This window comes from Lactuca virosa, chromosome 4 (assembly GCF_052849685.1).
Source record: "Lactuca virosa cultivar CGN04683 chromosome 4, Lactuca_virosa_CGN04683_v6, whole genome shotgun sequence".
NCBI lineage: Eukaryota > Viridiplantae > Streptophyta > Magnoliopsida > Asterales > Asteraceae > Lactuca > Lactuca virosa.
The window spans coordinates 110,355,671-110,427,759 of NC_136429.1; the positions used below are offsets into that span (position 1 = coordinate 110,355,671).

At 34.3% G+C, this 72,089-nt stretch overlaps 2 protein-coding genes across 15 annotated transcripts; both read left to right on the forward strand.

Annotated features, from left to right (window-relative positions):
• The first annotated feature begins 3,114 nt into the window (after positions 1–3,114).
• LOC145107225 (uncharacterized) lies at positions 3,115–4,914 on the forward strand. 14 transcript variants are annotated; one of them, XM_079044065.1, is made up of 6 exons: positions 3,115–3,359; positions 3,463–3,635; positions 3,740–3,972; positions 4,295–4,363; positions 4,493–4,619; positions 4,740–4,914. In XM_079044065.1, exons 3-6 carry the CDS (start codon positions 3,929–3,931, stop codon positions 4,848–4,850), a joined length of 351 nt encoding a protein of 116 aa, XP_078900191.1. In that variant the 5' UTR covers positions 3,115–3,359; positions 3,463–3,635; positions 3,740–3,928; the 3' UTR covers positions 4,851–4,914. The 14 variants fall into 14 exon arrangements, 1 of the variants encoding a protein (XP_078900191.1); XR_013707759.1 differs by lacking the exon at positions 4,740–4,914 and having other exon boundaries at positions 3,740–4,195; positions 4,295–4,409; positions 4,488–4,719; XR_013707765.1 differs by lacking the exon at positions 4,740–4,914 and having other exon boundaries at positions 3,740–4,195; positions 4,488–4,719.
• Positions 4,915–35,516: 30,602 nt separating this feature from the next.
• On the forward strand, positions 35,517–36,830 carry LOC145107227 (F-box protein At1g61340-like). Its single transcript, XM_079044067.1, has 4 exons — positions 35,517–35,715; positions 35,809–36,007; positions 36,097–36,171; positions 36,370–36,830. The coding sequence occupies exons 2-4, from the start codon at positions 35,816–35,818 to the stop codon at positions 36,592–36,594; spliced, it is 492 nt and encodes a 163-aa protein (XP_078900193.1). The 5' UTR covers positions 35,517–35,715; positions 35,809–35,815; the 3' UTR covers positions 36,595–36,830.
• Positions 36,831–72,089: the final 35,259 nt, after the last annotated feature.

The following is a 72,089-nucleotide window of genomic DNA, read 5'->3' on the forward strand; positions in this document are numbered from 1 at the left end:
ATAATCAGTTGGGATTGTAGTATTCGTTGGGGGGTAACCTTTGGAGGTCCAACTGTGGGGTCGAGAGTAGACCAGGTGCTAAATGTTAAAAAGAGATGTCTGGAAGAAAAGTGTAGGATTGTGATTCTTTTGGATGTTGGAGGACTTCTGAGTGAGCATGATTTTTTCTTGTGATTGAGAGTAGAGTGTCGAAAGGTTATTGTCGGATGGGTTCTGATAGTGGCTTAGTGGATAAGCCCGGGTGGGATGTGAATCCTTTTGTTCCTTGGGGCATGTTTCAGATTGTTGTTACATTGGTATGAGTGATCGGTGGCCGATTGTTGGATTTTGTCTTGGGAAAATCAGAGGAGCAGTGAGTTATCAGGGTTTGATATTCGAGGGGCGAATAGCATGGTGATAGCATTGGTGGGCGGTCTGGCGGCGGGCCAGGCCACTAGAGTTTCCGATTTTGGGAAGGTCAGAAAGGGATATCTCAGCGACTGAGGGGTCGGCTTTGGTTCCGGGATTGGGAGTTCCTGTTTGAATCCAGGCATCTGTGGAAAAAGATATCGGTGGATTATGAGGTCCTTGCAGTGGTGTTTCTCGAATTATAGGTTCGAGCTATGTGTGGTTAAGGAGCGATTTCGAGGGCGAAATCTAATTCAAGTGGGGAAGAATTGTAACATCCGGGAATTTGGGTATATCTATTTAACCCTTCCTTCTTTCTAAGTTGTCTTGTTTAGCCCTTAAAAGTAGATTGTGGCAAATGAGTACGCTGGGCGTACTGGAGAGTACGCTGCTCGTACTCATGGGCGTGTTCTGGACGCGGACTCCACCCGGTACGCTGGGCGTAGCGGGTCCAGACTCAAAACCCTAAATGAGACTTGAGCCCTATATAAAGAAAGCTATGGCCTTATCCTCAGCCACCATTTGAGAGAGTGAAACCCTAAGAGAGATCCAACCTTCGTTCTAAGCTTGTGTGTGAGTGTTCTTGAGCAAAAAGTGCCTTTGTGTGTTAGTGAAGAAGAAGAGGAGGTTCTTGTGAAGGCTAGAAGTTGGAGTGCAAGCTTGGATCTGAGTTCTACAGAGGGAGGAGCTTCACTTGGAGGTAAAAAGCTCTGAGCTTTCCTTGTTATTGCTGATTTGTGCTTCATGGACCAATTTTTAGGGTTTTTGGTCCCAAGGTGGAGACTTTATGATCAAAAGGTCTCCATAAGCTTAGATCTACTATATTTCAGAGTATTGTGAGTTGAGAGTTCATAAAAATCCAATCTTGGACGTGAATATTAAGCCATGCATGAGATCTAGGCCTTATGAGGGAAGATGAAAGGTGTTAGAGTGATTAGTGACCTTTACAGCCATGCTAACGCTTAAAGGTTTCAACTTTATGGATTAAGTGGCCTTAGAGAAGCCAGATCTGAAGTTTGAGTATATGTCTTAACCATTTAAGACCCAAAATCAAAAGGAGTATGAAACTGGGAGTTATGCGGGGCGTAATCCCAGTACGCGCACCGTAGGGGGTCGCATTCCCCGATTCTGTGAAGTCGCCGGGTACGCCCAGCGTACAGATTTGGTACGCGCAGCGTAACCCGGAGGGTTGACTTTTGTTGACTTTTAGGGTTTCGTCAATGATTGGATCTTTGAGCCATAAGAAGGGTAAAATGGTCTTTTGCCCTTCTGAGAGAACTTAGAGTGGGATTAGTCTAGCCTTTGAGAGTTATATTGATTATAGTAATTGTTCCATGTGATTAGGCGGAGGCTAGACCAGTATTATCGAGTTCGAGATTTACCAAGTTACCCGAGGTGAGTGTTCTCACTATACTTTACCTAGAGTGGTAATTAGAGTTATATGACAAAGTATCTTGTATGTTATTTATGTGATCGTGATGCACTGCATTATTTCTATGTGATTTATGCTGTGTATGTTCCAGAGTTTACAGAGTTGGAACCGGAAGGTTCACAGAGTTAGGACCAGAGGTTCCACAGAGTTAGGACCAGAGGGTCCATAGAGTTATAGCCTCGAGTGGCTAATATGTGTTATATGTGGTATTTTGGGGAACTCACTAAGCTTCGTGCTTACCGTGTTATGTGTTATGTGTTTCAGATTTCCTCAGAATCGCGGGACGGCACTGGCATGATTGTACACATCAGAGAAAGAATTATGTTTCGAAGATCCTGGATTAATAAGTAACTAACGAGGGATTGTGTTTTGTAAAATAAATAAACGAGTTTTATGAAATGTGATGTGAAGGTTATATGATTTAAAAATCAAAAATTTGTTTTGAAATTTACGTTGTTACAGTATGTTTGTGTTGCTTTAAAGCAATAAATAATTAAAAATCATGGATATGTCATATTATCCTTATTATCCATGTAAGTCTCTTTTAAAATGTAACTTTTCTATCTTATCACTTTATATTTTAGTATATGTTTAACATTTTAAGTATAATAATAAGTGCTTTTTTTAAGTTTTCTTTCACTTATTAATAATAATAAGTGGTTTTAAAATTAACGAACAATAGTTATAAATAATAAAATCAAATTATAAAAATCATGGATATGTGATATTATCCATGCAAGTTTCTTTTGAAATGTAAATTGTTAATCTTATAACTTTATTATTTAGTATATGTTTCATATTTGAATAATAATATTAAGGTTTCTTAAAAGTCTTCTTTAACTTATTAATAATAATAAGTGGTTTAAAATTAATGAACAATAATTTTAAATGATAATATCATCAAATTATAAATTACATAATGTTAGCTACAAATCAATTGTATTTTAAATGAATATCATTAATGAAATTAGAAAATAATTGCATAAGTAAAAATTTAAATTAATCAATCATAAAAATTGTTAAAAATAATACTAAATAGATAATTATATTTAATTTTATTAATGAGGAAGGTGGATTGATGTCAATTAATATTATTGTTCAAAATAGTTGAGGTTTTATATATATATATATATATATATTATAGTACAGAAATATTATGTCAAAGTTAATGTCAATAACGTAATCATTATAAAAATATATTTTTTTAATATTCTAACAATATATTATTAATATCCTCCGGAATTTGTCTAGTTATATATGTTTATGTGTATTATACTAGATAATGGATTACACCTGCAACTTGCATTTTTGTTTACTGTGTCTCTCCATCTCATCTGCATGTCTATTCACTCCACTGCTCTCCACCGCCTTATCTCTCTTTTATCTCTTTCTTTCTGGATGGTTCCACCGCTGTAACACTGCTTAAATACAATCGGAGGCGAGGCAACAAAAGATCTGCTGCTATGGTGAGTGCTGCTGCCTGAGGGAAAGTGTCGTTCAAGGTTATTCTCACCTCTGATCTGAAGCTTCCTTTCACAGTGTATGTAACCTTCTCTTCTTCTTCTTCTCTCATAGCCATAGGATTTTCATTTTCGTTTAATCCATTAATTCTTTTGCTATATGTGTCCTCGATCTGCTTCCAGGTTTAGCGTTCCAGAGGACTTTCATCAACCGCATGTTTCTACTTATCCCCTGATCCCCTTTCTGCTTTACTTCCCACCTTCGTTCCGCCATAGACATCTTTGAAGCGCCATCTAGAGAGCATCACCGGTAAACCACCACCGATATTGGGTCGGCTCTTCTGTGATTCCTATGGGTTAGTTCTTCTTCGCTTTTGATTTGGGTATGCTTGCTTACTCTTCTCTCTACAAATCTATTGACCAAGTGGCACCTGCTACAACAAATCATTTTCGTTTGTAGGATTCTTAGCAATTTTCACCAGATAATCGATTATCGAATGATGAGTGTAACATAACTTTCAAAATCGGAATTCAGAAGGGCGATCCTTGTCAAGCATTCTGTAGTATAACAAGGTAGGGTTTTGATGGAGGGACGACTGAGGAAGTACGGACATCACCATCAACAATTCAGTCCTGATATAGCTAAAGTATGGAAGGGGAGGTCTCCTACGTATTAGCAACGTCAACAAGCAGGTATGCTTTTAACTTCCTTAGATGCCCATTAGTAAATCTGTTAGGGTTAAATATCTTCAGTATGAGTGTTATTTTATCTAAGTTTAACATTGCTCTTATTTGAGAGGAATATAAAAATGCCACTTCAGAAGATGAACTAAACAAATCTATCGTCAATTGACCGACTTCGGTTTTTTTATGTTGTCTCATCTCCATTCGTCTATCCTAATTTTTGATTCATAAGGTTTGTTGGTAACAGATTTAATTGTTGATTTGTTTTTCGTATGTGGTTTTTACTCTTCATTAACGACTTGGTATATATTATTGTAATTTGTAATTGTAGTGGCACAAGCAACGGTAATTTCATTAATAATGACCTCAATGATGCTCATCTCGCCCAATTCTATTGGAGGTTTTTACTCTTCATGTGATGTATAACTCAATCATTGTGTATTTGGGTAATATATACTAAAACATTATAAAATTGTTATTTGAAATAGATAACTAATATTAATAATAATTTTGTTAACGTGCAGTTCAGATGGGAAGGAAGATTGTTGTTGCTTCGTACATTTTGGTTGTCTTTGTACATATTTTTATGGCTTTACAGGTTAGATTCTACCTGTTATATCTACAAATACTCACATGGAGGTGTCTCTAGGACAAAGGTCTATGTTGCCAATATCTTTTGTCTTTGTTTTGGCTTCAATTGACAATACATTATTGTTTCTACTTGATATTGATTTTAGATTGTTCCTATTTTTGGTATATACGGATCATATATGCAGTGTATCCTTGGTGAGGTTGATTTGATAAGTATCGCAGGACCCATTGGTGTTTTCCTTAGGCCTACCCAAACTGAGCATTTTATGTGTCTTGTACTTTGTGTTTCTCATTAGTTCCAAATTCTGTGAATTTGTACCTTGCAAATCATTCTACTAATCATTGAATCTTGAGAGAAAACACACCCACCTGTGAATTTTTTTGAACCAATATTTTAATAATATAATACAAAATTATTTTCATGAATTAAAAAACCAATCTTTTCTTTTTATGTTTATGTCATTGTTTAAGGAAGAAATGTTGATGGTAAAGAGATAGTGGTTAATTTTGGCAGGTATGGGCTTACTGAATGAACGTTTCTCACTTTTGCTGTTATTTATTTATTTATTTTTATCAGTTTATAAATTAACAAAGCTGCTTATTTTCTTTTATTCGTAAGAGGACTGTGAAGAAACCAACAACAATTCATGTGATCATATCTGTCATCACATAGTCAATTTTTTAAAGAACATTCATTTTCGTTTCTGGTATTGTTCAAGGAGAGTAGTTACTAATATTGATTCATTTATGGCTGATCTATTCAAAAAGTTGGGATCTGCAAATAATATGTTTGAAATTTTTGGTCAAATCAATAATGTTTCTTTTTTTCTTCTCTTGATTTTTTATGTTTTTTTTTGTGTGTGCGCGTAAAATGATGGATTTTAGCAGTGGCGAATCTAGAACAAAATATCACGTGGTTCCCAAATTAAGTGAAGCCGATAAAAAGATCAACAACACTTGTGAGGGGTCGGGCCGGGCTGGGTCGGGTCGTGCACGATTTAATGAAATATAACTGAAAAAACCGATCAGCCACCACCAATTAAAATTTTTTTAAAAAACCGACTGAAATATAATTGAAAAAACCTAACGATTTAATGAAAAATTAGTTGATTATTAGTGCATTGATACCTTATTGTTTGATAAAAACTATATATTATATTTAACCCTATATATTTAACAGCACAAATGCTCCATATAACTTATTTTTTGTCCATTTTAAAATGGTTTTTTAAGATATTTTTTAGAAAAATAAACTCAAGGTAGGTCCTTTATTTTTTCTAAGATAGTTCTTAATTTTTGTGGTATATATATTATAAATTTTTTCTAAGATAGTTCTTAATTTTTGTGGTATATATATTATAAATGAAATTCAAATGTTATATATATTAGATACGTCCTGGATTTCAGCATAATGGCCTAAGATAACAAATAGGTAAACCCCTTACCAATTGATGGTTGGTCAAAACGATTGGTGAAATACAAAAGGTGGAGCAGGTAGATAATGGCTTGGTATGTAAACTTGATTTTTGTGGGGAGGGGTAGGTGTAAGTGTCAATTCCATTGAAGAAATGCAACATGACCTTTATACTTTCTCAAATACAAATTATGGACCTATATACTTTTATTATAATTTGTTAAGAGTCAGACATAGTCTTTTTTTTCTATGGGTCACGTAGATTTTTTGTTTTATGATTTTTTTTATTATGTTTATTCCTTTATGGATCATACTTAGATTACATCTTATTAATTTGAGATTTTATATATGCATTTCAATTCATATATTCCATTCAAGAAAGTTGACGTCATACCTTCTCCAAGTCCCGAGTGGTCTGCTATTTTCTTTCCACCAAATATGTTCATTGTGGGCTATAAGTACAGAGTTATAACAGCTGGTCTGCATCCACAATTCAGGTGGATCTAAACGACTATATAATGGTGTTGTGTCATACCCGAACTTCATGTGGCGTATCCAATCCCGCAAAGCGGGATTCTTCCCTAGTTTTATTTTAAAGATAAATGTAAAGTTTGCTAAATATTTTCATTCTATTTTCCAACAAAGTGTTTGATGTTTGTTTTGTGGTTAAAAATGTGAAGTATTAAGTGCTTGTTTATAATAAAGGGGAAACAACCTTTTGTAAAAAATATTTGTTATAAAACAGTCAAACAACGTTAAAAAAAAGGTGGGGTTATATCCTTCTCGTGCGGTGGCTTTTCGGCGCCTCACATAACTGGACGGTGTTGTGTTCACTGAAGCACCACAATGACACGTCACATACCATGATGTACGGTGATACCCACTCCCATCAATATAAATATATCCAAGTAAGTCAAAGTTTTGATCAGTTCAGAGATTTCGTGTTTGTCAAGTACTATTTTTTATCCACAGTGAAAGATCTAATAACATAATAACATAGACAATTAGTATATGTGATTATTTATAATCTAATTCTTTCATTATTGATAACTGAACCCAAATCTAACTGTACTCTTCTCAAGTTTCAACACAATAATGTTTAGCATCCTATTTTCAACATAAAAATATAAGACTGGGGGATCTCGCTAGTTTCGTTTTAATGTGATTCCGTTGTTTAAAAAAAAAAGGTATTTTCCAAAAATTCCTCAACATATATGAAACATGTTCAGATTACACTAAGAATTTTTAAATGTAACATCAAAACATCTTGGTACTTTGTTCCATACTCGTTCTAACTTCTTTCTTCTTCACTTGCAAGAAATACATATCTCTCATCTCTTTTATCCATTCATGACATTTCCACATAAACAAGATGACATAAGAACTTTGATGAATTTCTTTTTAAATGCCTAGGGTTGTGGGCTGTTATGGGTTTCATAGAAATGGGTTGATCAACTCACTTTCTAAGTATTGGGCCTAAATTTGATTCTCAAAACTATAATTAGCCCATCTATGTATATGTTCTAATTTCCTGTTTGCTAGTATTGTTTTAATTTTTTTCTTCGTTGAAAACCGAGTTTCCAACTCTCATGTAGTCTAGAATGCTTGGTTTAGATATCTCCTGTAATTATTGGATTATTTTTTACATTATAGTAATTCGTTAGAATATATGATTATATAGATATGCAACCGTTCAGAAAAAAAATACATATATGTATCGTATGTTCCACAATATGTTTGAGTATTCATTTAAGATATAAATTGTTGATTTTAAACAAATATAGGGTGTGTTCAGCAAAACTAGCTGGTAGCTGGTAGTGTTTTGCTAAACGCTATGTGACATAACTTTTAAATTTTGAACGTTTTGTTTAAACTAAATGTTAAAAGTTTGTAGTGCCAAACGAGACTTTTTGTTCATAATTGAATGGTTTGTCAAACGCTAAAAGTTATAAGCTCTCAAATGCTCTGTGCCAAAGACATCCTATTTCAATGGTTTAATATTGTTGTATTATATAGAAATAGGGCAAAATGCAGAAAAACACAACTATTTATCTACTAACATTTAGAAAAACCCTTACATATTGTTTATATGCAGAAAATCTTTATATTTTCAATTACATTTCACATTAACCAAAATATTCGGTCTTTTAAAGAAATTACTGGTTGTTTTGTGACATGACATTTATCTATTTTTGATTTTAGGTTAACATGAAAACAAAAATATGTGATGTTGTCTTTTATCTAAGGTAAAACGTGAGAAATATATCATTTACTCAAGCAAAAAAGGTAAAACGTGAGAAATATACCATTTACTCAAGCAAAAATAAATTATTTTTTTTCATGTAAACCTAAAAACAAACAAAATAAATGTCATGACACAAAACAACCGATAACTTCTTAAAAAAATTAATATTTGGGTGAATCTGAAAGGTAAATAAAAATATAATGGTTTTTTTGTATATAAACAAAATATAATGGTTTTTCCGAATGCTGATAAGTAAATGGTTGAACTTTTCTACGTTTTGCTCTTAAGTATTGATAAGAGGATTAAAAAATCAAATTATTCTTATCAAATGGCCTAAGGATATGACGTTTTTTAGAAGTATGGTGATTAAATATGTCAAAATATAGTAATATAAAAGTGATAAATGAAGATGAAAAAAGAAAAAGAAAAACATGTTCTATAGTATTATATTATTATTCCGAAAAAAAAACTTTTCAATAATGTATACCAAGTCTTTGCTATTTTTATATTTTTTCTAAATATTGACAATGCATCCTCAAATGAAAGTCTAATGATGCATTGTCTATAATTTTTATATGTATAAACATACAAATTCACGGATTTACTCCTGTTTTTATGGATGAAAAATAATAGCAATTTATTAAAATAATAACGTTCAATTGATTTATTAAGAAAAATATTGTTTATGATTATGATATAACATGTATACATACGAAACTATTGGGGTATGAAGTAACGTTTTGACTTTTTTGAATGTCTTATACTTTGTGATTGATGATTATGATTTGTTTATATTGATCTAACGTGACGAGAAAAAAGTAGTGATTGTGATAAGTTAAATATGTAATTTTCATACAGTAAAATAAGAATTTTAATTTTAAATTATATGAACCCTATTCCTATCATTGTTCTTATCGACCATGCTTTTGGCTTAGTGTAAATAAACTTTGATACCATTTGTCTTTACCAAGCTTAGGGTATCATCACTATGCCTTTATTTTAATACTAAAGAGGCCTTGTTCAATTGATAATGTTTACTCGGAACAAAAACTATTAGACACTTGGTAAAATTAAATTATTCAACTACGAACAAGAACTATAAGACGTTACTCCGTCTCTCCATAGATGTTGTAAATCATTAGCCACATCTTCATCCATAAGATATATTCTATATCTTATACATTATTTCATTTCAAATTAAAACTATTTAAGTTGCTCAACATAATTAATTTACGGAAGAAACTCTATAATTTAATACTCAATAAATTAATAACCTCGATAAAATTAATAATTTGTTCGCTTCCAACTTGAGACTAATACAAAATTGGACCCCAATCGATAAAATAATAAAATAATAATTTTTATGAAATCCCAATGTAATATATTGGTCTCAGTGAAACTATAAATTAATAATTACTAAAATATTCCAAAATTCTAAAATTGTCTAGTAAAAAATGAATCTATAGTCACTTGTTTTTTTTGTTTGTGAACTTCAATATATATATATATATATATATATATATATATATATATATATATATATATATATATATTGAGTTCATCTTTAAATCTCTCAATTGCACGTAAAAGTTGAGACACTATATTATTGTATTGCAACAAAAAATTGTGAAGAGTTGTTGCCGCTTGCAATGTTTCTTTCCATGCTCTTTTTGTTGACTCGCTATTCACAATCAAGGCTATTCATGTTGACATTCTTAAAACAACGTGACTTTGCATACTTACCAATGATCAATAGATGAATTTTTTCCGAGCCATCCGCATTGCAACAGATATGTAACATCTTGAAAATAAAGGATAAAAATTTCATTTTTATTATAATTAAAACACTATTTTAAATATATCCAAACATTTAAAAGTATTTCAAATAAGAAAATTATCAGAGTTCATTCCCAAAGATCACACATTGCGGAAAACATGGGTGTATGCGCTACGATCAAGTCGACCCCTTCCTTTCAAAACGGAAGTACCAGAAACCATAAACCACAAACTGTAAGCACAAAACTTAGTGAATTCCCCAAATACCACATACCACACATACCAATCGAACCATAAATATCATTCATATCAATGAGCCATACTTAGCATACATATACCACAATCAATAAAATGTGCTATGTGTCATCCATAGTCTTGTCCTTATGCCACGAGCGACCTCCGGGTCTTCCATGCAAGCATCACAAAGACAACTAGCATACAATCTACACTACTTAACTAATTAACTGCCAAAGTTCAGACTCTGATCTTGCATACAGTTGCCAAGAGCTGCCTCCTGGTCTTTCATACAAACTGCCACGGGTTATCCCCGGGTCTTCCTATACTACATATACCAAAATGGGCCGACATTGGTGCCTTCGACCCATAGAACTTTGAGGAGACTCACCTCGAATGCAAAAGCTCATTGAAAGAAATCCTTAGCTGCTGCCCTACCGGCTTCACAACTATCAATACCAACAACACATCCAATTAGCAATTGGGTCCCAAGCTATAATCCATAATCCTTACTTGGGCTAAAATGACCATTTACCCCTGATCCATCATGAACCAAAATTGAGGCCCAAATCCAAAAGATCCACAAAGGCCCACTAATGGCCCGATTTTCCAAATTGGGCCCAACCTCATATGGGTCTTATCCTAAGCCTATAATTTTCTTAATTACAATTCTGATTACCTCCAATACCCCCTTAGAATGACTCGGTCAAAGGCTAAAGTCAAAAGTCAAATTCAACGGCCTGAGTTGACCCAACTCGCCTAGTTTATCCTTCAACTCGCCGAGTTCCTCTATTCAACCGCAAAGTCGGGGAAAAACCGAGCCAACTCGTCGAGTTTATCCATAAACTCGCCGAGTTCTCCAGAAACCTACATCTTAATACATTAAGTCAACATTATCGACTCCAAGAACTCCACAACTCAGATCTACACCAAAATGAGATCTAGAAGGGTAAAGTTTCCAACTTTACCCCAAGGAACCACCTAAATGGGTTCAAACCCAAACCCTAGACTTAAAAGAGTGAGGGTTTAACCATTAAGCACTTAATCATCAATGACAAAACCCCAAAATGCAGATCTGACCCCATAAGGCTAGATGGCCACATAAAGTTTCCAACTTTACGCTTAAATAAAACCAATCCTACCTCACCTGAAATCCGAAACCTAAAGCCTCAATGGTCTGACTCCCTGTCAGATCTCCCACACTGAACCGCCACCATGCCAACCCCATAGAGTTTCATACCAAACGAAATGCTTCAAAGGGAACAAATTCACTGACCATATATAGCTACAGAACACTTATACTCGACAAAAGGCTCAGATAATCCTTCGAGTAGAAGATTCATCCATGCAACGGTTAGACTCAGACGAGAGTTGCGCAACAGGGTCAAATCAATTATCTGAGATTATTCAATCCCACTGCGAGTGACTTAGCATTTCCTAATCAACCAATTATCCCACTCTCACACGAAACCTCAAATCACAACTACTGCCTGAAGCACCATGCTGCCTCCTGGCTGCTTCCCACAAACAATCGAGACCTCCCTAGTCCCAACTCCTGTCAACTATCTGAAATACCGAATTCCCGCTCGGTTACTGGGCCAAAAGGCACTCCTACAGCCGCCCCACGCGACTTCCGAAAGAAAACCCTAACTGACAATAATTACCCGAACCATCATGACACCAACCCGATGCCAAACTGAACACTACAGGACCAACTGTGGCCTTGTCTCATACTCGGTCTCCCGAAACCTACCAACATGTTGTGGCCCTCCCGCACCCTTGTGAACAGACCCATCTTGGTCTAAACCATCTGAAGAAATGCATGAGCAAGTCACAGACCTGCCACAATCTCACTGCTGCACAGGGACCGGTGAATAATGCTAGTGATCCATTAGTAGCCAAACTCAAAAGACCGCATAATCCCTGAAGACCAGCTAAACACTCCCCAAAACCCAGCAGCACTGATAACTCTAAATACTACAAAATGATACCACACTCGAATCCTGGAGTCCAAGGAACATATACTCTGACAAAACCTCAACAACAAACCACTTCCCTCGGCACCTCCAAAAGCCAATCCAAGCATAAATGCTAAAACCACTAAATCCTGGTGATACCAGACAACTATCCCGCTGAATCCTGACCATAAACCTTCCACACAATGCCCCAGAACCTATCTCGACTACAACCAAGATAACACAGAACATACCAAACCCACTATAAGAGAAGCGACCCTTCATTAAACCACTACTGATTTATGGCATGCAAATGGCATATAACATTTCTTGAAGATATAACCCAAACATAAGCAGAGAAATAAACCAAGGATACACTTACCCAAAACCGATGCAAGATTCCAAACAACAAAATTTTTGATAAAACTGAAAATAAAGCAAAAGATACATACCCACAACATCGCCTGCTGGAGTCCTAACCTCCCCCTACTGACACTGCAAAGCTCGACTCCTCTCCGCGGGGGCTCCCGCTCTACTATCTCGTCCATTGGTAATCCTCAAAGTAGTTGGAGCAGGCGCACTCACTGCTCCTCCCCTCAACACCGGACAATCGACCTTCTTATTGCCTACCTGATCGCAGTGAAAACATGATGTGTTGGGTTTTGAGCATTCTAACACTCCTAAGTGTACATGCAACCCTAAATACCTTGGATCTATGTTTTCTCTATTATACATGCAAATATGAACTTTCCAAGGTATTCATCCTAACTAGCATAATAACATTGATTCATATGAATATATCAAGTTAGAATTACATACCTCTTTGATGTAGAATGACTTCATGAAGCTTGAGTGTCTAGTGCCCCAAGTGTGACACCTCAAATGGTTTACACAACACCAAATACACTTGGAATAACTTGAGAGAATTGGAACACTTCATCAAATCTGCTAGCCCTTTCTATCACACATAGTGGCCGATTTTCTCCAAGAATAAGATCATTATATAGTTAGTGATAATCAGGGTAAACCCTAATTGTCATGGCTTTTCATTTCCATGATCCATGGGTACAAATACACCATGGAGCATCCATGGAGTATCTTATGGGTTTTAGCCCAACTTGACAATCCATGGAGCATTAGCCCACTATACAAGTATGGGTGATTTACACAATCAACCCATATATTTAATTAGTCTTCTTTTGATCACTTAATTAATTCTAGATTAATTATTGATCAATACTAATTAAATAATCTTATTAATATATTATAACTTATAATATATTAACAAACCTTAAGTGTTATTTCTCTCATTATAGTCTATCCAAATGCATGATGCCATGCAACCTAAATGGACCATGCCGGGTCGGGTCAAGTCTTACCAATTATAGTTATGGACTTAGACATTAATCCAACAGTCTCCCACTTGGATAAGTCTAAAACTAGTATTGCGTATGACTTCAAGAACCGACTGGCAATCGTAGCTCTCAAAAGCTTCCGTCGAGCTCTGACCTTGCCGATGATTTCTGACCTTTGTCAATGACTTGTCCATTAGATAAGTGATCATATATTCCTCCATTCTAGATATCATATGGACTGAGACATGGATTATCAATCATTCTCTCAGTCCATTTGTTGTTTCCCGATTTCCGATTCATGATGACTGACTGATTGAACAAATCAAATCAGTCCTGGCTTGGCCAAGCACTCACATGTATCATCACTAAATCATCGAGGGGCCCACATATATCGCTTTTATCCCGAAGGTAAAAGGAATGGATAAACTTCGACTCATATGGTTTGTTCTACTACTTGTTGAATCATACACAAAGACACGTTTTATAACATCGATTTACCAATGCGTTTTCGTGCAATCAATGTATAACCAACTCATAGTAATAACTCATATCTTTAGGTTTTAAGAATATAATATATTATCGTCTCATGATCACTCGTGATAAAATCCATGAAGTGATTCAAATGAGCGTGGGTTGAATCCAATACTCAGAACTTATGAGCACTCATAAGTGTTGTAGCACCGCTTTGTCCAATATCTTAGACCTCTACAAGCCAACCCATGACAGTCTTGATTCATATCTACTTCCAACATATGACCGACTGTGGATAGTTTGAATAACTTAGTCATTCAGGAAGAATGACCTAGTTTATTCTGGAAGTCAAAACATGCAAAATGAAACACAAGAATAAATGAATCAAATATGGTATCAAACCCTATGAATATAAATAGACCACTTTTATTTATCACCATACTGATTACTCATTATTTCACTGTTTCGGTTTTATCAACTTTATACCTGAATTAAAAACACTAGTTGTCCCATGCTCCAAGCATGTACACTATGTTTTTCTAAACAATAGCTTTGCCATACACCAAGTATGAACTCTATGTTTGTCTATGATCCTTACTTTGTGAAATAAACCAATTGAACATAATTTCAATGATTCTAATTTCACACTTCCAAATCCTTATTGAAAAATGTGAGAATTTCAAATTCCTATCATTTATCGAAATCTGTTTAGATTTTAAACTTATATGCACTGACCCTCCTGTAATGAATATGTACAAAGTCACAAAGACTTGTCAACAATCATTATAAGGTATTCCAATGGAGTTCAACTCCATGGAAACTAAGTCTCATATTCAAAGTACATTGCTTTGAACATGCTTCTTACATTAGGTTTTCTAATCTTACACAGATAATTTCCACCTATGGAGACAACTCCATATCTCATTTTGACTATCACTTCTGAACAAGAGATGCCTCTTTTCAGAATATGTCAATATGGTCCTTCCAAAATTAGCACCATACTTCCAACTGTCCCTAAGCAACCAATCTTTGGTAAACCTTAGATTGTCCTCGACAATTGCTTAATCATTTTAGTCATATCCAATTCTAGACCTTTTCCCTTCTTAATGCCTCTGGGCATTTGGAAAAAATTTAGAAAGGACAAATATTATAGCACATGCAATCGATCCTGTACCCAAAGTAAATGGGACACGATTCATGATGTCTCACATAAAGACATGATTCTAGACCAGTCTTTTGCTACAATATTTTTATTTGCCATGTTTTCAAAATTTGACTATGAAGTGGGATGTCGTAATCATAATCGAATTTTGAGAACGCAATATATAGAATTTCCTTAAGTTGAACCAATCCAACATGAAATTCATATATATTCTTGACTAAATATGATTAAGGTCTCAATCTAAGCCTTTAGAACTGAAATGAAGTATATCCTCTCCCTTAATTATAGCAAAACAACTTTTTCAACCCCTGCAGCCTCACGAATTGAAACTTTTGTTTTCTATAATTAACATTGCTAACTTGCAACACTAACAATAATTATCATGCTCCCACTAACATGATGATTATTAGCATAACACTTATGCTCCCACTAGCTTTGACATGTACTCAGAAATCAGCTGGACTTCTAGAAATCAATACTTTATTGACTTTCTTACCAAAGTTCAGACTTCCGATACGAGATTGCTTTGATAAAACACCTTTCCTTAGATAGCATGCACGCGTGTCTAAACAATTTCAGAACTATGAAAAGGGATGCTGTCATCATAGTCTCAATTGTTTAGACCTTTTGTCATCTGCTTCAAATCTACTTGATGGAAGTGTTTCCTCACCATCATTTTCATGAATCGGAGAGAAACCTTATGACCCTTAGATTTTATGGTGTATGTGTTCTTATCCATGTGAATCTGTCAAAACCATAGTCACTAGACAAGGATAATGACAAATCCAAACTCATATGGACTGAACTTATGCAATCTTAACTTCTTGCCACCTGGCAGTACAGGGCCTGCCATTGCTTCCAAGTTGTTATGCAACCAATTGAGAACTTTCAAAACTCCTATGCAAAGCCAACTTTAACTGGAATGGGCACAGAATATGTCAACACGATAGGTTATAAACCTCACGTCGTTTGCTAGTGTTAAACTACAGGTTATTATTCTTGATTAGACCTTGAAGCTTTCAGAATCTCTAAGACTCCCACTGTCCTCTTGACATATAAGACTATCTTGCCAAATATTCAAGAGATAGTGCAACTTCTTTATCAAGACAAACACTTCACACACTTGGCCTAAGTTGGTCTTTGTTTAACCCAAAACATCACAACTTACCAATTTCAAATGTACAAGAATAGGACACTTTTACTCTTACATTTGACAAGTGTTTTGAACTTTTCTTTAAGATATGTCACTCAACTTACAGTCTTGGAGTATGAATCTAAGACTTGTTTTGAAACGAAGTATGACTCATCTTCTCGATTTAACCATTTCAACAATTCATAACTCCTATTCTTAGTCATAAGAATACACTAAGATGTCCTTAGAAGACCAATTGTGATGTGGTTCTTTAATCATTAAGATGATCACAAAACATGATACTAAAGTACTCTCCCATCTTTTCAGATTTGAGAAACTTTTATCTTTCTGCCTAATTTGATTCTTCTCATTCGTTCTGCCATACATCGAGACTTTTCCAATGCTTCAGAATTACACTTAAGCCTGTAAGTATAACCATATTTACTAAACTTTAGTAAATCATGACGAATAGTCTTATCGATCTTTGTGGTGGACTTGACCAGTGCACAAGAATGTGTACTCGATCCCTTTAGTCCTTTACTTGACTCACATATCCATGTGAACAAGTAATTAGTCTTGATTTTCCAATGCTTGAAAGTTCTCATTCATCATACTATTCAACTTGCATGATTCCAAGTTTCGGTCCAATTGAAACTTGGGCGATGAGGAACTTTCCTGATTTGGTAAATTTAGACACTACCACAAATGAAAGAATCAAATCCATTTTCCAATATTGTTGTCAGTGGAATCATATAAGCAGCAATTTTCCACAAATGTCATTGTAAGGATACTTCAAATAAATAAAATTAAACAATTTTCTTTTATTTTAAAACTTTGCGGAAAAACTTATCCTTACAATCCACATGGAAAATTATTGTTATCTATTCCTTAGCAATATGTCATAACTTCTTAAGCAACTGCTCAAAATTCTGATGCGATCGAAATCCACCTTCGCGATCAGAATCAGCATATACTTCCTTTAAGATTTCTCTCTATTCTTTGATTCGTAAAACATCAACATGTGACCCAGTCACATCATGTAATGAGGATCTCAGAATAGAACTTAACATAGTTAGATAATGGGCTCTACCTGATGTAGAGTCAAACTTATTGACTTTAACATCCTTAGGTAAATTTGGCAGCTTTGCAATCAACGCCCCTTCCTTTGGCAAAATAAACACATGGACCCTTTGGTAATGGGACTATCTCAGACTTAGCCTTTCTCTTTACCATTTGGTCAACCGGGTTGACTATGGCCAATCCCTTTCCATTGGGAAGAGAATGCTTTTTCTGGATTTCTAGTGTCACCATTGTCACTGTCCATAAAGTTTTTGGGAAGTTGATCTTCTAATCAAATTTGCTTTACTATCGTTCCAAATCATTGCTGATTCAGCAGCACCAAGCAAATAGATATGATCATTAAGGTTCATGTCATAGTCTGTTTCATAGTAGTCCCAAAGGAACTCACTATGTGACTTAGAAAGTGATTGAACATCCAACTTTCTCAAGACTTTGACACCCAACTCTCCCGGCTTCTCATTAATAAGTATAATGCGATTATAAAGTAACTAAACTATTTTCTAAAATCTCACTCTTAGTTACTTTAGGAAAATGTGACTTTGTATGCAAATCAATGAAATTGCACATTACACTTTATAAGTCGTTAGTGGAGCGTATGTGGTTAACCGACACACTAATGGGGGACTGATAAAGAGTGGTAGTGGGTGTCTCGAAAATTTGATTAATGGAGCTCGTGTGGCTAACCGACACATTAAAACGAGATGATAAATGGCATCGAGAGTACCAATCTAATTTGCGTGGTTATTCACATCTCGTTTGTGATCCTCGGCATCCCAGTCACAAAAGTGAGAGCATAATCTGAGATTTAACATGTCATTGATTAGATTCAACGAATCTAAAAAGATCTAGGAGTTTCATAAGATTGAAATTGGTAAAAGCCTTACCTACCTAAAATAGATTCGAATTTGATTACGACATCCTTCTTCAAAGTTCGAGTCGAAAATATGGATCCTAGCCTTAATTTATAGTTCGAGTCGAAAATATGGATCCTAACTTGAATTCTCTTTTTCTCCTATTATAGATGTCAAGCCAAGACAACAATGGTCTTCCTAATTCTTTTGGAAACGGTTTTCCTCTACCATCTGAAGATGATCTTCCACATTCTGATCAAGGTGAAAGTATGTTCCCTTCTTCGAGCAATGGTGGAAATGGACGTCATGCTTCTCCAACTCTTCCTCTTCCTCCTCCAGTAACTCTCCCCACGTCACTTTTTCCTCGAGTTGAAAGATACGAAACTACTCAAGCCCTGTTGTCATGCAAGCATCGAGATGGAAATTATGTGTGTACGCATGTTCTGGAAATGAAATCATACATTGACAAATTGGACAGAATGGGTGTCATTTTATTAAGGGAGCAGGCCATTTATTTGGTTATACTTTTGCTTCCTAAGTCATATGAACAGTTCATTGAGAACTTTTATATGAACGACCTCGGCGTGAACCTAATTGATCTGACACATATGTTGATTGTTGATGAAGCGGAAATGCTTAAGAGCGCAAGTGAAGCAAAAGTGTTTGAAGGATCTAATTCCAAAGTTTCCATGGATATGGACAATGATGACAATGGTGGTCTATAAAAGATTTCTCTTGCCAATGGAAAGGGATCGACCAATGTCAAATTGTTTGATCGTATGTCAAAGAGGAATGCTAGTTCTGAGATAGTTCCATGTGCTAACTCTAAAGAGTCCATATGTTTCTATTGCTAATTGAAGGGACATTGGTTGCGAAACTGCCCAAACTACCTGGAAGATCTTAGAGATGGTAAGTGTAACGCCTGTAGATTCGGGCTAGTCAATTTAGAGACGATAAGCGTCAAAAATGACTTTTTAATACAAGATTATTTAGAATGAATAATCTTAACCAAGTCATAGTATATGTTACAAGGGTTCCGTACATATAAAGAACGCCGAAATCCGAGTTATAACGAAGAAGTTATGGCCCGTCGAAGTTTTACGGCAAAACCGGCACGGCACCGGGAGACGTAAATAGTGAATTTACGATAGAAGACTTTTTAGCCTTAGCGATCTAAACAAAAGTTGTAGTATACGTTAAACCGAGAACATCAAAAAAAGAACGACAAAATCTGACTTCGTATGAGGAAGTTATGATTTTTCTAAGATTTGGCATAGCAATGCACAACCCGAAATTCGAATATTAGATCGATCGATTTTTGGCCAACGCAACCTAAATGAGAATTGAAGATCTCATTAATATCAGCGCAACGGTACAAAGACAGACGAAAACGGACGTCGGATGAAGAAGTTATGAATTTTTAACGGACTTTTCCTGTCCCGGCCTGTTAAAAATATAACTTTAAAAATAAAGTCAAAATTGGCCGATGGAGTCTAAATGAAAGTTGTAGAGTACGTATCCACCTACGCGTGGATATAAAGAGCGTCAAAAACGGAGTTCGTATGAACAAATTATAAATTATAATAACATATTTACGTATTAAAATAAAGTATAAATCATATATACGTATACATATATATACAAATGTATATATCATCAGAAAGGTATCGACGATGCGGTCATTATAAGACTAGTGTTGAGTACTTTCGACATTAGTTTAGTACAAATATCGTTAAATCTATTTAAAATAGTATTATGAATGAGTGTTTAGTCATTTATATAACTATAAGGTCATTAAGTAATTATGAAGGGTAGTTTTTGTAAATTCAATTACTATAAATAAGAGCCTTGGGCTCTCATATTTCTTGCACCATTCTCTTGATTCAAGAGTCTTTCTCTTCTTATCCCCCGAACATTTCGGTCCCTCGTGATTCGACTTCTCTTTCTGTAGTTTTAGTATAGTAAGGTGAGCGCTGAAGCGCTGCACGAATCTTTCCTAGAAAGATTCAGCGACGAAGTTCTGCCCCTGCAGAGCCCGACTCCTAGCTAAAACCCCCTTGTTAGTAAGTTATGCTTACCCTATTTTAATATAGCTTATATTTAAAATTAGTATTGTTATTATGAACTTATAATAAATATTTGGGCTATTATTATGACTTATATAAGTGTCGTTATAATATCTTTTTAACTACTCGCGGTACGGGGAATCTGGTTTAAAGGGACGCATAGGATTGTTGGATTTCAGAAGTGCTATATGCCAAAATGGTCCTGCCATCCGGTGTTTTATGTCTGGCCCCTGTCTGTACATAGTTGTTGGAAAATATTGTTTAAACGCTTATATAATAATAACAATAATGCTAAGACTAATAATTAGTCACAGTAAATATTAGACTAAAATCTAGTGGTAATAATACTAGGTTTCGTCGAAGGAAATTATATTGTTAAGAAGCGAAGCGCTGTCCGAGTTTGGAATCATCACTTTAACAAATGAGTACATAGTTACTTTATCTTACATATAGATATGAAGTATTTTATATAAATTACGTGTTATGTGTGCATATAACCTCTATACTTGCTATCTATGTTGGATGAACGATTTTATACATGTTTTAAATAATTTAAACAGTATATGTATTTTATATCTACGAATATGTTGGGTAAAACATGGGTAGATGAATGATGAGAGATGAAAGATGATATGAGTGAACATTGGCAGCTATAGACTTAGTGCCTAATAAATAACACCGACAGCTATGGACTTAGTGCTTATTGGATAAATGCCGGTAGCTATGGACTTAGTTCCTGTTAGATAAACGTTGGTAGCTATGGATTTAGTACCTATTAGATGAACACTGGTAGCTATGGATTTAGTACCCGATGAATGAACTTTAGCAGCTATGGAATTAGTGCTTTACGAACGAGCATTGTCAGCTATGGACTTAGTGCCTGTCATATGAACCCTGGAAGCGATGGACTTCGAAATGAACGAATGCAGGATATATGATTCTTAGGGTAGACCCTTAAGAATAACGAAGATAATGGGGATGGGTAATTAGGTTAATTGTTTGACGATTAAACATAATAATTATATTATTGTGGGTTGAAAACTCTATGTACTCACCAGGTTTCCCAACCTGACCCACTCAAGCTTATTTGTATCACAGGTGTCGATATGAAGTTACATTACACTGAGAGATTAAAGAGATGTAGATCACTAGTGTAAATGAATGTAAGTTCGGTTTATGCTTATGTTTCTGTATTGACAATGACATCCCAAATGTTTTAAAATGAATAAAAAATACATTTCTTCATAAATGCTTTGATAACGTATTTATCATGTTTTACTGAGAACAAATTCCGCAACATTTTTTATCAAAAGAAGTACTCTGATTTTTTTATAAAGCATAAACAAAATCGGTCTTTTCTGGCCGTGAAAATGGGGATGTCACAGTAAAGTTAAGTCGTGTTACTCTACTTCAGGTACATCCATTATCTAACTCCATTATCTTAACAAGTTCCTATTCATATACTCTTAATACATAATGTGATGATCACATTTTGATGGTATTGCAAGATCTAAGAGAAAAAAGGAAGATTAAGAATAGTGAGCTAATTCTGATCGTGAGAGATGAATTTTGGTCACATGGTTCGATGATTAGAATTTAGAGTTGATAATAAGGAGTTAGGATAATTTAATAGATTGCTAAGGAAATGTCTACAAACATAGTTTTCATTTTTTATGCATTGTAAGGACAAATTCCAAATTTTCATTTATTATCAATAAAAGTGAAGTTTTGGTTTATCTAGTTGGTTTACTTTGTATTTCCTTACAATCGCATTAATGAAAGTGTTGATTACGTTTCTATTATTGGCAATGTTAATTGTGGATTTAATTACTGTTATATCGCTTGTGGTATTGTCATAATTAATTAAGTGAAAAGGAATTCCTGTGTCACGTTGTTAGTGAAGAGGGAATTCATGTAGACACTTCCAAAATCCAGGTCATTGAGATCTGTCAGATCCAAAGACACCTACATAAATTCGTAAATTTCTAGGTCTCGCAGACTACTATAGTAGGTTCTTTCAGAACTTCTCTCGATTCGCGAAGCCCCTTACAACTTTGACCCAGAAGGGTGTGGCCTTTGACTGGGAAGAGAAGCAGGAGAGAGCGTTCCAAACGCTAAAACGAGCTTTGTGCACCGCACCGATACTATCCCTCCCAAAAGGAATAGAAGACGTTGTAGTCTATTGCGATGCGTCCAAATCCAGGGCTCAGTTGCATTTTGATGCAACAAGGTAAGGTCATTACCTATGCCTTCCGTCAGCTTAAGACACTCGAAACCAACTATGCAATACACGCCCTAGAGTTAGAGGGAATAGATAGAGAGGATCGTTCAGATTAGTGGACGATTGAAAGCCTCCAGAGACCGACAGAAGAGTTTCGCAGGGCTTTTCGAGATTCTCGCTAGAATCGGCCCTGTAACTTACAGACTCAACCTACCCCGCAAACTTAGTAACGTACATTCTACTTTCCACGTCTCGAACTGGAAAAAGTGTCTGTCCGACGAGACTCTTGTAATCCCACTCGACGAGATCGAGATCAACGAGAGCCTCAACTTCGTGGAAGAACCTATAGAGATCATGGACCGAGAGGCCAAGCAAACGAAACAAAGCCAAATCCCGATAGTGAAGGTTCGCTAGAACGCCAAGCGAGGACCTGAATTCACTTGGGAGCGCGAGGGTCAGTTAAAACTGAAATACCCTCATCTTTTATTTAGTTATTTGTAACTACTTATTTGCTTAAACTCTAATTTCGGGACGAAATTCCCTCTAACGGGGGGATGATGTGACAACCCAAAATTTCTATCCTGTACAAGCATTCACTTCAATAGAAGTCAGTCTAGTTTCTGCCAACTTTTAAGTTGTTTGGTGTCAGTTTGAGTGTTGTAAAGCCTAGTACTTCAAGAGATAATTATAGGAAGTATACTTTAGGGTTAATTGTGCAGCATTTAAGTCCCAAAACTCCAAGAGTTTGGAGTTTACGGCCCAAAATGGTGTTAGGGTCGTAAACCCTAAAGGGTATATAAATGACACTTAGTCATTTTTAGCCATTTTTACCATTTCCAAGTCAAGAACCATTCTCTCTCAAGTATCATCCGAATTTTTGTCAAGATCTTCAAGATTGTAAGTGTTTCCTTCCTTGTTTAGTTGATCTCTTTCATTATCTAGTGATCTTACATGATTTCATCCATGAAATCATTCCATTTTCTTAGATCTTCAAGTGTTCTTCATTTCACCAAGAACACACACTAGTGTTCTTGGGCCGTGAACCCCCTTACAAGCCTCTATAGTGTAAGTACTCTTACCTTGGCTTGATATAGGCTTGTTTCACTTGTTATTCATCTATAAAACATCAAGAAACACAAGTTCATAAGGTGTTTACGGCCAAGACATGTTCTTGAGCCGTAAACCCTAATAAAGGGGGCATAGTGAGGCCTAGTCCCTTCCTAAGCCTTGGATACAAGTCTAGATCACTTCCTTGAAGAGTTTAGGACCTTAAACATCAAAAAGATCAAGAACACATGGAGTTTACGGCCGTAAACTCATGGGGAAATGACCATGGTCCGTAAACTCTATAAAGTGGTGCAATTGTGCCACTATGACTTCCTAAGGCTTGGACTTGATCATAGAATGCTAATGCTTGACTTATAAGACCTTTAAACACAAAATGGTACATAATACCATGAGTTTACGGCCGTAAACTCATGGGGAAGTTACCATGGGCCGTAAACTGATGTGTTACACCCATATTGGCCATAAACTCCAATGAGAGGCCATACAACCTTTAGATGCAACCCTAATGTACTCCTGGCACTTGAATCCAAGTGTTATCCATGTTTTAGGGTGTCTTTACTTGATTAATTTGTTGTAAATTGACTAATTGGATACATATATGTGTCAATATATGTTCAATAGGATCCGTGTGTGTGCTCAAGTCTTCACTTGACACTTATCATCCTATACCATCCGTTCATCCAAACCACTCACTACAGGTGAGTTCATACCCCTTAATCAACCTTTTAAATGATTTTAAATGCTTTTATTGGGGGGGGGGGGAATACAAGTAGATAAATTATAGTTAGTATATCAATCACATGTGATTAATGACTATCAAACATATGGATTTTCTTACTTTTCAAACTGGTTTATCAAACAAACTACTTCAAAATGTTTATCAAACACTTTTACTTGTTAAACTCTTTATCAAACTTGTTTCTTTATGCCAAACCGCTTTCAAATCGTTTTATGAAATGACATCAAGTCATCAATATTTATTAAAACTCTTCAATAGGTTTTACAAAACTTCTTTGTCTTTTAAACTAATATATTTTTGTTAAATGTGTATCTATTTAGATATAGTTATATAAGTAGGATTCAAAGGACTTAGGACTGATAACTCACCCTACCTCCTGTTCCTTGTTTGGTTGTGGTCTTAGGGTATCGGTTGTTTGTCCGAAGGTCGTTTGAATCTTAGTTATATATTATGTATATGTATATAGATACAAAAGTTCCTTCTTCAGTTCAATACCTTTGGGTAGCAAAGGTATACAAACATGTTCATTTATACAAACAACATTGCTAGTAAACTATAATAGGTATAGTTTAGGAAGTTACAAATACTATTACTAGAACAATGAAAAATACAATGAGTCAGTTCATTCATGAGTCATAACATATAGTGATGAGAAACAAACATAACATGTAGTGATGAGAAACAAACATAACATGTAGTGATAAGAAACAAACATACATACTAGACAGAGAGAGAACATACAATACAGCTAGTACTTACTATACATTATACAAGAGAACATACTATTATGAGAAACAAAGAGAACATACATACTAGATAGAGAGAGAACATACAATACAACTTGTACATACAATACATATACAAGAACATTACAACAGTTATGTGAGCCACGTAACGGGGCATGGCATCACCTGTCATGGCTCGTTTTGTATCCAGAGTCTCCTAGAAGGAGAGCGTTGAATTTGTGTATAGATATATACTGGATTGACTATCCTACACCTTGCTGCTAGCTACAGTGGGACTTGCAAGTCTACGGGTGCCAAATGTCATTTCTTCCGACGTCTTTCATCGTCGTGTTTTTAGTCGGTAGTATGGTACAGGCATATCACATGGTACTTTAAATAACAATTGGTTTAAGGTAGTTAGTACAACAGTAGTTACTTAATACAACACTACAGTACTATTTTATTTCCCCATTGCATTCACTTTGTGATCTTCACACAATGAACGGTAATGTAAAAACTATATTTTTGGTTAATGATAGTTAGATTTGGGAAAATACATACTCTTACAAGAGACATACATACAAACATTTGATGCCTTTGTAGAAGGCTACTTTTAGTAGAAAACATAGGGTTTTCTAGGAGATACAAACATTTACAAACATTTTACAAACATTTACAAACATTTTACAAACATTTACAAACTTATGCATCAAGTACTTACAAACACTTTCATACAAACAATGACACTAAAATACTTATGATCACACCAGCTTTAAAGCTGATAAACTCTTTCAAAATAACTTGTATTCTCAGGTCAGCAGTAGACAGGTACCGGTGCCAGGTTTTGAGAAGATGGAGCTCGTTCAAGACTCATCTTTTATTTTGATTTACATTTTTAGTGTCTTATACACTTCACAGAACACACTTGTATTAAATTATATTATTAATGCAATGGATGATGTTGTTGCTTGTTTACTACTATTCATTGTTGTGATACTATACATGACGTCCTCCACCCCCGAACGTTTCCGCCGTTCTGGTTTTGGGGTGTGACAGAAGAGGAATCAGATATTGTTGAAATGGTTCAATCGAGAGATGAGTCATATTTCATTTCTAATCAAGTTTTAGAGCCATGCTCTAGTTACTTCGAGTCGTATCTTGAAACTTATTTTATACTAAATAGGTTTATAACACCTCATGAAATATGGAGTAATAATGTTTTCTTACTCAAACACATTTGGAATTGGTAGTTGTGATGCTTTTTGGGTTAAAACAAAGGATAAACTAAGACCAATTCATGAAGTGTTTCGTGTCGGGAATCCAGACTAACTTTTGAATATTTGTTTTAGCTCGTCAAGAAATGTTCCTTGAGAGAAAATCTTATATGTCAAGAAGTCAGTGGGAGTATTATTGATCTTGAAGAGTTTCAGGAGTCAATCGAGAGTAAACCTTTTAGTTATCACTAGCACACGACCTAAGGTTGATAACCTATCGTGTTGAGTTGACATATTTTTGTTTCTGTGCACCTTCCAGTTGGGTTGACAGTGCTTATGAGTTATATGGTTCTCATTTGACTGCAAAAGCAAAACACATTGGTCAGTTAAAGTGCATTGATCAATATGGGTGAGTTGTTTAACAACATGGAAGCACTGGTAGGCCCTTGTGCTACCAGAGTGCAAGAAATTAAGATTAAGCGAAGTTCAGTCCATGAAAGGGAAGCTAAATTTGAATTTGGTTTTGTCCTAAACCTTATCTTAGGATTTTAGGTTGGAAATGATGGATTCACATGGATGGGAACGTATACACCATAAAATATAGGTGGCAAAAGGTTTCACTCTAGTTTATGTGAATAATTAGGAGGAAACACTTTCGCTAGTAGATTTTAAAGATCTAATAAATATCATTATGGTTAGTGGTTGTGAAAATTGCATTCTCAAATTCGCAATATGATTACGACATCCCTTTTCATAGTTCGAATTGTGAGAAATGACAAGGGAATGTTTGAACTTTCAGGACATATAGCAATAAGTTTTGAAAGGGTTTAAACACACACACACATATGTTATTTAATGAAGGTGTATAAGCTTGAGAAGTCTAGTTGAAGACTTATCGAAGCATCACGTATCATAAATCTATACTTTAGTAAGAAAGTCAAGAGTATTGATTTCTAGAAGTCCAGTTGATTTCTGAGTACATTTCAAAGCTAGTAGGAGCATAATTGTTATGCTAACGGGAGCATAATTGTTATGCTAAGTGTTGCAAGTTGGCAATATTATTTGTAGGAAACAAAGTTTACAAATTAGCAAGTTGCAAAGTTTGGAAATTGTTTCGCTATAGTTAGACTTAAGGGAAAGGTCACTCATACTTCGTTTCGAATCTAAAAGTTTAGATTGAAGGATTTAATAGTACTTAGTCTTAGATATATATATATATATATATATATATATATATATATATATATATGTATGTATAATATATGAATATCATGTTGAAATGCATCAACATAGGAAATTTGATATATGGAAATATTAGAGCAAGAGACTTATCAGATATCAGATCCTTGTGTGAGACATAATCGAGTCCCATATGCTTTGGATATAGGATCGATTGCATATGCTATAATATTCACTTGTTCTGATTTTTCCAAATGTCTTGGGCATTGAGATGGAAAAGGACTAGAACTTTGTGTGACTAAAGTTGAACAACTGTCAAGAACATTTTGAGGTTATACCAAAGGATTGGTTGTTTGTGGATAGTTGGAAGCATAATATTGGTTGGAAGGACCATAGTGACATGTTTTAGATTGGGATGCTTCTTGATCAAAATTAATGGTCACATGAGAATATGGAAATGTTTCCATAATGGGAGTTGATTATTAAAATCTACATATGAGTTGGAAACTTTGATGCAAGAAAGGTGTTCAAGGAGTGCACCTTGAATTTGAGACTTTATTTCCATGGAATTGTTTTTTAGTAACAAAGTTCTAATGTAACATTCTGTAATATCGTTAGCTAAGTCTCTATGACTTTGAAGCTTCAACATCACAAAAGGACAATGAATGTACGGTTGAAATTCTAACATATTTATTAGTGACAATAATTTGGAATTGTGAAATGAGCATCATTGGAATAGTGTCCAGTCGATCTGTTCACAAAGGAAGGACCATAGAGAAACATAGTATACATGTTCATAACATGGCATGACTAATGTTTAATTCAAGTTTCTAGTTGATTAGTCGAAACATTATACAATGAATAAAGTCTAGTTAATATGGTGATTAAATAATAAGGGTTTTATTTATATTCAATAGTTTGAGACCATAGGTAATTAGGTTATTATTGTGTTTCACTTTGCATGTTTTACTTCCTGAATAATTTGATTATTCGAAATTCCACAGTCGCTCATACTTTTGGAAGTAAGTAGTGGATTAAGACTGTCATGAACTGGATTGTAGATTGTATGAAGAGTTTTAGACATAGCAATAATTTTGCTACAATGTTCATGGGTACTTTGAAAATAGGGATTTTGAGTATTGGATAAACCCACGCTTAAAGAATTACTTCATGGATTTTATCACGAGTAATTCTGAGACGATAATATCTTATATTCTTGAAACAGAGATATATGAGTTGTTATTTACAAGTCAGTTGTGCATTAATAATACATAAACGCATTAGTAACTTGATGTTATAAAACGTATGGTTGTGCATGATTTGATGATAAATAATACAAGCATATAAGTCAAAGTTTATTCGTTCCTTTTGCCCTAACGGGAAAAGCGATATCTTTGGGCCCCTTGGTGATTTGGTGTTGACTTATAAGTGCTTGGCCGAGCCCATACTAAATTGATATGTTCAATTAGGAGTCTGAATTCAGTCATCACAAATAAAATCGGGAAGCAAAACTTAGACAATGAGATTGATTATAATCCATGTCTCATGTCCTACGATATCTTGTAGAACGGAGGGATATTTGATCACTTATATTAGGACACGTAACTAACTGGTTCAGAGTTCGATAACGACTTTTGGAAGCTATATTTTGCTTATCAGTTTGGAAGTTATACTGGCAATTATAGTTACAGACTTATCCAAGTAGGAGACTGTTGGATTGGGTGTCTAATCCCATAACTATAATTGGTATAAGTTTGAATTGATAGTAGCATAATCCTTTTGGGTTGCCCTCAAATCTAGCAATTGAATAAGATAACTTTGAGAGAGAGAGAGAGAGAGAATGATTTATTAATTTATTATATGATTAATAAATTAATTAGAAATCAAAATAAATAATTTGTTAATATATTATGAGAATAATATATTTATTGGAAATAGTATTATTTAATTAATCATTAATCAGAAATTAATTGAAATTAATTAGATTAATTAAAAGTGCAGGGTCTGTTTAGTTATTTATTGAAAGTTACGGAAAGGAGCCCATGGACCTCATTGGATGAGGTGGACGAAAATATCGTGGGCAAGACCAAGAAATTTCGTCCAAGCCCCTTGAAAGAGGGGAATGGGTTGCTTGGTCACCAAGCACAGGGATTAGGGTTTCCTCCTTAAACCCTAGCTTTGGCACCAAGCTACCTTAGCTATATAAGGACCCTTAGCCTTAGAATTTCGGCCATGACATTCAGTTAGAAGCTTAGGGCTGAAATTCTCACCTCTCTCCTCTCTCTCTTCAAGCTCCTTGGTTGCTAGGGTTTAGGTGTGAACCATTAGAGGCACGACACTTGTGGTGCTTGCTTCCAAGAGTCTTTTAAGGAGGAATTCAAGATTGTTTGCTATAACAATCTTCATGGTAAGTTTTTTGTTCTTCTGAATTAGTTTTTCATAGGAAAATTCTTGTAGGATTATGATTCATAGTATGTTGCCTATATGTGAAAGACGTAGATCATATTAGGTTGCATGTGCCCTAATCATTTGAATTGTTTAAATGTTTTCTGCTTAGATCATTGTAGTTGTAACCCTAATAACCCATCAGTGGTATCAGAGCCTAGGATTTTCTTTGATGTATTTGCACATTAGTGAATCGATAAAGAAATCTAGTTTTGGACTTGTCGCAGCTCACGACGTGAGCAATGAGGCTGAAGAGAATGACATAAACCTAAAGTTAAGGTCCTTAAATATGGGAGAAAACCTAAATCATGGGCTTGGGCTGCAACAGCTTCCACGCAGTGGCTAACACTTTGCCACGCCTTAACAAACAACCGAGACGCGTTCTTCACTGAATTGCCATGCCACACCGTGGTCATCAACCCACCACGCTGTGGCATGTGGTTTTCTCCAAAAACCATAACTTTGGCCTATTTGAGTATTTAGCCGATCCATTATGGAAAACGGGTGTTACACCTTGGCCTTTAGCTTCTCGTGACCCTCCAAATATTATGGACAACTTCACTTCTAATGTCTAGTATTATTGTAGTGGAAGCATATGATTTCAAGAAAATTATTGTTTGGAGGTACATCATACTGGACCTGACTATGAATAGGCTTTAGGTTGGAGCCAGTCGAACCAAATATTCCCTTCCATTTGCTTTTATAGTGACTTGGCCTCTTTATTTTTGTACCTCCCTCCTTGATTGTTAGAATAAGAAGAACTGACATGGTCTGCTTATTCTTGGCCATGTTAGATTCGGTGGTCCTAACCATTCCTTTCAACTATATAGTGGGCCTTTCAAAACTACTCATAATAAAGTTCTTGATGGACCAACTATATGAACCTGACAACGAGTTCATAATTATATATGTTGTTAACTCCTGCATAATCGTGAAATTCAATAGCTCAATTTGGTGGATGCATGCTTTCATCTTAAGCACGTGCATACTAAAACTTCTACTTTCATGTACCCTACAACGTATGAGTGATTTTAATGTGTCATATTACTCCTGCCAAGCTTATAATTGGAACATTTTCTTAAGTTGTATAATGATATCATATGCCCCAAGATTCTCGAAACTCTTTAAAGTTCTGGAACCATGGTCGCAATCATGAGGCACGCGACCTCATTAGATTTAGTGAAACCCTCGTCATATGACTTCAACTGAGTTATAGTCGCATTCTCAGTAAGAGGTTCAAGGAGTGGTTCCTTAATGGTTTGACCTTTCTTTTTGTAGATTAGAATAATTCTTAGATTACGATACCAGTCAAAATAGTTTGAGCCATTCAATCTATCATCTGAAAGGATACTTAGCAGTGAGAGAGTTTAAGGAATTTACATTTGTATCCAACTGTAAAACTATATAAAGGTTTATTATGGATTTGATTATATCCTTTGTAAATTAATTACAAAAAATTATTGTATCAAAGGCTAAGAGCCATATTTCACTTCCAAATGTTAATAGCGATGCCATAACCACAAGAAGAAGTTATTTAAGTAGGTAAAACTCTTTAATAATTTTAGTCTCTATGGAAATCTTAATTCTTTGTGAGATTTAATTACTGATATCAACATTGACATGTTTAAGCCCTTTATACTTATCTTGTATTGTGACAGAGGTGCCGAAAATCACACGTCAATACTGATAATTAAAAGATGATAAATTGAATGTTAACTAAGTTTTGTTTTTATTTTATTGCCATATAGTTGTAATTGTTAGAACATAAGGTGTTCTTTGTGTTCTTAACAAAACATATAAACAAATAACAACAAAAACATTTAAAACAAGAAAATGCATGATTGAACCGTGAATCGTGACTATTTCCATTAATAATAACTTTAATCATACGAGAGGTTTTAAGAATTACCTTTAAAAGTTCTCAAGAAGATTAAAGACCCAAACTAGAGTCCATATGTAACACATGTGTTCCAGATTGGTTAAACTTATTTTTATCAAGGACCGAAGATGGAGTTCGGGGGAAACTCTGTGCAACAATGTAACGTAAGGTTGCCCACGACATAACGACGGTTTAATCAACTGCGTGTTTTATTTGGACCACCACGGCGTGGCCAAGAAGGCAACGACGTTGTAGTTGTTCTCGATCTAAGGAGGGCCACGACGTAGCCAAGGATGGCCACGACATGGCGGTTGACTGAAGTTAACTTTGACCGTTGACTTTTTTCCTAGGCCAACTTTTGGTCAAGATGGTTGGATTGAGTGTGTAGACTAAGGTTAGACCTTGTATGATGTGATATGAGTGTTGTATCAGCGATTGCGAGACTTTGAGCCGTGGTGTAGCTGATTTGTGAGTCAGGTGAGTTTTCTCACAGTGTTTGGTGGGTCAAAGGCATCAATGCCTACCCATTGATTTATGTTTATATGATGCTACCTGTCTGTGTGACTCTTGCATGTATTTTTATGTGTTTGTATGTATACCGGACGGGGACCGATGTCAGGCGGGGCCTGATAAATGTGTTGGGCGGGGCCCATCTCAAGTTACTAATAGATCTGTACCGGGCGGGGCCCATTATATGTATGATATGTGGTATTTTGGGGAACTCATTAAGCTTTGTGCTTACGATTATGTGTTTATGGTTTCAGGTACTTCCGGTTGCAAGGGGAAGGGCCCGACGTGACTGCATAGCATCCCCCGACGTTTTCTGCATTTAGTTTTTTTATGACTTTTACTATGATTTTTAACTGATATAATTACTTTGGTTGGTTTTGGAACAAATAATTTTTATTGTTTATGGTTTTAAAAATGAAATTGTACTATGAACTTTTGGGACGTTACACCATATGACAATATCAGACACCTTGACCAGCCAAACAAGCAATAACCCTAGCTCTGGAGTAGGAGAATTTTGACTAGAAGAAACCTGTTGGTTTCTTTGGTTTATCGAACTTAAGAGGATGGGAGGAGGGGACCCCTATAAGGATTCCAATTTTATGATTTTGGTGTCTCTTTAATTTCTTATATAGGTAGGGAAATATTTTTTTTTTCAAATTTAAGTTAAAGGATAATATTAGCTTATTCACTTGTAATTTTTATTCTAATCTATCCATTAATTATTCCAATAAGTAATATAATTTTAGGAATAGCTAATAAATCTCACATAATTGTTAATTAACTCTTAATAAATAATCATTCCATTGATTTATAATTATTTATTAGCACATTTAAATAAAAATTTAATGTAATTAATTTTTAATTATTTATTGATACTCAATAAATAACAAATTAATTTCCTTTATATTTATTTGTTCTTACTTTCATATTAGGCCACATGTATAACTCGTAGAGGCACATGCAAACCAATTTGTGTTACTAACATGTTATGTCGTGATATCTCCAACAATAATTTACATGTTTTCCAAACCCCGTGTTGTTTACTTAATGCCTTTGGTGTATCAACAATTTTTGCCAATATTAGAGCAATTTAAATCATCAAAGTGCAAATAGAACTTATTATTTGATGATTTTTTGTACACAATTTATCACTATATCATGTCATGACCATATTTTCTAGCAAACACCATCCATTTCTACAACCGCTGTCCACCTCCTACTACCACCATCCACATCCAATAAGAAACACCACTTTTTGTCACCACCATTTGTGACCATAATCTTGCATCTCCACCATTCACCACCACTACTATTGAGTAACTAATCTAAAGTTAGCTCTAACGTGCAACAAAAACGATTCAAACTCACATTCAAACCTCCAATTAATTCAAATCCATATTTGAATAATAAAGATTGCATCATTGAATTGATTTGATTACTAGTGGCACACAGTTCAATAAGAAAGGGACGAGAGAGGTATCAGGGGGGGAGGTAGGGTGGGTTTTATAAAGACACAAAATAGCGGAGAGGGACGTGTGCATGGAAAGGTGTACACGACGACATGAGGGATGTCGACGATAGTAAATGGCGTTAGCATGTTTTTACTGGAGAGGAGAATAAGGAAACTATGTGCTTTGCAATGTTTTTTTAAATCCGAACATGTAAAATTATGTATTCTTTATTCTTTGGAATTGTGTTGGCCCGAGAAAATTATTGAAAAATTGATGATGGTCATATAAGATTAAAATAACTAAATGTGTGCAAACGTAGTTTAACGGAAAGCCATAAATGAAAATATAAGTTTAATGATATTTATTAAACATAAAATATGTCTTTAATGATGTTTATAGAACAAAAAAGTATGAGTTTAATGATTATTGAAAACGCAAATCAATTATTCAGTTCAAAATTATATATACTGAAAACAAAATGGTAAATCATATGCAAAAAATGATTAAATACATACAAAAATGATAGTTCACTCAAAGTCGTTTTTTCTTTAAAATGACAGATTTAATTTACTTTTAGCATTCGATTATAATTATTATTTATGAAATCTGCTTTTTAGTTAATATTCGTAATTGTTAAATCCTCCATAATAAATAAAGAACTTTCTGCCACATGACATACTCTCATTGATTTTGCCACATGACATTATGTAGTTATTTTCAATTAATTTTTTTTCCAAATGTCATTTTGTGGTTTTTTCCATTTTATTAAATTTTATATAATATTTAAATGTATTAGTTGTAATACATGTAATAATAAATGCATATCAATATCATTAATTGATATTTCTTCTAATTTCAAAATTTCTAAATTAAAATCTCATTAATTTCCTATGTTTATTTATCTAAATTATTAGTTTAATTTTAAAAAAAGAAAAAAAAACACTTTAATTTTAATAATTCAATATTTTTCTATTTTTTCTTATAAATTCAAATTTATCGAATGTTAAGAATTTCATATTTAATTTTTTTTTAAATGAACCCATGTAATACATGAGTCTTACACCTAATATAATTATAAAATAAAATCTATATAAACTTAAAAGTAAAATAAAATACAGCAACAAATCTACTTAACTTATAATGAAACGAATGTTGGAAACGTAGAGCCAGTAATAAATATTGTAATATTTCAAAAGGATAATCGCACAGTTGTTATCAAAGGAAAAGAAATCGATTATTAACAATAATTTAACTCCAACCAACGCTATATCCCTTGACCACAAATCCATCATTTCATCACAGCTGATTGTTAATATTAAAATTATTTTGTCTAAATAAGTTAATTAAAAAAATATTTTTACCATTTCTTTGTGGACAGCTGGACATGATAATGTAATTCTGTTTGCCGGCTGTGGGTAACCGCGTTTGACGTGGGTCAACTGTGAAAGTCATAAACAGCCGAAAAAATAGAACAAACTTACCACGATTGACTCCACATTTCCACCTTCACTAAATCTTCACCGTCCATCCACTCTACTACACGTGTCAACATCTGAACCTCAATATACGACACGTGTCGCATCCCTATTCGGCCAATTACATAGGATTCCTGTAAACGTGTTGAAGAAGAAAAATTACAGGCGGCCGACTCAAAACCGACCAAACCCACCACGTCAGCAAAACCACAACCTCGAAGCTTCCTCCAGCAAATGACACGCTCACACGTGTCCTCTATTTCCAACGGCTACTTTTCCCGTACTCGAATATAAAACACATAAACGTGAAAATACAGAATAGTTCGTCATTTCCACGCACTTCAAAAGAAAAAAAAAGCAAATTCGATTATATCTTCATAACAAAAAACCCTTAAACCTCTCCACAACATTTGCAGATTTGGTGTTGTTTCCCTCTGAAGAACATCCGTTACAGCAATCCCTATTTACGACAACAAGAAATTAGGGTTCATATCCCTCATTTGAAAACAAGGTTCGTTCATATAATCCCATGTTTCCATTTGATTTAGGGTTTCTTCTTCTTCCTTTTGTTCGCAGTTCTGATCTTTTCTGATGGAATTATCAGGACTAAAATGGCATTGGGTAGGAGTTACAGCTTAGGGTTAGTAAAACGCACGAGTTCATTTGGTAGGAAGAGGATTCTGATTTTGAACGAAATGGATATCGATTCTATCGATACGATTTCGCCCACGAAGAAACGATCAATGGGAAACAGTTTCAGTGCCAGTCGATCGTTGCTGGAAGCTCTGCCTCAGGATATTCTCGTAAGTTCCCATGATTGAAGACTGCTTTTTTAGTTCGAATTGATCCCAGTTTTTTCAGGGACTGATGGTGTTTGTGTGTGTTTTCGCAGATTAGGGTCTTGTGTGGTGTAGACCATGATGATCTGAAGAGGCTGTTTCATGTATCTAAACCGATTAGAGAAGCTGTAAGTTCGATTCCCATTTCACAAATGATCAATTTGATTATTGCATTTCATAAATAGGGTAAATACAAGAAGTATAAGACACATTCTTAGGATATTTCTTATAGCATCTCTATTTCATTTAACCTTTCATAAACTTTGCAATAATTGGACAATGTGTTTATGGGTTGTTTCTAATTTCTATATGATTAATGTTTACAGGCTATTATAGCAAAGAAACTGCATTTTGAATATAATACACCAAAAAAGATCCCTGCTTTTAGATCCACCATAGAACCATCATCACTTGAGTTTGATGAAATTGGAGCTCCAAGACAATTGAGAGTAGCTCGTTCTCGATTGGATAGAAAAAAACTGGCTTCCATTTCGGTTGCCTTATTTACTTCTGATGCTGAAGATGAAGTGTTTTCAAGGAGGAATTTGTAGAAAGTATCAACTTTTTTGTAAATAGAGAGGAAAGATAGAGAAGATGATGTTGTTTATAGAAGCAATTTAGGGTTCTTCAATTGTTCCATTGAAGATTATGGGGTTTTGTGGTTGTACATTTACGAAAGAAAGCATAGACACTAGTCAGTGTAGTGATATTTATGAAGATGTAATTGATTATTGTTGGTTTTTTGTTAAAAACCAAATCTTTACTTCAATGTACTATATGTTTTCCACTTCTTTTCTTATGATATACTATTTATTTATTACAAATTGTATATGCACAAATTTGGGCTATCATTTTTTTGTTTGTGATTTATCTTCTTATTGGTAGTAGTGAGAGGAGTAAGCAATTGCGTTTTGCCCTCATCTTTTTTTTTTCTCAAGAAGAAATATGAACATGAAGTATTCAAGGGTTTTTGATTTTTGACTTGTTAGGAATTTGTTTGCAATCAAGATTAATCACAAAATGAAATTATGGGTGTGAAAGCTGTAACTAAAAAGCTTATAAAATAGCTTTTGGATTATAAGGTTTTTTTTTTTTTTTTAAAATAAAAACTTTAAATTCTTACTCCCAAATTTGATTTATTTTTGAAGTTACAAACTCAAAATTCTTAACAGAAAACCCAATATGATTTGTTAAATATAAATTAAAAAGTGAATTGGTTAAAAGACAAACATACCCTTGATGTAAAGTATTTTCCATGATCATGATTCATGAATAACATGGACTATTCATTGATGGCCCAACTTTATTTTTGTTATATATACTTTGAGCCGATAGTATTATTAAATTCAGTCGACGACGACATATCAATTATCATCAGACTTCAGTTAACTGCTAATAGGCCTACCATTGATGACGGACTGTTCATTGGTGGCCCAATATTTTTATGAAAGCCCAACTTTACCAACATCAATAAATATTTTTACTAACTATGACCTACATTAAACTTGAGATAACTCAAAGTCTCAAACTTATATATATTTGATATGTACTATTAATAGGGATTTATAAGAAAATCTTCGATGTGAAGTTTCGTTATATGTCAGCTTGTTACTAGAAGTTATAATTTTTATTTCGATATAAGTGTTTGACAAAAATAGTTGTTATCTTTTAAATATATAAAATTAGTTAAAAACTTAAAACTAAAAGCTCCGTAAAGATAGTTGAAGTAGCTTTTATATTCGGAACATTTTATTTAAAAGAAAAAGCTAAAATTTCTGCTGCCAAACGAAGTTATTTTCTTATTTTTTTATTTTATTTTTTTTTGAGTTTTTTTCTTAAAAGCTAAAAGTTAAAAACTCCCAAAAACTTTCAAAAACTCCTGCCAAACAAGGCATGTCTTTTTTGTATGTTTTTTCGGTATTAATCCTCGATTTTATTAATCTATTGTGGAATTTACTTCAACACTCAGACCTTTGATTTTGGAAACCACACATTTAAACCACTTAAAAATGTGAGTGTTAGTATAAAAATCACATATCACCAATTTGTCCCTACATAAGATATAAGAATGTGAAAATGAGTAAGATAGGTTTTAGATTCAAAATTTAGGCATCATCTTCCATAATCTATAGTTATTATGATTTATCTTTTTCATTTGAGATAGGAGCCAAATGTTTGATGAGTGAAATTCCACACAGAAGGTCAACGGTTCAAACCTTGACACCTCCAAAATATTTAGTATTCCATGATTGACATTCCACATGAACCCATGCTGTTGAGACGATTCAATTTATCATTTCCTTTTATGATTTATCTTCTATATATTGACTGTTAAAATGATTGGTTATATCCACATAATATCAAATAACTATATTGGTGTTTATATGATGGATGATGTATGGTTAGCTATCATGTATGTGTTAACTGTTGTTACATAAATGTTTCTTGATTGGCCCCTTTGAGTGAGAAATCTCTCAACACTTGTCTCTATTTAAAGTACCAAAAAGTGCCCCAAATGAATGCTTGAATTTAAAGGCTTATGCAATGCACCCATCTCTCTTCAATTATTTTCTTTATATCACTTCTATTTTACTATTCACTTTCCAAACATGAAAATGCCTCTCTTTTTCAACAATCATATGATGCTTTACTTGTCACATTATGGAAAAGGAATGACATTAAAAGATTGTCACTTTGTACACGATACATATATAAAAAATAATTTATTATGATATGTACATATTATGGTGTAATTATTCTTCAACCTTTTTAATCCATAAGATTACGAATGGATAACACATCATTTATCAATCAAGTTGTATGGTCACCAGGATTTTTATTTGCAAAATAAAAGGTTCCATGCTTTTCCATTATATCTTTTGTTTACTGTGCTCCTTTATAACTTTTGAAACCGAAAGTAATATAATTCATTTTTTTTTGGATTTTTATAACAGTTTTATTAAAATAATGTATGGTTTTATGAATAGGATGATAATGGTTCGAACTAACTCTTATGTGAACAGGGAAATAATGTTTTTAGTCATTGAACATTTATAATTTCGTTATTTACAGGGTTGGTCCTGAAGATTAAATATCCTCAAATGCTTTGGACGAGTCAGAAAAAAAAAAGATTGTTATCGTTATTATAAACTTTATATATATATATATATATATATATATATATATATATATATATATATATAAATAAAAAGTTTATAATAACGATAACAATCTTTTTTTTCTGACTCGTCCAAACCATATATATATATATATATATATATATATATATATATATATATATATATATATATAGGTTTAGGTTCTATGGAAAACAAAAAAACCTAAAAAAACCCTAAAAATCATAAAAAAAAATACTTAGAGATCATATATATATATATATATATATATATATATATATATATATATATATATATATATATATATATATATATATATATATATAGGTTTAGGTTATATGGAAAACAAAAAAACCCTAAAAATCATAAAAAAAAATACTTAAAGATCACAGAACTTTTTTTTGATTTTTTTATCAAAAAATCGCAGCTTTTAACTTAAAATCGCTGAAATTTTTTTTGAAAAAAATTATTTTTTTACAAAAAAAAAAAAAAAAAAAATTGATTTTTTTTTTCAGCGAAATTGTCAAAAAGGCTCCGATTTTTTGATAAAAAAATTCAAAAAAAAGTTTTGTATATATATATATATATATATATATATATATATATATATATATATATATATATATATATAGGGAAGGGTTCTTTGGAAAACAAAAAAACCCTAAAAAAACCTTATAAATCATAAAAATGCATAAAAAAATACCTAGACATTACAAAACTTTTTTTTGAATTTTTTATCAAAAAATCGCAGCCTTTTTGACAATTTCGCTGAAAAAAAAAATCAAAAATCATTTTTTTTTTTGTGAATTTTTTTTTTCAAAAATTTTTTCCTCGATTTTATGTTAAAAGCTGCGATTTTTTGATAAAAAAAATTCAAAAAAAAGTTTTGTGATCTCTATGTATTTTTTTTATACATTTTTATGATTTTTAGGGTTTTTTTGTTTTCCATAGAACCTAAACACACATATATATATATATATATATATATATATATATATATATATATATATATATATATATATATATATATATATATATATATAAGCTTAGGTTATTCAATTCTAACTAATTATTGTGCGGATATCGTATCCTGTGAGAATGATAAAGAAAAAATGTTGTTTGATAATATAAATACGTTCAATCTTACATAACTATTGTCATTAACACACATTCTCACTAATTAAATCGTTTATAAGGTTATTATACACTTATTATTATTATTCTCATTTCTGTTAGAATGTTTGTCAGAATGTTTATTGAGTCGTATTCTGTCAGAATGAAAATGAGTGAAAAACGATGTGTGAAAACAAAAATAAATAATAATTAGCGAGCATGCATGAAAATGACGATATTTTTGTAAGGTTGAACGTATTCGCATTGCTAAACAACTTATTCTCTTAGTAATTCTCATAGCATACGATATCCGCACAATAATTAGTTAGAATACTTGAACGTATTCTAACGTTGAACGTATTCTAACTAATTATTGTGCGGATATCGTATGCTATGAGAATTACTAAGAGAATAAGTTGTTTAGCAATGCGAATACGTTCAACCTTACAAAAATATCGTCATTTTCATGCATTCTCGCTAATTATTATTTATTTGTTCTCACACATCGTTTTTCACTCATTTTCATTCTGACAGAATACGACCCAATAAACATTCTGACAGAAATGAAAATAAAAAATTGAACTGCAACTGTCCACTTTGCCCCTAACTCAACGCCGCCCCTATGGTTATTTATCAAAAATTAATATATAAGTTTGTTGATCATTAATAACAAATATTAAGAATTAGTTAAAATATTATTTAACAATAACAATAATATTAGTGATTTATTAACCAAATCCATATAATATATTATATATCGAGCTACAATTGACACATCAATGATATTAAGTTAAGAGTTTGTGTAAACACAAAAACAGAAGTTTGTGATAATTTCATATTAAGTTAAGAGTTTGGTCCATTTTATGTGTAACAACTTAACATTTAGTTTTTTTCATTATACACAAACTTTCCATATGTTATATTAGCCATTACTTTTTGTTTCCAAAAGCTTAATTTTAAGTCATATATTTGTCGATTTATATCGATTTTAATTATCAAAATCTGTTGTATCTGTTGTATTCCTAATAAATAAATAAATTTCAACATTACTTCTATGATAATAATAATAATAATAAGAATATGTTTATTCGTTGTATTTTTTTGCTTCGGTTTTTCACTTCTACCAACAAATCGGCCCAAATAAGTTGAATTTAATTTTTTTCTAAACGGACCAAACCAAATCAAACTGATATATGATGATTTGAAATCTATCAGTATTCAAATCATACTAAGATAAAATGAAAACAATGAATACCAAACAAACTAAATGCAAAGCACCTAATTTCTTTTGACAAGTTTGTGTAAAAGCTTCTTTCCTTTATTCTGTGGGGTGAGTGTCCAACAAAAGGATGTCTTGGCCTTTTTGGTAGGGTCATGTCACTTCTTCCCACCCTAACACATCATGTGCTTCTAACTTTGTAAGTTGAGGTTTTGGTATGGGTTGGCCCAACTTCTTATCATTTTCTTTGATTTTTATTTTATAAAAATTATGAAAATTAGTATTTCGTTACCGAGCATGTTACGACAGAGAAGACACTGTAACATTTTTATAAAGTGCGACCATAAAAATATAAATAAGATTTCGAACAAAATAATTATATATGGAAGAGGCCGACAAAAATACATTTTAGAAGTGGATCTTGAACGTATTAATTTTATAAGTTAATACCACAGTAAATACCGTAAAAGTTTATAACATTCAAATAAAAAAGTAATATTAATAAAAATGAAAACTATAAAAATACTTATGTAAGAGACCAAAAATATAACTTTAAAATAAAGTAAAATATCAAAATAGTAACTTAAAAATACCAATAATTTAACATTATGAAGGATAAAACTATTTAATAAAAAAATTAGGGAAGAAAATGTAAATATGAGGTTTTTTTATTAAGCAAATTTGTTATTTTTAGAAAGATGCTTATTTCACAATTTATATTATATTTAGTAAAACTTCTACATTGATTTCGACTTAGTCGACTGACATTAGTAAAAGCAAATGAACAACGGATCTACATTGTCCTTGTTATTTAATAAATATATAATATATAAAATTAAATACATAACAATTTTTTTTCCAAATTATAATGCAAATTCCAATTAAGAGAAAATACCGATTATCATGGTATTAGAGTCTAATTCCAAATCTCTCATACTTTCTTTTCTTCCTCTATGGTCCTACATGTTTCTTCTCCTTTTCACGACCTAAACACTAATGTCCGTTAACCCACCACCACCTCACGCCAAGGCTTATGACATCACCAAATGTGAAATCATGGATATCGAATGGCGAAAAATTGACAATATACTGAAGCTTTGGCTATACAGTTTAATAGCCCAATATCTTCGCCCGACTACCCTTAAGAAAGATGCAACGTCTCAATAAGTGTGGCTTAGTCTTGAAAATCTCTCCAAGTCAACAAAGAAGCAAAATCTATGCAACTTGATACAAAACTTTAGACCATCTCCATGTGAGACTTCTCGGTTCATGACTAGTGTATAAAGATAAACACATTACATATCTTCTCGAAGGCATTGACTAACCCATGTTTGAAAAAAGCCTAGTTATCTATACCATCAATGGCTAATCAAGTAAGTTTGATTACGTTGCAAATATTGTATGTCATCGGCCTCCTCTCGTATAGACGTCATATCTTGGATAGTTTGGTTGTTACTTGGACTGGAATTGGAAAAGGGGTAGAAGAGGTCAAATTTGCTAGACTGATACATTTTTGGTATGTTGAGTGTAGGAAAGCCCTTACGTCGAGCGTAGGTAATGAATATTGGATGTGAATTTAATGACCTACACTGAGCGTATCCACTACATACCAAAACCCTAACCTTAAGGTTTTGACTCCTATTTAAGGGGTCTAACTTCTTGGTATCCTTCCTATATCCGACCTCCATCATCTCATATCATTCCTTGAGAAACCCTAGCCTCCTATTGCTTGTTTTGAGCCTTGGAATCTTTTGTGAGATAATATTTTCCATTTGATGGTTGAATCTTGAAGAAAAAGGTGTTTATAAATACATGGAAGATGGGTTCAAGCTTAGATCCAACAATGTTGCTTCATTCCTAGACTATTGTGAGTAAAAAGCTTATAACTTGCTCATTGGTTTCATAGATCTTGTTATTTTTCATATTTGTCACTTTTTCGTCCGTTGAGCTTGTGTTTTGGGAGTTGAGACAACTCCAATACCTTTTGAGCTATATGGAACACTCTTGGGACTTTTTGGACTTGGAAAGTTGTGCTTTGGTGCTTGTTCTTTAAGCCATACAAGTTGTGTTAACATTTTTGGTCATTTTAGTGCATACGGTTTAGATCTTGCTTGATGGGAGTGTCTTAATGGGTAAAGTTGGAAACTTTATCCATTAAGACATTGTAAAGGTCCATATTTGAAAGTTTGAAGGGTTGGTTTCTATATGAAGAGCTTAATAGAGTTTTTGGACTTCTGAGGCTATGCTGGCGTAGGAAGGTCCTCTATGCTGAGCGTAAAGCAGTATGTTACGCTAAGCGTAGGTTAGCTAAGGATTGAACGTTGACTTTTGACCAGTTTGATGTTTTGTCAACTGTATTGGGATTTAGTCTTGGATGGGCAAAATGTTCTTTTGCCCCAAGGAGGATTAGTTATGAACCAAGACTCTTTGGGAGTTAGTTATTACCTTAATTGTTAATAAGTCTTTTATTATGAATTTAACATGAGGAGACTATATATCATCACCTCGAGTGTGGGGTTCATCTTGTCTTCAGATCTAGGTGAATTTTCTCACTATAATTTGTACCACAACATATTCACTGTGGGTAGGGTGTTGTTATGATGTAGTATTCCATTAATTGGGTAGATCATCTATGATTACATGTATTTGCTTGTTATTGTCATTGATGTATATATCAACATAATGCGGTTGGGTTGAGGTGGTACGACTTTGTGTTGTAGGCCAACAAACTCAGGGGCAATCAAGTCTTGTGCTGTGGGCCTGGGGGCAATCCAATCTTGTGTTGTGGGCCTGGAGGGAATCCAATCTCGTGTTGTGGGCCCGGGGGCAATCTAGTCTTGTGTTGTGGGCACTGGGACAATCCAGTTTTTTGTTGTGGGCCCGATGTGCATACATTCTATTTGTATTGCTGTATGAAGTATTTTAGGTAGTGTTTGGTAGGTGGGAAAACACAAAACAATGTCTTTTGAACTGTTGTTTGGCATACATGGAACTGGGACAAAATCAGTTATTGACCAAGTCAACTAGAACCAAATCACTCCAATTTAGTCCCATCCAAAATGGTGGAACACAGGAGAACAGAAAAAAGAGGACTAAAATACCCTTCTCTCTCGTAACAACTGTTCACTATCCTCCTTTCATCATCCCTATAAAACTCTGATTACCTCCACCCCTCACAAAACACTGCACCAAATTTTCTCACAGTGATGTTTCGTGACCAACACCTTGATTCCAACATTAGTCATTTTTTAAAAAAAAAAAGAACCATAGATACTCAGATGCAAAGCCTGTAATAATTTGAAAATATTTAATTTTCGTCTTCTTTAATTTTCGCCCGACATCATTTATCACCGCCTTCACCATCGGAGATCTGGCTGAAAAGAGGTTGAGACCATCGGGTGGGTGCTTTGCACCAAAGATGTAAGTCTGGCCAAAAAGATTTGTAAGTTATTGATGACATGTCTATGCAACCACTTTCACGACTTAACCATTGTAGATCTCGCCAGAGACGAAGTAAGACTTCCATTTGGGTGGATTTTCACTGGAGATGAAGTAAGACTTTCATATGGGTGTCTTTTTGCTGGAGATGGACGCATGGTAGAAAAATCTGAGAAAATCATTGATGACATGCTATCATTTGAAATTACACATAAAATAAACTATTGTTCTTGAGAGGGTGGGGCCCTACATTTTGAAGCAATACAAACGTTGATGACAATCTTGGTTTCTATATGTATATATTAATATATTTTTGATTTATAAGTTCTAAGGGACAATATGGTAATTTTAATGTATTGTTCTGTTCCGTTCTAATGTTACCAAACGCTTTAAAAAATAATATATATAGTTCTGTGTTGTTTTGTCCAATCCAGTTCCGTTCCATTAAGCCCAAGTGTCAAACGGTACCTTAGGGAACTCACTAAGCTTTGACTTGCATTTGTGGATTTAAATGTTTTTAAGGTACTTATCGGATTGCAAATGCAGGACTGTACATGCGCACATTAACTGTTTTATGATTCAAAATTCCACATCATTTTCCTTATAACTCTGATTTTAAATTTTGATTTTTGAACATATGGTTTGACTTAATGTAACTTTATATAAATGGATGTTTATTTTATTTTAAAAATAAAAAACTTTTATTCTAAAATTTGGGATGTTAGATAAGCTTTGCCTTTTATCATAGGTTAAGCATAGGGGTAAAAATAGGAGTTGGAATGAATTAGTTTTTTTTTTTTTTTTTTTTTTTTTTGGCACAACGCATACATACAGAATAAGAATTAGGACGATACATAGAGAAAAAGTTCTTGAAGTCTACCCGGATATGCTTCTTCATTCGTCTATTTAGGCTCGACTAGGAACACGTGCTTTAATTATACTCCTAATTGTATACTTTTGTCCACGATGAGACTTAAACCATCAACTAGTTAGGTACATTCTATTACGAAAACATTGATTTTTAATACTGAAAACTACCAATAGTTACTAGAAGAGACGCTCACATTTAAAAAGAACTAATGATATGCTATTAGTTACTTATAATTAGATTATCCATAGACATTCTTGTAATTTTATTTGTTGGTTTGATTGGCGTATCTTTCGTTATAACGCTTGTACTGTGTAATTCCGTCTAACATCTTGATAGTTTTCTACACTTCTTTCAACAAATCCGCATTTTTCAAAAAAAAAACCATTGACATTAATTATTGCCTAAGGCTGCCCGATGTCGTGCTTAAAACACCGCCGGTAATCCGACGTGTTACAATTTACTGCCGGTAAAGACCGGCCCTCTCACCATTTACACCGCTGGTAAAATGCCGGCGATAATAGTGTACCACTGGTAAACGTTTAAAAATTGGACCGTTGGGCTTGGAGACGTTGGGCAACGAACATATTTGATTTTCTTTTATTATTTTTTTTTCATCTAAACACTATAAATACATACATATGTATCACGATTTATTCACTCAAACTTATATTTACTTTCTCTATTTAAAAAAAGTCCCTCACAAAAAATGGCAAATCCATTAGACAATTGTAGGTTCTTGTTAACCGTTAGTCAGACTGTTGTTAAATCGTGGGAAGCGATTATAGACACAGTGCGAGAAGAAGAAGAAATCGAATCTAGGCCACCTAAAACTCAGAAGATGCTTCTCAGAGATTGTTAGTGTGCAAACACCTGACTAATGCATCAGTACTTCAACGAATATTCTGTTTATGGAGAATACTTGTTTTGACGTCGATTTCGAATGGCTAAATATTTATTCCTCCATATAGTTGGTGACGTTACTAACATTTCTGAATATATCACCCAGCGACGGGATGCAAGGGGTGCATATGGGTTTTCAAAAATACAAAAATGCGCAGTTGCAGTTTGGCAATTAGCTTATGGTTCCGTTTCTAATGCGTGGGACGAATATTATCAAATGTCTGAAGGGGTAGATAGGGAGAGTTTGGATGAGTTTTGCAGATGTGTTGTAACTATTTACGGCCCAAGGTATTTGCGTAAACCAACTTTCACTGACGTTTAATCATTATATGCTCATCATGCTAGTGTTCATGGACTTCCTGGGATGCTTGGGAATTTGGATTGTCTTCATTGGGCATTGAGTAGTTGTCCTAATGCATGACAAGGGCAGTTTACACGGGGTGATAAAGGCCACCCCACAGTCATATTTGAAGCTGTTGCATCATATGATCTTTGGATTTGGCATGCGTTCTTTGGTGCTCCCGATTCAAACAACGACATTAATGTTTTAGACATGTCACCCATATTCAATGGGTTTTGTGATGGGTATACGCCTAACCGTCCATTTCAAGTGAATGGAACAACATACAATTATGGGTATTATCTTGCGGATGGTATATACCCAAAATTTGCTGTGTTTGTGAAAAGCCTACCATGTCCGGGTGATCCGAAGCGCATAAAGTACAAAACATTCCAAGAGAAGGCTAGGAAGGATGTCAAACAAGAATTTGGAGTCCTGAAGAAGCGTTGCGTATACTACAACATCTGGCACGTCCTCGATCAATGGAGAATCTCGCTCGTATTATGTATGCTTGTATCATTTGACATAATATGGTTTTAGAAGACGAGCATAAAATAATTTGTTATTATCAACCAAATGTCGATGCATCCTCTAGTGCAACAATACCACCTGGTTCCATCTCATGGCGTGCAAGAAGAAGGGCGATACGTGACAATGAAAAACACAACGAGCTTCACAACGATTTGGCGGAACATATATATCAGATTAATGAAATTGATTTAAATGAGCCAATTGACAATGATATCGGTGAATATTCGGACTGAAAATTTGCATGAAGTTAATTAATTTAATTTTCGTTTTGTATGATTGTTAAATCAAATGTAATGTTTTTAATTTATGAAATGTTATGTTAGTTTAATTAATATTTGATTTTAAGTTTTATGTAATTATTTAGATTTTTGAATTAGAAAAAAAAGTTTGTTGGCATCACATCCTACCTCGTAAGTAAAAAATCGACAAAATTGCAAAAAATAGTCCCTGTGGTTTGCCGATTTCTTTGGGTAAGGTCCAAAAAAAAGTTTATTAGCAAAAAAGGTCCCTATTTCGTTAACTTTAACATTTGGTTGTTAACTTTTTTAGAATGACAATTTTACCCTCAGGGACCATTTTTGCAGTAATCTCTTTTTACCAAATTACAAGGACCATTTTTGCAATTCTTGATTTTAAATCTATTGAATTATTAATTATTAATTCTTCTTTGTTTTTAATTTTATTGAAATATTATACATTAATTCTTTTTTTGATTTTAATTTTATTTGATTAATTTTTTTATCTGATTATTTTTATATCAGTTAATTTTATTTATAATATATAATATTTATATATTAATAAATATAATATTATTATATTACTAATTTCTTTTAACTATTTTTTAAAATTTTTTTATTGGATTATTTAAAAAAAATTATTAGATTTTTTTATTGGATTATTACATTTTATTATTATATTCTATATATAATAAATAATATTTTAGTGGATCGTTAATTTATTTTAAATGTATAATATTAATTCTTTTTAATTTATTGGTTCTACCATAAAGTCTTCGGAATATGCAAAAGCACCGCATCAAACTGTCAAAAATCGTCGGGACCACCGCTAATCACCTTCATCGGAGGTCCGACGGAAACAGTACCAACATGTTTCACCCAACGCCGCTATCCAATAGCCACTTGCGACAACCTCTTCACAATCCGTCAGAATCCTTTATATTTTCCGCCAAGCCGGTCGTTTTCCTCTAGAACCATCACTATTTGAACCACCAAGAAGTCCAACCCAAACACCCCTGACAGTTCCTCCATTTGTTGCCTTTGACCAGCTTACGCCAAAAAATCATACTACCTGGTCAGTTCCTCCATTCGTTGGCTTCCACAACCCAGACAGAATGTAACATCCCGATTCCCAGGTATGAGAATTTTATGAAAAAGGTAAATTTTCCTTGGAACTCGTCGAGTTAATGGCCTCAACTCGACGTGTTGAAAGTTTTTGGGCCGCAGATCTTTTTGGACCAACTCGACGAGTTGGAGAGGAAAACCCGACGAGTTGGTGGCTGAATATGAAAACCCTAATTTTTAGGGTGTTGCACCCTATTTAAAGGCCTTAAGTCCCATTGATGGCCTCCCTAATCGCCTCCTCTGTCCAGAAACCCTAGAATTCGTGCATCTTACCCTAAGTTGAGTGTGTGAGCTTAAAATTTGCTTCTTTGGTCTCATTTTTTTTTAAAGAGCTTGAAGTTGGTGGTGCCTAGCTTGAAGGGAAAGCTATATATCCAGAATCTCCTTGAGTTTAGCTACTGTTTTGAAGTTGAAGACCTGGGGTATTCCAACCCGATGGTTGATTGGACCCATAGTATGTTGTTTTGTATATGTACTATTGTTTGTGTGTGGGTACTTTGGGGGAACTCACTAAGTATCGTGCTTACAATATTGGTTTATGGTTTGAGGTACTTCAATAGACTATGGCAAGGTGAATGCGTGATCGTACACATCCTCGTGTTTTGGGGACTTATGATTTCTGGGATACTCTGATAATAAAAATGTTTTGAAAACTATGTTGTAAATGACACTGATTTTGAATAATGTTTTGGACACAATGGTTTCGTAAACACTTTTTAGAGAAATGGTTGTTTTGAAAAATTTTAAATTTTATTGAAATTTTATGGATGTTACACACAACCTTATAACATCAAAGCTTCAAGCCTGCACTACTTGAAAAGATCTAGCGGTGGATCTGGTGGTTTGAAAACCCTATATCTAACATTGTCGCCATTGGCGGCAGTGTGGGTAGTCAATTCTTGTAGTTTTGGTTGAGAATGATAGATTATAGGCAACGATCGACGATTTCCAACAAGATGATGTGGCGATGCAAGGTGGTAGAAAGCAACGAATGGAGGAACTGACCAGGGTTGTTTGGATCGGACCTCCTAGTGGTTAACACAATATTGGTTGTAATAAAAAAACGACCGACTTAGTGGAAAATCCGGAGGATTCCGACGAAATATGAATAGGATGGTAGTGTTTCCATCGGAAATTCGATGAAGGTGATTGGCGGTGGTCCTAACGATTTTTAACGATGGGGTGCGACGCTTTTACGCATTTTAATGACTTTATGGTGGAACCAATAAAATTAAAAATAATTAATATTACACATTAAAACTAAATTTATAATCCAATAAAAAATATGAATGAACTTTATATTTATTTCTATGGTAAATATAATCTAATAAAAAAGAAATTAAAAAAATAATCCAATAAAAAAAGAATTAATTAAAAGAAATTAATAATATAATATTATAATATTTATTTATATATGAATATTATATATTAAAAATAAAATTAATCAATATATAATAATCAATTAAAAAATAATCCAATAAAAATGAAATTAAAAAAAGAATTAATGTATTATAATTTAATAAAATTAAAAAGAAGAAGAATTAATGTATAATATTTCAATAAAATAAAAAAGAAAATTACAAAAATGGTCCATCTAGTTTGGTAAAAATAGATAACTGCAGAAATGATCCCTAAGGGTAAAATTGTCATTTTAAAAAAGTTAACAGCCAAATGTTAAAGTTAACGAAATAGGGACCAAAACCACAACCAAACCACCAAATAAGGACCTTTTTTGCTAATAAACTTTTTTTTGGACCTTATCCAAAGAAATCGGCAAACCACGGGGTCCATTTTTGCAATTTTGTCTAAAAAATCTAAAAAATGTAAAATCCTATGTGGCACTTAAGTGACAACCTTTTACCATTGGTAAAAAAGACACCACACCCCTTAGCTTAACTAAAATATCTTAGATTAGATATGGAGGAAACTCATAAAAACCGGTGCACATATTTCGAGACGCTCTATAATCATCGGCGACATTAAAAAGAGGAGAAAGTTACGCGAATGGTCCTTGTGGTTGGGGGTAATCTACGCGATTGGTCCCTAATTCTTTTTCTTAACTTGGACGGTCCCTAAAATGTAATTTTGTTGCGCGTTCGGTCCCTGCCAGACCTAAAATGACTATTTTGCCATTTTTATTTCTTTTTAAATTTTGTTAATTATTTATTAAAAATTTATTATTAAAAACAATCTGGTCCCACCCTTTACCTTCACCCTTCCCACCCATCGTCTCTTAATCATCATCATCGACCGATTTCTTCCAAAAACAATTGGCTACCACCACAACACACTCCTTCATCCCTTATCCCCTACCCTATCGTCGCCGGAAAGCTCCCATCTTCCTTTACCTTTGTCGGAAAGCTCTCAGTCACCTTCTTACCATTTCACGTCGGACATCAATTTCAACCTAACAACCTCTCCTTCATCAACATCATCGCCTTCTTCACCCTCGATCAAGAAGAAGGAGTGATGACGGAGCTTAGGGCTCCACACTGCTGCTCAATCCCTACATCGGAGGTCGTTTCAACGACCTACCACTGCTGCTTGGACCACCGTCGACCTATGAACAAACGTTGGTGGTGTTAGGGTTCCACCACTACTTCAGATGCTGCCCCACGAACCGATCCATTTGTTTCCCTTCCATTTCTTTCCTTACCATTCTTGATGTGTATTATGATTAAATCAAACAAAATACGGAGCCCTAAAATCACAAGATTACAAATATGTCTCCTAACTCTCTTGGTGATTTGGGTATATTAGGATATAAAGCATTTGGTTAATGATTTGTGATTCCTTTTTTCATCAGGTTGGTGATTCAACTTGAAAACTCGAATTCCAGGTATTAGAATGTACACCCATCATCAATGCTCTTCATCTTCACAAACATCGATCTTTGTCTTCAAGACCAGGGTTGATTTCTAGGATTCATCATGGATTAGATTTCAAACATTTTGATTTTTGTGGTCATAGTGGGATTTTGATTTTAATTTCGATTTTGATTTCTGGGTTCATATGGAAAAACTCAATTTGTGGTTTTCATCTAGATTGTATCTGCGAGTTTTTCCTGGGGATTTTAGTTTTGGATGTGAGTTGTATATTGGATTTTTGTTTGGAATTTGAGTTGTTGCTTTGATTTCAAATGTAGTTCATATTTATGGTCGAGTACTAGGTAGTATGTGTTGATCTTATGGTGATTTCTTTGATACCTGATATGTGGTCGGAGATAGTGACCGAAGCCGGTGTTAGGAAACAGGATAGTCTTCCTCCATTGGGGGAAGGAAAGAAGATTAAGTTGGGGTGGGTCCATTCAAAACAATTATTAATAATTTATTTATTTAATAATAGGTGAGGTAATAAAAAAGAATTAACAAAATAAAAATATATCATTAAGGGCAAAATAGTCTTTTGAGGTCTGGCAGGGACCAAACGCGCAACAAAATTACATTTTAGGGACCGTCCGAGTTAAGAAAAAGAATCAGGGACCAAGCACGCAGATTACACCAAACCATAGGGACCATTCGCGTAATTTTCTCTAAAAAGAGACCATGCTTTTTTAAAGGGTAAATTACACAGATGGTCCCTATGGTTTAGGGTAATCTGCGTGCTTGGTCCCTAACAATTTTTTTAACTCGGACCGTCCCTACTTTATAATTTTGTTTCACGCTTGGTCCTGTCCATTCTAAAAAGACTAATTTACCCTCATCCATTTATTTTTTAATTAAATTTTTAATAAATCATATAAACCAAAGGGACTATTTCTGTAATTACAAGGAAAAAGGCCCTAAAATTAGCCTCGTTCAATCATCATCGATCGGTTCCTCTTATTATCTCCACTGGCGCACTAAACCTCTCACCGTCGACAGCTTCCTCCACCTAAAACCTGCATCGTTGCCCTTTCAATGCTCGTCAGAGATCAGAGTATAACCGGAGATCTCTCTTCATCCCGACCCGATTTCAAATCTTTCTTCATCTCCACTAGATTTCAAGCTAGAAAGCGTTCTCTTCATCCCCACCAGACCACCTCGCAGAAACCCTATGAAACATATGACTCATTTCTTATGGTGTGCATAATAATTCGAGAAGTAGATTGCAGGTGGTGATTTGGTTAACCCCTATCAGACGGTAATATGATCCCTCCCCTGTTTTCATTTATGCCCCATCAGTAAAAGGGATGGTCGGATTCGCCATTAGCTTCTTTCCCTTCCACCACGGACACCATCCCTCTTTCCTCCGATATAGACGTACGAGATCGATTCATACCCAACACCCACTGATTTTGAAGGTGAGAAATTGATTTTAAAGGTGAGGAATCGATTTTGACGTACAAGATCGATTTATATACAACACCGATTAGGTTTGATTTCAGGTTTAATTTTCAGTTTGAGGTTTGATTGAGTTCCAGGAATTAAGTTTCATTTTCAATTTTCAGTTTGATTTCATGCTTGATTTCAGTTTCAGGTTTGAATTCATATTTGATTTTGAGTTTTGGGTTTGATTTAATTTTCAGTTTCGATTCTAGTTTCAGTTTCAGGTTTATATCCTGGATGAATTTAAGGTTCAAGTTCCATTGATGTTGGTGATTACCAGAATATTCTTCATTGCAGCCGGAGAAGACAGTCGTGCGGGGAGGGAGAGGGAGGGGGAGATGGAGCCGTCAATGTGAAATTTTCCGGGGACTAAACACAAGGAGGGAAGGGAGGGAAGCGGAGCGAGAGGGGGGTTCGGTGGTAGGTCACATTTAATTAATATTTTTTTTAATTAATAAATAATTTAAAATAGGTAAAAGAAATCAATAAGGGTAAATAAGTCTTTTTAGAACGGACAGGGACCAAGCGTGCAACAAAATTATAAATTAGGGACGGTTCGAGTTAAAAAAAATTGTTAGGGACCAAGTACGCAGATTACCCTAAACTACAGGGACCATCCGTGTAATTTACCCTTTTTTAAAATATGAGATGAAATTGTTTTATCACGTTACCTGAAAAACTTCCATGTGCGCAACGCGATTTTGCTTATTTACATTTTCTTCTTTGACATTTAAGTGCGGACCCATCATTCTGAGTGCAATATGCTCAACAAACAACTGTCTTCTTTTTATAAAAGTTGTTTAATTTTTTTATAGATATATACTAAATCAGAAGAAATAATTCTTTTTGTTGAATATTTACCATAAAGTGTCTTAGTTTGTTTATAAATAATTAGGTTACTGAGTAGTCAATATCAAACAAACCCACAAATAAAAAGACACCTTTTGCTATCACAAAGTTGGATCATCATTCATCAATGGATGTGAACAGTACATAAACAATGAAAATGGTGGTCTATGGCACGACACCCCTTACCCCACCCCGCACTACCACATGACCCGATTTTTCTTCAAACTTGCGCAACTCAAACTCTAACTGTATACACTACCAAATGCTCCAAATTTTCCAATCAATAATGTGATTGTTTTATGGAAGATTTTCAAATTATTGAAAGTGGCTTTTTTTTCTAAGAATATTAGGTGTTAGACAACGTGTTAAGGCATGTTAGTGTGGAGGAAGTAGTGTCATTTTTATCACTCCATTCTTTGCCATGTAAGTGACATGTCATTTTTTTACCACAAAAGTGTGGTTTCTTGCCACATACTAGGAGTGACGCTAATTTTTTTTTAACAATTTACTTTAAATAAAAAGTTCATTTTTAATAAAAAAAACATAATATTTCATTACTTCAAAATAAAAAAAAACATTACATTCTATTACTTAAAAAAAAACTAGAAATCTTAAACCCACAAACTAAAAAAAACATGCACATCAAATAAGAAAAATAAATACCAAAATTCAAATTAATACCACATGAAGTCTTCATCCGAGAACTCGTCTTCCTAGTCATCCAAAGGATCCAAATTGAGGTTAATGTGTTTAATCCCGTAACTGTGTTCCACCAAGTTTATGCGAAGGTTGTGAAATGTTTTAGTGCTACGTATCTTTGCTCTCCTATCCATGTACACATCACCACCAATTTCTATTGGTTATGTCTCGGGGATGATTTCATGCTCGTCATACGTACATATCTCTCTTCCTTCATGTTCAATAATCATATTATGCAATATTATACATGCATACATGACTTCTTCAAGTTTTCCCTCGCTGAAATAAATTGCTGGTTTTTTCAGTATGTACCAACATTTCTTAAGAGCTTCAAAGGCTCGCTCGACATCCTTCCTAGCTCTTTCTTGAGCTCTCTTTAATTTTTTTCCATCTAGAATCATGTGGACAAGAAAATGATTTAACTAACACAACATACTCAGGATAGATCCTATCATGATCCTACCAACAAGATAATAACCATACTTATATGTTGTTCCATGCACTTGAAAAGATGAGTCAGGTGCATATCCGTCATATATGTTGTTAAATATATGTGAATGATTAATAACGTTGATGTCGTTAATCGAATCGAGGGAACCAAAAAAAGCATGTCAAATCCATAGACCATGTGACACCACTGCTTCAAGTATGACCGTTGGGTGACTATGATCCCCTCGGGTAAATTGACCATGGTGTGAGGTAATGTAATTTTCCCATGCCCAATAGAGACACTCTAAACTTCCTCTAATTCCAGGAAAGCCATGTATGCTGGCATGATGAGCTTGCAATTGTAAGATGTCATTGCATGTAGGCTTACGTAAATATTTTGGACCATAAAACTGAATCACATTTTTGCCAAAAAAAAGTGAAGACTATCTTGTGCGATCCAAGCGGACATCCTAAAACTCTCGTCAAACGCATCAGGCGTGATGCCTTATGCTAATTGACGATGTACAATTGTGAATTTTTTTAAGGGAGTGAAACCAGATGTACCTATAGCATTGGATCGTTGTTGGAAAAAACTACACTCTCTCATTAAATCTTGGACTATACGTTCATATAAAGGTTTGAACATTATGAAACGTCTTCGAAAGCAGTACCCTTGAAAAGTGGCATTTTGATGAAAGTAGTCATGTATCAAGCGTTGTTGGGCATCTTTACGTTTTCTGTGAATATATCTTCGTGTTCTCTGTTGAGAACTTTCGGTTGTGTTATTACATAAAGGGTCATACATTTGCTCCGCCATTTGAGCACAAGCAACAACAACATCAAACATAAATTGAAATTGTTCAGAAGACGAACATGATGACATTTTCTAGTGATTTTGAGAGAAAAAGCAATATAAAGATATACAAATTTGATTTTGATTTGAAGAAATAAGGTGTCGCGGTTTATTATATATATATATATATATATATATATATACTCGAAATTTGACCGTTCAACGGTGTAGGGAAATGAGAAAGCAAGCAAAAGTTGTGCGGCCAAATTTAGCCGTGTGTGGAAAGACTGCATCGAAAACCGCATAAGGGGGGGGGGGGGGGTGTTATAACACCGATTAAGGAAATAGTCAACATGTTATAACACCACTAATTTTCATGTCATCATTTGTTTTCGATTTATTTTTAATATTTATAAAAACAAATGCAATTTAATTAAACATGTTATCTATATAAAACCTAATTTTTTAATTAAACATAACATTTAAAAACTAAAAAAACATTACAAGAATGAAAAAATAACATTTAAAAACTAAAAAAAGGACATTACAAGACGAAAAAAAAATATTTTTTTTTTCCTAAATTCACTATTCTCATATTCTTTACCATCGTACATATAATCCGCCAAGTCTTCTCGAAGTTGCCTTTGTTTTTGTGTGTCTTGAATATCAACGACTCTATGTAAATATCCCGTTGTCCCTAACTGAAATTGCACGTGTTTGGGTTATGTAGGCATATACTTTGCAATATTTCGTCATTTATCTTCAATCACCATGTTATGCATTATGATACATGCATACTTAATATCGTGTAGAGTTCCTAACTGATATGGTTGTGCCGCATGTTTAACTATGTGTCATTTCGACTTTAGAACTCCAAAAGGACGTTCCACATCCTTACGTGTCTCTTCTTGTCTTCTTGAAAAACTTGTCTCTTGGTTCTACTGGGTGTCGAAATGCCTTCACGAATGTGGAATATGCAAGATGTATTTCATCTGTAAGGTAATACCCAAAGTTATATTCATTTTCATTCATTGTGAAAGGAGCATCCGGTGCCTTTCCTGATAAAAGACCGTCGAATATTGGTAACTGATCAAGAATGTTGACGTCGTTGTTGGAACCTGCAACCTTGAAAAAAGCATGCCAAATCCATAAATCTTAGGAAGTAACAACCTCAAATACTAACGAAGGCGCTCCATTTCACGCCATGGGACACTTTCTCCATTTCCAGTGTGTGTAATTAATGCTTCCAAGCATATTCGAAAAACTATATCTTTCTTCATGTTCCGCATATAGTTGTTGCATATCATTCAACGAAGGTTTCCGCAAATAAACGCCACCGAAGGTTTCAACAACACCTCTTGCCAATCTATATAAACTTTCTCTTGCAGTTCTCTCAGACATTCTCATATAATCATCAATAGAATCGAGCGACTCCCCTATAGTCATCAACTTAATTGTCGCAATACATTTCTGTAGCCCTGGGAATCGTCGCTTACCTTTAGCATCATATTTAACACAGTGATTTTTCATCCATTTTTTTTGCTTTTTATTTTAACCACTTTTAAATCTGAAAACATTTGCAGAAGCCTTATATTTTTTATTTAGAAAACATCACTAATGTTACTTATTTCAAACAACCATTTAAAACAAAGTTCTCAAATCATGCAAATAAGTTCTCAAAAGTAGTGTAATGAAAACTCAACCAAGTGTCCCAAATGGTATCATACTACGCATAGTAACTACCCAAAAAGTGCATCCCAACTCACCACGGTCTCAGTCCTTCTTAATTTCCTGTACCATTCAAAGCAACATGACAAACATACAACATAACAAGTGTCAGTATCAACACAGTGAGTCAATCCAAGTACAATGATATAGAAACATGCATATTTCATACAATTCATACACACATACACATAACCACATTTCATGTTCTATACCAAACCTTATACTTTTTTTAATTACACATTAAACTTGTTGGATTAAGGTGTCTAAACCAATAACTAAATTGATATATTCTTGAATTAGAAGCAAAGTCCTTTTTGGGTTGCCCTCAAAACTAGTATTTGGATATAATGACTTTTGGAGGAAGAGGCTGAATTGTTGATTTATTATATGATTAATAAATTGGAATAAATAATTTATTAATTTATTATATGATTAATATATTAATAATAAATAATAATAATTAATTTGGAATTAATAAGAAATTAATTGGACTTAATATTAGGATTAATTGAATTGATTAAAAGTGCAGAGACTGTTTGGTTATTTATTGAAAGTTGAAACAGAAAAACTCTAGAACCCCATGGGATGGGGGTGAACGAAATTTGGCTAGGAATAACCTAGAATTTTTGTTCACGAGGCTTAGGATAAGGAGATAAGACAGCTTGATTATTATATTAATTAATTTGGGCCTTATCCCCAAAACCCTAGCTTTGACCTCAAGTTTCTTTCAACTATATAAACCCTCCCCGACTCTTATTATTTTATCCACTCCTTATTGCCTTCATAGAGCCGAAATTTTGCTCAAACATCCTCTCACCTCAAGTCTTCTTGCTACTAGGGTTTTTGGTACAAACCATTAGAGGCATCCGTTCCTTTGCTGCTAGCTTTCCAAGATTTTGAAGAAGGATTCTACTTTGATTATTTGCAATAATAATAAAAATGTATGTAACCCTAATTTGATGTGAATTTAGATTTAATAGCCTCTCTCCTAGGGTTTCTTGTTGTTCATAGTTAGTTGCTATCAATAGAGAAAACATAGATTCTTTCTAGGTTGCATGTGAACTTAAGGGTTTAAGAGTTTTTCCGCCTCATGAAAATTTTGTTTTATAACCTAGAAAACCCATCAAAACCTCACCCATAGTAATTATTCTTTAGACTCACCAAACTATTTACTTAGCATTCTCACCATGTGTAGGGTATAAGGCACACTAACCTCCCCATAAGACCCCGTTCGCTACTAACGTGACCTGACGACCCAATGCACTAAGTGAGGCATGACTCCCACATGTAACATTGTCTATGGTTTTTCATATTCACTACTCCGACTACGCCCAAGGCCTGCATCATTTTAGAGTGATTCAAACGGTACTTTTGCAAACATACCTCCCACTCAAACGTGATGTTTGTACATGGCATCCAAGATCACCAACATCATTCCAACCCCACATATTATGACCATTTTTTTGAATGGTCACCTAGAAAACCATTGGACCCGACTGTGGTTGCATCTATCTGTCTCACCAAAAATGTCCTTACAAGGTATGCACCTAGACTTAGCCTACTAGCCACTAAATATATATCCCATTATTTTAGTGAGTTAAACATGCAACATTTTTACCTCGCCATTTATAACACTACACTTTAACAATCTCACTATTAAGCATTTCACATAACAAAACTCACCAATTAGTATTTATCATGTTAAAACTCACCAAATAGTATTTTAGCATGAAAAAACTCATCAAACAGCATAAACATGACAAAAATCATCACTTATTACAACAACACATATTTAGTGTAAAAATATTATCTCAAAGTTAATGTCAATAACATAACCATTTTCAACATATATTTTTCAATATTTTAACAATATATTTTTAACTTGCACTGCACAACGCGTGAGAATTCATCTAGTTAATGTATAAGAGTAACCATTTTATTGGAAAATTGACCACTCATGAATTAACAAAACTTTTGAAAAGAGCTACTAAGGCGATTTATCAGAAAGTTTACATTTATCAGAACTTGGTACCTCACAAACACGAAAGGTACATTCTCATGATTCTTGTGGTCAATTTTCTTATAAAATGTCAAAAACTGATCATCTTTGTATAAGAGACTTCCAAGTACGGTTATTTTAGTGAATATATCTAATTTAAACTGTTTACCGAAATTTGTTAAAAGGAACAAAAGTTTGCTTTGATTGATATTTAAACATTTATTAAATTATTCTTAATCTAATGTGTTGTGGCTACTTCGATTTAGAACCAAATTGCTATGTGTGTGATATTTTTCTAAAAATTCAGATTATCTTTCTCTCCGATGTGTTAAGGTTGCTTCGATTTTGAAGCACATTGCTATATGGTAGGATATTGATTAGGGTAAATAGCACAAAAGACACTAAGTTTACAAAAAAAGTTCTAATTTGACACTATGTTTTTTTGTCTCAATTTTGACACCGTGTTATTGATTTTTTCCTAAATGTAACCATATGACGTATTATAGTCGGTTAACCTATTACCTCCCCCAATACCTCCTGTGAGCCATTGTCCATTTCATCTGGTTCATTAAATCCTTTGTCTAGTCATCCCCTTCCCCTCATTTAACCTCCCGACAAAACACAGTCACGCTCAAGACAAAGTTTTTCTACCCTCATTAACTAGGGTTTACACCGTCTGTAACTTTGAAGCTTTTGTACCGACGACAACACAATCATCTGATGAGGAAACCACAACCTAAGAAGAGGAAAACAAAACCGTCTGATGGAATGGAAAGGGGACCATATTACGAATCCGATTTTGAAGAAAGTGAATTTGACTCAGAATCGGAGAGTGAATTAGAAGGGGGATTGAAGAGTTGGATGACTGTGATGCAGATGAACACACGAGTTCTCAACATTTGAAGGTACCTTTTTTGATGCCTTCCTTCATGATTTCTGCAATGTTCCCGTTTACAATGAGAGGGAAAATGTTGATGATGAAGTCATTAGAGAAGAAGGTCTTTCTGATAATGAAATAGAAGATGACGAGGATGAGGTTGATCAAGATCCAACCCAATTTAGTGTTCATGACCCTTCTGTACATTGGAAGAAAATGAAACCACATTTGGGTGAAAAGTATGCTAATCAAACCGAGTTAAGGTTCTGCCTGACTAACTATGCAGTGCATAATGGTTATCCAATTAAGGTGACTAAATCTTCTAGTACAAGGCTTCAAGAAAAACGTGGTTTAGACAATAAAGGAAAGAGGTGTACCTTCAAAATGTGGGCATCCTGGATGAACAAAGAGACATCATTTCAAATTAAGGGCCTTACTAGTAAGCATACTTGTGTTAAGGAGTACAAGCATGCCACATTGGTTAATCCTGACTGGATAGCCAAACAGTTCTTGAAAAAATTAAGTGCTAGACCAAAAATGAAAGCTAGGGAAATGAAAAAAGAAATTAAGAAGAAGTTTTTATGCATTTTGTCTAGGGGACAATGCTATAGGGCTAAGAAGAAAGCACGAGATATTTTAATTGGAAAGTTATCAGAGCATTATGCTCTTATATGGGAATATGGAGGAGAGATCATGAGATCAAACCCTGGTAGTACAACAAAGGTTGGAGTTGATATCAAAGAAGATGGTAGAAGTGTATTTAGAAGATTCTATGTATGTTTCAAGGCTATAAAGGATGGGTGGATTAGGGGTTGCAGAAGAGTCATTGGCTGAGATGGTTGTTTTCTAAAAGGCCAATGCAAAGGGGAACTACTCACTGCAATAGGTAGGGATGAGAACAACCAGGTATACCCAATAGCTTAGGTTGTAGTTGATGTTGAAAACAAGGCCAACTGGCTGTGGTTTATAGATTTCCTTATGGAAGACCTTGGATTGCAATTTGGTGAAGGGCTGACAATATTTTTTTTATCAACATAAGGTAAGCATACTTTTTTTTATGTTTACTATTTTTTGTATGTTTACACCTTTTTGTATCATGTAGGGTTTAGTAGAGACTGTCAAGGAGAATTTACCCTTAGTTGAGCATAGGCAGTGTTCCAGACATGTTTATGCCAACTTTAAAAAGGTTTGCAATGGGATTGATTACAAGAGACATTTCTGGGCAGCTTCAATGGCAACCACAGAGTCATCTTTTATTGTGACAATGGAGGAACTCAAAGAAATGAATGGGAGTGCTTATGACCACCTCATGGCAAGGAACCCAAAAAGTTGGAGCAGGGCATTTTTTAGTGAAGGTAGAGCATGTGAAGCTGTAGAAAATGGTATATTAGAGGGCTTCAATTCAGTAATTCTAGAGGCAAGGACTAAACCACTTCTTACTATGTTGGAAGAGATCAAAATGTATGTTACGGACATGTTTTTTAGGATGTCTACAAAGCACTTAATATGGAGAGAAGATGTATGTCCTACAATACTATAAAAGCTGGAGTTGTGGAATACAGATATGAGGTGACATTATTGACTAAGGTTATTCAGTATTCAAAAAGATTATTCACTAACATGTATTGCATGAATTACAGGTTGTGGAGTGTTGTAGCTAGTGAGACACATGTATTTGAAGTGGGGCTAGGATTTGAGTGTTTTTAGGTGGACTTAGGAGAACAATCCTGTACTTGTAGACTGTGGGAAATATCTGGGATTCACTGTGTCCATGCATGTACAACTATGAACCACACACAACAACAACCTGAAACACTGATCAGTTCATGCTTTTCCAAAGAGAAGTTTGCAGAGAGTTACAAAGGCAATATGATGCCTCTAAATGGTAGTAAAATGTGGGCCATGACACCATTTGCCAAACCACTGCGACCACCTTCAAGGAGGATGCCCGAAAGACCTAAAACCAAAAGAAGGAAACATGTCACAGAGAAGGATGGAGAGTACAAGAAGTTAAGGTCTGTTGGAGGAACAAAGATATGCCAGAACTGTTGGGAGGAAGGGCATAACAAAAGAACCTGCAAGAATCCAGGTAAGCCTAAACCTCCAAAGGAGAAGAAAAAAAGGGTAGGCCAGTGACTAGGGATGAGCCAAGAAAAAAAACAACACCATCCACAAGTCAAATGAGTCAGCAAATGGATGGAAAAGCAAGGTGTAACAGTCAAAACAAGGCAAGGTTTAATATTTTTTATCAAAGCTTTAGTGTCTACTATTGTTTTAACATGATAATTGTTTTATTAACAGGGGAAAGCAAAGGCATCTCAATCTATTAAAGGGATGGATGAAGGTAGTAGCATGGACATTGAAGATGAATGACTGCAAGATGTTATGTTGGTTGAAGATTTCAAGGAGGATGAACATGCTAGACAGTTGCTTGCATCAGGATACCTAGAGGATGAGGTGTATCATGTACTGAATGAACAATAATTGGATGTTGAAGTTTTGGATGAAGAAGTTCCAGAGGTTGAACAGGTTCCACCTGTGCCTGAACAGCTTCCACCTATGCCTCAAGTTGATATTGTACCAGAAACAGAGGATGAAGGCATTGATGATACACCGCCATCCTAAAGGTTGTTGAGAACAAGGAGGCCTTCAGAGAGAATTACTTTAATTCAGTCTGGAAAGAAAGTTGTTGGAAAGAAGGTTGTTGGTCCAGGTTGTAGTAGGTTGGACCCTGTTTCTTTGGAGTAGATTAGGGTGCACAAGGTTAGGGGTTGATGGGCATGGTTTATGTTATCCTTTTTTGTATTAAGTAATGGGTACCTTAAAGTAATCCACTTTTTTGTATATGGTATACCAAAACACTACCCCTTTTGTAAATGGGATGGGTAAATATTGGCAACATGTATGGCTTTTGTTGGTAACAATTTATGTAATGTTGATATGGTGTTTATGGCTATCTTTTAGTAGCATTATGGTAAAAATATGTATAATGTTGGTAGTTTGGTCCTTTCTGTTCTGGTCACTAGTTTGTTACATAAGGTAAGGGTAGTTTGGTCCTTTATGTTTTGGTCACTAGTTTGTTACATAAGGTAAGGGTAGTTTGGTCTACTAGCATCATATAGTATCATACTTCCAATTCATAGTCATAAACATATGTTGGGTTATGAGCATTCTAACACTCCTAAGTGTACATGCAACCCTAAATACCTTGGATCTATGTTTTCTCTATTATACATACAATTATGAACATCCAAGGTATTATCCTAATCTAGCATACAAAATAATAAATATAACAAGATAGAATACATACCTCTTTGATGTAGAATGTCTTCATGAAGCTTGAGTGCCTAGTGCCCCAAGTGTGACACCTCAAATGGTTCACACAACACCAAATACACTTGGAATAACTTGAGAGAAACTTGAACACTCCTTGAAATCGTCTAGCCCTCACACTCACACATTAGTGCACGATTTCTTGAGCCATGGGATTCTTTTATATGGTGGCTATTAGGGTTACACCATGTAACTCATAACTTTACCCATTCCTTATGCTCCATGGATTTTAACCTCCATGGAGTATCCATGGGTCACCCCATGGACTTAGTCCAACATAAGGAATCTTGGATCACAAGCCCACATATATAAGAATGAATGATTTACACAATCAACCCATATATTTAATTAGTCTCCTTTTGATCACTTAATTAATTCCAAATTAATTATTGATCAATACTAATTAAATAACCTTATTAATATATTAGAACTTATAATATATTAACCAACCTTAAGTGTTATTTCTCTCATTATAGTCTATCCAAATGCATGATGCCATGCAACCCAAATGGACCATGCCGGGTCGGGTCAAGTCTTACCAACTATAGTTATGGACTTAGACATTAATCCAACAGTCTCCCACTTGGATAAGTCTAAAACTATTATTGCGTATGACTTCAGGAACCGATCAGCAATCGTAGCTCTCAAAAGCTTCTGTCGAACTCTGACCTTGTCGATGAACTCTGACCTTTGTCAATGACTTGTCCATTAGATAAGGGATCATATATTCCTCTATTCTAGATATCATATGGACTGAGACATGGATTATCAATCATTCTCTCTGTCCATTTGTTGTTTCCCGATTTCCGATTCATGATGACTGACTGATTGAACAAATCAAATCAGTCCTGGCTTGGCCAAGCACTCACATGTATCATCTTTAAATCATCGAGGGGCCCTCAGATATCGCTTTTATCCCGAAGGTAAAAGGAATGGATAAACTTCTACTCATATGGCTTGTTCTACTACTTGTTGAATCATACACAAAGGCACGTTTTATAACATCGAGTTACCAATGCGTTTTCGTGCAATCAATGTATAACCAACTCATAGTAACAACTCATATCTCTAGGTTTGAAGAATATAAGATATTATCGTCTCATGATCACTCGTGATAAAATCCATGAAGTGATTCAAATGAGCGCGGGTTGAATCCAATACTCAGAACTTATGAGCACTCATGAGTGTTGTAGCACCACTTTGTCCACCAACTTGGACCTCTACAAACCAACCCATGACAGTCTTGATTCATATCTACTTCCAACATATGACCGACTGTGGATGGTTTGAATAACTTAATCATTCAGGAAGAGCGACTTAGTTATTCTGGAAGTCAAAACATGCAAAGTGAAACACAAGAATAAATGAATCAAATATGGTATCAAACCCTATGAATATAAATAAACACTTTTATTTATCACCATACTGATTACTCATTATTCATTGTTTCGGTTTTATCAACTTTATACTTGAATTTAAAACAATAGTTGTCCCATGCTCCAAGCATGTACACTATGTTTTCTAAACACTAGTCATGCCATACACCAGGTATGCATACTATGTTTGTCTATGATCTTTACTTTGTAAAATAGATCAATTGAACATCACTCCAAAGATCCTCTTTTCACAGTCCCAAATCCTTACTGCAAATGCAAGAATTCCAAATTCATGCCATTTACTGAAATCTGTTAGATTCTAAACTTATATGCATTGATCCTCTTAATGATTATGCACGAAGTCAGAAAGACTTGACAACAATCATTACAGAGCATTCCAAAGGAGATCAGCTCCTTGGAAACATCCTTCTTTCATTAAGTTTCCTAATCTTACACAGATTGAATAATTTCTAACTTTGAAACATTTCCATATTCCATTTTGACTATCACTTCTGAACAAGAGTTGCCTCCTTACAGATTATGTCAATATGGTCCTTCCAGAATTAACATTATACTTCCAACTGTCCTTGAGCAACCAATTTTGGTAAACCTTAGATTGTCCTCGACAATTGCTTAATCATTTTAGTCATATCCAATTCTAGACCTTTTCCCTTCATAATGCCCCAGGCATTTGGAAAATTTTAGAAAGGATGAATATAGCACATGTAATCGATCCTATATCCGAAGCATATGGGACACGATTCATGATGTTTCACATAAAGACTAAACCAGTCTTTTGCTATAATATTTCCATTTCAATTTGCCAAGTTCTCAAAATTCAGATTATGAAAAGGGATGCCGTAATCATAATCTAATTTTAGAACGCAAATAATGGAGCCATATATAGAATTTCCTTATGTTGAGCCATTCCAACATGAAATTCATATATATATATATATATATCCTTGATTAAATACGATTAAAATCTCAATCTAAGCTTTTAGAATTGAAATGAAGTATAATTTCCTCTCCCTTAATTATAGCAAAACAACTTTTTCAACCCCTGCAACCTCACGAATTGAAACTTTTGTTTTCTATAATTAACATTGTTAACTTGCAACCTTTGTCATAATTATCATGCTCCCACTAACATGATGATTATTAGCATAACACTTATGCTCCCACTAGCTTTGACATGTACTCAGAAATCAGCTGACTTTCTTACCAAAGTTCAGATTTCTGATACTAGATTGTTTTGATAAAACTTTATCAAAATCATACACCTCTCTTAGACAGCTCACATGTGTATCTAAACAATTTTAGAACTATGAAAAGGGATGCCGTAATCATAGTCTCAATTTTTTAGACCTTTGCCACTTCTCACAAGTCCATGTTAGTGTGCCGGTAAACCACACACGCTCCACTAACGACTTTGAGAATGCAAATATCACAATTGCTATCTAGCTAAAATCTACTTAGTGAAAGTGTTTCCTCACCATCATTTTCATGAATCGGAGAGAAACCTTATGACACTTAGATTTAATAGTGTATGTGTTCTTATCCATGTGAATTTGTCAAAACCATAATCACAAGACAAGGTTACTGACAAATCCACACTTATATGGATTAAACTTGTGCAATCTTAAATTCTTGCCATTTGGCAGCTCAAGGGTCTGCCATTGCTTCCAAGTAGTTGTGCAACCAATTGAGAACTCTCAGAACTCCTATGCAATGCCAACTTGAATAGGCACAGACATGTCGACACGATAGGTTATAAACCTCAAGTCGTGTGCTAGTGAAGAACTTCAGGTTTTATTCTTGATTAGTTCTTGAGACTTTCAAGACCTTTAAGACTCCCACTGTCCTCTTGACATATAAGACTCCCTTGTCAAATATTCAAGAGATAGTGTGGATTCTTTATCAAGACTAACACTTTACACAATTGGCCTAAGTTGGTCTCTGTTTTATCCAAAACATCGCAACTTACCAATTTCAAATGTACAAGAGTAGATAACCTTTTACTCTTACATTTGACTAGTGTTAACAAACCCTCTTTAAGATATGTCACTCAAGTTACAATCTTGGAGTATGACTCTAAGAATTGTTTTGGAACGAAGTATGACTCATCTTTTTGATTTAACCATTTCAACAATTCATGACTCCTCTTCTTAGTCATAAGAATGCACTAAGATGACTTTAGAGGACCAATTGTGATATGATATCTTAATCATTAAGATGATCATAAACATGATACTAAAGTACTCTCCCATCTTTTCAGATTTGAGAAACTTTTATCTTTCTGCCATACTTTGATTCTTCTTATTCGTTCTGTCTCACATTGAAACTTCTCCAATGCTACTGACTTATACTTAAACTTATAAGTATAACCATATTTATTGAACTTAAGTAAATCATGACGAATAGTCTTCTTGATCTTTTGTGGTGAACTTGACCAGTGCACAAGAATGTGTACTCGATCCCTTAGTCCTTTCCTTATTCACATAAGGAATTAGTCTTAATTTTCCAAGCTGAAAGTTCTCATTCATCATACTATACAACTTGCATGATTCCAAGTTTCGGTCCAATTGAACCTTGGGTGATGAAAATCTTTCCTTATTTGGTAATATTAGACACTACCACAACAGAAAGAATCAAATCCATTTTTCCAATATTGCTATCAATGGAATCTTATAAGCAACAACTTTTCACAAATGCCATTGTAAGGATACTTAAAATAAATAAAATCAAAACCTTTTTCTTTTATTTTAAAACTTTGCGGAAAAACTTATCCTTACAATCCATATGAAAACCTTGTTGTTATCTATTCCTAAGCAATATAAATATCATAACTCTTAAGTAATAGCCCAAAATTCTGATCACCGAACCATGCGATTGAAATCCATCTTCGCGATCAGAATCAGCATGTACTTAATAGAGTTAGACAATGGACTTTACCTGAAGTAGAGCCAAACTTATTGACTTTAACATCCTTAGGTAAATTTGGCAGCTTCGTAACCAATGCCCCTTCCTTTGGCAATAGTTACATATGGACCCTTGATAATGGGACTATCTCAGACTTTGCCTCTCTCTTTACCATTGGGTCAACCGAGTTGACTATGGCCGATCCCTTTCCATTGGGAAAAGAGAGCTTTACTGGATATCCAATGTCATCATTGTCAATGTCCATAGCGTTTTAGGAAGTTGATCTTAGCAAATAGATAAGATCATTAAGGGTCTTGTCTTAGTCTGTTTCATAGGATTCCCAAAAGAACTCACTATGTGACTTAGAAAGTAGTTGAGCCACCAACTTTCTCAAGACTTTGACACCCAACTCTCCCGGCTTGTCAATATGTGACTACATCTCCAAGATGTGATCACACCTAGACCTTGCCTTGCCAATAGGGTTTGAGTGACCTTAAACTTTTTAGGAACTTGTGGGTTAGGGAGAATAATTGGAGGAGGTGAAAGAAGTATGATATCCATGGGACATCATCTTCATTTAGGAAAGCTTGTTTCAAGAGATTTGGGAAGATCATAAATGTCTAGACCAGACATCTTTTTGGGAGATATTCAAGATAGTTGATTTAAAGTCCTTAATATGACACCCAATATGAAATATTAAGGCTAGGACCCAACAAACTATTTTATAACTTAGAAGAGGGATGCCGTAATCCAAGCTATAAAATATTTGAAGGTAGGTGAATGACGATTCACCAATTTCCACCATGAAAAACGAAATAATTTATTAGGTTTTAATTGGATTTGAAAGTCCTAGATCTTTGAGATTCATTGAACTGTTCAAAGGCATGTTTCAATCTCGAGTGTGCCCTTCAGGTTTTGTGACTAAGATGCCGAGGATCACAAAACAAGGTGTGAATAACCATGCAAATATACTTGGTACCCTTAATATTTACCCCTTAATCAGTGTGCCGGTTAACCACACACGCTCCACCGATACTATGATAAATATTAAGTTACCCTTTGCCTACCTTGTTAAGTCCAGGTTAGTGTGCTGGTTAACCACACACGCTCCACTAACGACTTAAGCAAAGTGCAAAGTGTAATTTCATGGGTTAGCACCAAATTCACATTTTCCTAAGTAACTAAGATTGGGTATTAATAAGAGTTTAGTTACTTAATATTTATCATTAATACTTTTAATGAAAGGAGAATTATAGTCCTTGTCCTACCCGTTCGGCTAACGACCCTCCACCAGTCAAGGAAGCGGTGAGTGAGAGTGGACACCCATTAAACTGCCATTTTATAGGCAGTAACTTTATACCCCCCTTATAGACCGGCTTCGTGAATGAGGCCTACTAACGGTAAGACTGACTTTACTCTTATACATATATATAAATATTATTAACTTATAATATTATAAAGTATAAGGGTTGAATTTTAACTTTTAAAATTTTAAGGGCTAACTTGGAATTAAAGTATTCATAAGTGAAAACTTTTCAAATTCCAAAACTTGAGGGCAAGTTTTGAAACTATTCAAAACTAATTAATTCCATAACTTATGAGTTTAAAGTAGTTATAATTAAAAAAAAAACTCTTCAAGTTCCATAACTTGAGGACAAGTTATGGAAGACTTTAAACTAATTAATAAAAAAAATAACTTTTTTTTATTGTAACTTATGGAACTAATTAAGGTTACACTTTTTTTTTTAATTTAATGAAGAGACTCTTGAACATCCATAACTTGAGGACAAATTATGGAGTCATAAAACCATTTAATTAGAACTAGACTCTTCATTTTGTAACCTTTGCCAACTTTTATGAGTTTTATGATTCTTAAATGTGACTTTTTATATAACTTGAGGACAAGTTACAAAAACACACTTTGGAATCAACTCTTAGATTAAAATGGATTGAAAACAACTATTTCACACAATGTTTCTATTAATCTAAGAACCTCATAAGAACAAGATAATTCAAATCATCAATCTTCAAGAAATTAGCATGAACATACAAACTAATACAAATCTTGAAATTATGACAATTATCTTAGAAATTGGATTAGCATGAACATTACCACATCAAAAACAAGTTTATAAGTCCAAAAACATCTTAGGGTAATGTTCCTAGTCCAATTCCAGCCAAAACAATCGAATATATGCATCCAACTCGATTTTTCAGCTACTTTTGCAAGTATAACAAGAAAACAAGCCTAGTCTCTGATACCACTGTTGGGTTATGAGCATTCTAACACTCCTAAGTGTACATGCAACCCTAAATACCTTGGATCTATGTTTTCTCTATTATACATACAATTATGAACATCCAAGGTATTATCCTAATCTAGCATACAAAATAATAAATATAACAAGATAGAATACATACCTCTTTGATGTAGAATGTCTTCATGAAGCTTGAGTGCCTAGTGCCCCAAGTGTGACATCTCAAATGGTTCACACAACACCAAATACACTTGGAATAACTTGAGAGAAACTTGAACACTCCTTGAAATCATCTAGCCCTCACACTCACACATTAGTGCACGATTTTTTGAGCCATGAGATTCTTTTATATGGTGGCTATTAGGGTTACACCATGTAACTCATAACTTTACCCATTCCTTATGCTCCATGGATTTTAACCTCCATGGAGTATCCATGGGTCACCCCATGGACTTAGTCCAACATAAGGAATCTTGGATCACAAGCCCACATATATAAGAATGAATGATTTACACAATCAACCCATATATTTAATTAGTCTCCTTTTGATCACTTAATTAATTCCAAATTAATTCTTGATCAATACTAATTAAATAACCTTATTAATATATTAGAACTTATAATATATTAACCAACCTTAAGTGTTATTTCTCTCATTATAGTCTATCCAAATGCATGATGCCATGCAACCCAAATGGACCATGCCGAGTCGGGTCAAGTCTTACCAATTATAGTTATGGACTTAGACATTAATCCAACAACATATACATATCAAAATTGGTCAACATTGGACCATACAAACTTCAAGTTAGTACATCAATACATACACACAAAAATGGTCAACATTGGACCTTAATCGACATTAATTCATACTTAAAGACTTACCACAACTTCTTCCTACTTATGCCTTCTACACCATCCAAATCAAAATCCCTACCACGACTAGTAAAATAACAAGCAAACCAATCACAACCCTAACAAGAAATACCAAACTTATTTCACCATGATGAGGGTTCCCTTTTCCCTGTCCAATGCTTTTTTCTTCTTTACCACAACTTCAAGCAGAAGTTCCTTGTACCATACTTCACCATCATACCATTCAAAGTAGCTAAAGTCTTCAACTTCATCGGGCCAGTACATGCACCCAAAGTATCTTCTACCAGGATTCTTCTCACTCGTTGATATCTTCATTAGGGCTGCTAGTCCACAGTAGCACGTCCTAGAGGGACCATTGTTTGACTTGTTTACCCCACTCGTTGATCCAACTGATCGAGACGAAGACACCATTGTACAATCCTCGTGAAGAACTGAGAAGAAAAAGTGAAGATCGATCTAGGGTATAAGGGTAATAAGAGTTGAGGCTGTTAGGGTTCATTTATAAAGGCTCAACTGCTGTGTAGGATCTAAGTTGGATGCCACATAAGCTAATGGCCTAGTCAGCAAAGTGAAAACCGGTTGAACTGAAGGCAACCGGTAATATGGTTACATTTAGGAAAAAATCAATAACATGAGGTCAAAATTGAGACAAAAAAAACACAGTGTCAAATTAAATTTTTTGTATAAACT

Bases quoted from the DNA above. Each gene is read 5' to 3' on its own strand.
- LOC145107225 (XM_079044065.1), top strand. From the start codon at position 3,929: ATGGAAGGGGAGGTCTCCTACGTATTAGCAACGTCAACAAGCAG. The intron at 3,973-4,294 runs GTATGCTTTTAA...TTGTAATTGTAG, and splicing joins TTAGCAACGTCAACAAGCAG to TGGCACAAGCAACGGTAATT. The intron at 4,364-4,492 runs GTTTTTACTCTT...CGTGCAGTTCAG, and splicing joins CTCGCCCAATTCTATTGGAG to ATGGGAAGGAAGATTGTTGT.
- LOC145107227 (XM_079044067.1), top strand. From the start codon at position 35,816: ATGGCATTGGGTAGGAGTTACAGCTTAGGGTTAGTAAAACGCACGAGT. The intron at 36,008-36,096 runs GTAAGTTCCCAT...GTGTTTTCGCAG, and splicing joins CTCTGCCTCAGGATATTCTC to ATTAGGGTCTTGTGTGGTGT. The intron at 36,172-36,369 runs GTAAGTTCGATT...TAATGTTTACAG, and splicing joins CTAAACCGATTAGAGAAGCT to GCTATTATAGCAAAGAAACT.